General features: G+C 34.5%; 8 protein-coding genes and 2 non-coding genes across 13 annotated transcripts; 6 read left to right on the top strand and 4 right to left on the bottom strand.

Moving 5' to 3' along the window:
- Positions 1–2,342: 2,342 nt before the first annotated feature.
- On the bottom strand, positions 2,343–4,636 carry LOC140035442 (cathecol O-methyltransferase 1-like). Its single transcript, XM_072076488.1, has 4 exons — positions 4,181–4,636; positions 3,389–3,699; positions 2,965–3,029; positions 2,343–2,695 (listed from the first exon to the last, which is right to left on the bottom strand). Exons 1-4 carry the CDS (start codon positions 4,633–4,635, stop codon positions 2,399–2,401), a joined length of 1,128 nt encoding a protein of 375 aa, XP_071932589.1. The 5' UTR covers position 4,636; the 3' UTR covers positions 2,343–2,398.
- Positions 4,637–17,295: 12,659 nt separating this feature from the next.
- LOC113724626 (uncharacterized) lies at positions 17,296–24,119 on the top strand. Its single transcript, XM_072076486.1, has 7 exons — positions 17,296–18,024; positions 18,503–18,557; positions 18,744–18,801; positions 19,077–19,171; positions 19,261–19,364; positions 19,543–19,671; positions 20,368–24,119. The coding sequence occupies exons 1-7, from the start codon at positions 17,894–17,896 to the stop codon at positions 21,629–21,631; spliced, it is 1,836 nt and encodes a 611-aa protein (XP_071932587.1). The 5' UTR covers positions 17,296–17,893; the 3' UTR covers positions 21,632–24,119.
- Positions 24,120–24,662: 543 nt separating this feature from the next.
- LOC113728012 (uncharacterized) lies at positions 24,663–27,058 on the top strand. 2 transcript variants are annotated; one of them, XM_027252467.2, is made up of 4 exons: positions 24,663–25,021; positions 25,563–25,709; positions 25,893–25,957; positions 26,791–27,058. In XM_027252467.2, the coding sequence occupies exons 1-3, from the start codon at positions 24,698–24,700 to the stop codon at positions 25,911–25,913; spliced, it is 492 nt and encodes a 163-aa protein (XP_027108268.1). In that variant the 5' UTR covers positions 24,663–24,697; the 3' UTR covers positions 25,914–25,957; positions 26,791–27,058. The 2 variants fall into 2 exon arrangements, with proteins under 2 accessions (XP_027108268.1, XP_027108267.1); XM_027252466.2 differs by lacking the exon at positions 25,893–25,957 and having other exon boundaries at positions 24,671–25,021.
- A 489-nt stretch (positions 27,059–27,547) lies between these two features.
- On the bottom strand, positions 27,548–31,942 carry LOC113728011 (cell division protein FtsY homolog, chloroplastic). 2 transcript variants are annotated; one of them, XM_027252465.2, is made up of 12 exons: positions 31,567–31,942; positions 31,122–31,226; positions 30,717–30,790; positions 30,552–30,610; positions 30,378–30,415; positions 29,903–30,023; positions 29,712–29,780; positions 29,521–29,603; positions 29,194–29,262; positions 27,970–28,032; positions 27,743–27,868; positions 27,548–27,610 (listed from the first exon to the last, which is right to left on the bottom strand). In XM_027252465.2, the coding sequence occupies exons 1-11, from the start codon at positions 31,876–31,878 to the stop codon at positions 27,755–27,757; spliced, it is 1,107 nt and encodes a 368-aa protein (XP_027108266.1). In that variant the 5' UTR covers positions 31,879–31,942; the 3' UTR covers positions 27,548–27,610; positions 27,743–27,754. The 2 variants fall into 2 exon arrangements, with proteins under 2 accessions (XP_027108266.1, XP_027108265.1); XM_027252464.2 differs by having other exon boundaries at positions 27,548–27,868.
- A 4,812-nt stretch (positions 31,943–36,754) lies between these two features.
- Positions 36,755–37,501, top strand: LOC113723745 (BON1-associated protein 2-like). The gene has a single exon (XM_027246721.2). The coding sequence runs from the start codon at positions 36,818–36,820 to the stop codon at positions 37,361–37,363; it is 546 nt and encodes a 181-aa protein (XP_027102522.1). The 5' UTR covers positions 36,755–36,817; the 3' UTR covers positions 37,364–37,501.
- Positions 37,502–45,626: 8,125 nt separating this feature from the next.
- On the top strand, positions 45,627–46,475 carry LOC113723744 (BON1-associated protein 2-like). The gene has a single exon (XM_027246720.2). The coding sequence runs from the start codon at positions 45,709–45,711 to the stop codon at positions 46,252–46,254; it is 546 nt and encodes a 181-aa protein (XP_027102521.1). The 5' UTR covers positions 45,627–45,708; the 3' UTR covers positions 46,255–46,475.
- A 1,913-nt stretch (positions 46,476–48,388) lies between these two features.
- TRNAG-GCC (transfer RNA glycine (anticodon GCC)) lies at positions 48,389–48,459 on the top strand. Its single transcript has one exon. It is a non-coding gene; the product is annotated as a tRNA-Gly (tRNA).
- Positions 48,460–48,470: 11 nt separating this feature from the next.
- LOC113728323 (small nucleolar RNA snoR114) lies at positions 48,471–48,558 on the top strand. Its single transcript, XR_003458051.1, has one exon. It is a non-coding gene; the product is annotated as a small nucleolar RNA snoR114 (small nucleolar RNA).
- Positions 48,559–49,569: 1,011 nt separating this feature from the next.
- LOC113728010 (E3 ubiquitin-protein ligase At1g63170-like) lies at positions 49,570–53,807 on the bottom strand. Of its 2 annotated transcripts, XM_072076485.1 has the most exons (6): positions 53,017–53,793; positions 51,415–51,534; positions 51,184–51,316; positions 50,417–50,581; positions 49,811–50,024; positions 49,570–49,693 (listed from the first exon to the last, which is right to left on the bottom strand). In XM_072076485.1, the coding sequence occupies exons 1-5, from the start codon at positions 53,604–53,606 to the stop codon at positions 49,848–49,850; spliced, it is 1,185 nt and encodes a 394-aa protein (XP_071932586.1). In that variant the 5' UTR covers positions 53,607–53,793; the 3' UTR covers positions 49,570–49,693; positions 49,811–49,847. The 2 variants fall into 2 exon arrangements, with proteins under 2 accessions (XP_071932586.1, XP_027108263.2); XM_027252462.2 differs by having other exon boundaries at positions 49,570–50,024; positions 53,017–53,807.
- Positions 53,808–58,538: 4,731 nt separating this feature from the next.
- On the bottom strand, positions 58,539–64,235 carry LOC113728009 (shaggy-related protein kinase epsilon-like). Its single transcript, XM_027252461.2, has 13 exons — positions 63,996–64,235; positions 62,668–62,922; positions 62,449–62,541; positions 62,216–62,275; positions 61,816–62,088; positions 61,616–61,690; positions 61,196–61,252; positions 60,748–60,888; positions 60,127–60,177; positions 59,947–60,042; positions 59,675–59,758; positions 59,095–59,197; positions 58,539–59,014 (listed from the first exon to the last, which is right to left on the bottom strand). Exons 1-13 carry the CDS (start codon positions 64,053–64,055, stop codon positions 58,953–58,955), a joined length of 1,410 nt encoding a protein of 469 aa, XP_027108262.1. The 5' UTR covers positions 64,056–64,235; the 3' UTR covers positions 58,539–58,952.
- Between the last annotated feature and the right edge of the window lie 5,445 nt (positions 64,236–69,680).

The following is a 69,680-nucleotide window of genomic DNA, read 5'->3' as shown; positions in this document are numbered from 1 at the left end:
GAAAATACTAAGTAATATTAAATTTACAAGGATTATTATTAACGATGAATAGTTGTTAAAGAGAAGAGTAATTGTACAAAAATAAGAGCAAAAAATTTAGAAACAAATTCTAACTATGCTTTACTTTCCTTTCAAAAAGAATAGAAATTCTTCAACTCTTCTGATGACTGACCTTTTAACTGTCTTTCACATCGGATTGTTAGGATAACAAGAGAATAATTTGAATACTTGCACCCTCAAAGTTATAGAGACTTTCCAAAATCATTTGTAGGACAAACGCACTCCAAGATCAATTCCCTTATTTTATATATGTTGCCATTCATGTATCCACCAAACTTTATTAATCTTTTTAATGTCTCAGCAAAGATTCCATATTCTCGAAATTTTTGCAATTTTGGCTAGTGATATTGCAATTTTTTGCAATTTCGCATTATGTAATATATTTTACTCCAAAAATTTAGAAAACTCATCCATCCTAATAATGACATTCCAATAAACAGTATTCACTACAAGATTTTTTTTAGGTGGATAAGTGATATTATTCTCTCTCACACACGCACACACATAATTAGGGACCAGGGTCAGGAACGGTTTCGTGAAGGTTATGTGCATTTTGCACACGACGTAACTCTTGTTTACACATGGTGTAACTTATTTTTAATAACATGTAATTCTAAAACAAAATTTTGTATATTTCACACATATTATTAAAAATGAGATACAAGATGAGATATGGATCAAACAAATTTTTTTGACCAAATCTTGGCCGTGTGAATTGTCAAGATACAATTTTTTTTTTTACCAAATTTTGGCCGTGAATTGTCAGGAACGGTTCCTGCTCCTCTTCCATAATTAGTCTCCGCTGTCAAGCGATAAGATTTCTGTCTTCTCTATACTTCTTACATTGTAATCATATTGAGCAATAAATTTTCGTTTCTTTGGTCCCACTTGCTTTATTTTGTGGGAGGAATGAATGGAAGTCAGCATCTGTTCTTCAGTTCATCAAAGATGCAAATTGTGATTGAATCCACAAACTGGAGAGATTAATTTAAAATGCACCCTCAAAGTTATAGAGACTTTCTATTTTGACCCTGCTTCTGCTTAAACTCGGATGATGACCACATATTTCATGGCCAGCTGATTTTGCCTATATTATGTTGTTCACTTACTTCAAAAGTTCTTAGGTGCTTGTTCCAGGTAATTAACAGGCTTCCATTGATTCCTAGGTCATGGGAATTGATTATATTGATCTGAGTGTAATTCTTAATTTACTCACTAATCTTTCAAGGTTAAGCATTTCCAACCTGAATTCCCTCACTTTTTTTCTGGATCAATTATCTGCTTGAGTGATCGCTTACAAATTAGCAGATATGCAATATCCAGCACAATGGCAAGTAGCAACAGAAATAGACTAAACTCCCCCATTCTTTTGTCCTTGATTGCACTCGTTCCCACACTCATTTTCTTGCAACGTACGTCTACAAATTCCTTCTATATGATTATCACATTTTTCTGTCCTTCCTATGAAATTTAATGGAAGCTCTAATTTAAATGTGTTAGGTTCATGAGTAAAGGATTATATCCGTCGGAGAGAGATGGAGAAAAAGCAATTAATATGTAAGTAAGAATCCAAGACCTAAAGGTTTAAGTTTTTGGATCAAAATTGGGTTCCTGATTTACATTTTGAACTCTTTGATAAACTCTTTCAAGGTATTTCTCCCTGTCAAAATGACGAAGGACATAAAAAAAAAAGATCGAAGATATCTGCGAGGAAACAATTCGGACCAGCTAAAAGTGCATGGACTAGGATGCTGCCAATCAAGCGACCGTTCAAACTCCATAATTCCTCATACTATCTTGCTGTGTATCGTATATGTCTTCATGCTTTTGTTTTTCTTTCACACTTCAATCATGTAACCTATTGAGCTTTGAAACTGAACATAAAGACTATTGGTATCACAGCAACTCTAACCTCGAGCCAAAATCAATTTCCTTTAATGTGCTCGGGGAGTGAAATGCATACATTAGATGATGTTCACAGCCAAACTCGAGCAACAATCAAGCTGATATAACCATCGTATTCATGAATTTGCATTCTTGTAGAACATTTCAGTTTGCCATGAAGATGCTCCTTTGTTTTGGCACAGTTAAGAGAATTGGTTGGTTCTTGGTTGGTAGATAACCAATGACAATTTGTCTAGTCCAAAACAAGAGAATCCATTTTTTTTTTTTTTGACAAGCCCAATATAATGACTAACATCAATGTTTTTCTTCCGTCCCCCTACTCCCCACCCCCCTCCTCCACCCCCTTCCTCCAAAAGACAACAATTCACCATCTAAAATTAATGAAGATAAAAGGGGCACGTTTTTAGAGTGCAATGCGCCATGAACTAGTCATCTACTTGTAGAACTCCATGACCCACGCGTTACACACAAAAAATTCTACCCTTATACCTCTAAATCCTGCTGCAGTAGCCAAATCAAGAAACTCTGCTTCGGATCTCTCTTTTCCTCCAGGGTTTTGAGCCATCATGATTAGATCAGACTGGCAAATGGCTTTGATGCATGCACTAGTACCAGGAACCACAGGAACAATTGCATCTACAACTATTACCTTTCCATCCTTTGGTAGAGCCTTGAAACAGTTCATTAGCAACTTCAAGCAACGACCATCATCCCAATCATGAAGTATCAACTAGAAAAGTATTCATGTAAAAAGCATCATAAGAAAGAAGAGAACGACAAAGAACGTAACAATTATTCTGTGGTCCATATCTTACAGAGGACACTTCAGAATCTGTTTAAAGTTGTAAAACAAGCAACTCGAACTACAATAATTAGTTTGAGAAGATTGACATAATATATTGTTCAGAGGGACCATTTCTTAAATAAGTATTGTATGCTTAATTGTTGCGACTGGTAACTCATTAGTCCTAATAAGAATTCCTCAAGAGTTCAACTTACCCTCAGAAAAATGGCATCCCCTTGTGGAACACTGTCAAACATGTCTCCTCCAACATGTTCTACCCCTGCAAAATTCACCTTAATAAGAATAGAAGCTAGAAGACCACTATGAAAGAATGTTATACGAGATGAAAGAAATTATGGTTTTTAAACAATTCTGTAGATAGGGACTGCAAATAAGGTAATCAGCTCCATATGACATATGCAAGTTTCTTTACCCAACAAAAGGTTTAAGATAGAGAACTCAGCGATAGTTGTCTCTATTCCACAATACTATGTCTCTAATTCCTAAGTATATTTTGCATCTTAATGAAGTTTATGAAATAAGTATTGGCACCTGCTTCCTTCTTCATTCTTTGCATGCTATCTACTATTTGTCAATCAAACTAAGCATATGATTTCAAGAGAAAGGACAGAATTATACCAGGATATACCGGTGCATGTTGAATAACATGTGGCAAATCAAAATTAATACCCTTGAGACTTGGGTATTTAGCTGTGATCACGCTGAGGGTAACTCCAAGGCCACCACCAACATCTACCAAAGTTTTGAGGTGCTCAAAACCTTTGTAGCGTTCAACCATTCTGTTAATGGCAATAGTTGTGCGGTTGACCATTGCCTTGTTGAAGACCTCATTGAATCTGGGATCTCTAGCAGGGTATTCAAATGCATGCATACCATGTACCCTATCAAACGGAACTCCTCCTTCACGAACTGCATCTTCTAATTGGTACCTAAATTAGGCGGATTTGATGAAGATTTTTCTACAAACCAAACTACCCTTACCTTATAACTGCTATGAATAAAAGCAATTGATACTTAACTATCCATGCAAAAACAGAAATTTGACGGACTACGGGGGTGGGACTTTAGAAACATAATATACAGCCAAATTATGCTCTGACTTGAAGGTGGCATTTGCAAATCCAAGGACTTGTACTTTCCTGTAAAGGTACTTTCCTGTAAAGGGCATGAATAAGTGTTGAATTGGAACGTTTGGTTTCGAAAAGAAAGTTTCTGGAACCATTTTTTGGACACTAATTCTGACCAGGTATTCGGTCTTCCACAAAATAGTGCAATGAATTTTTACGTATTACATAGAAGCGAGCAAAAGTCTTGCCCAGTATTGCCCAACAAGCCGTGAGAGATAAAGTAAAAGCTTACTTGAAAGTAATAGATTTAGAAGCAAATAAAAGTGGAAGTGAAAACACTGACCAACTGTCAATGAAGACCTTATCTTGAACCAAGGCCAGCAGGGGGCCTAGTGAAACTCCTCCTCCTGCTCCATATGTTTTATTCTGCACAAAGTATTTGGCCACCGGTGTCAATCCATACACTCTTCTTTGGCTACTTATACTAGCATCCGCCTCGGCAACAGAGCAGGTGAGCACCGAGAAGCTAGCCAGGAGCCGCAACATCCTATCCAGCATAGCAGCCGCGTCTGGGTTTTTAGGACACACCTGAGCCGCAATGTCCCATGGCGACAATTGTGCACCTGGACCTGCTTCGGCAATGACCTCCAACACATCGAGCCGGATAACAGCCAGCAGCACCATGGGCAAAGATACAGAGGTGACCAGTTGCATCGCGTACGAGAAGTGTTGCTCTTCTTGCTCATCTAGTCCTGCTTCAACAACAACATTGTTGGTTGCTTTTGACAAAGAATCCATAGTCACTACCGCTACTACCAGTAACTCTATAGATGATGATAGATCCCAGCTAGGCTATGTGTATATATATTCAGATTAGAGCTCAAGTGAGTAACAGTGAGGGCCGAGTAGCACTGAAAATAGCTTGTTTCCCATTTCCTGCTAATCTAACGGCGCTATACCATTTGTCCCGCTCCCTGTACCCTTCAATCATTAAATAGGTATTTTTGGGTCTCTAATTAAAAGAAACGTATGCTAATAACTCTTCCGTCAATTTGAATTGTTGCGTTCAACAGAAGAGTAGAGTTGGCTCTTGACATTTTTAGCATGAGACTTATTTGGCAAGTAAGTTTTAGTCAAGTTTATCTTCTGTAAGTTTTTTTAATAATTTTATCTATAAAAATCTTTAAAAATTTTCAAAAATTTTAAATTAAACATTTCAAAATATTTCAAAATTTATACATTTTAAAAATTTTTTTACAACTTTTACAGTAAATTACAATAAAATTTTAGACAAACATTCAAAAAACTCACTTACCAAATGAGGCCATGATTTTTATTACACATAACAAATCAAATTGATGAAAGATTATAAGCATATGCTTTAATTAGTAGGATGGTAAAAACTATCCATTTAATAGATGAAAGGCCAAAGATTAAAATTTATATTAGTTTAACGGCCATTGGTACGTTTTGTCCAGTTACGTAGATTGTATAGGTGCCCCCAAAAAAATTTTTTTTTCAGGTACTCCACATCTCCACCTCTCTACGATGTCTAGTTTCTTCGTGTCTTGTATTTTCTTCTTTTTATAGGTACCAGCTACCGGCCATTGCCGTCAATCAATCTCATTCAGAACGCCCGACAAGGAACCTATCTCTAAATGCGAAAGTCGCGTTTGTAACTAGTGGTTTAGTTTCTACGTAAAGGGCACCTTAAAGGTACTAAGAAGAGGTGTTGCGAGTGGAGTTGTGGCCTATAGAGAATGGAGAGTTGTGGCAAAAGGAGAAGGGGCTGCATCTTTAGTATTGGTTGGTGTGGTGTGTGGTTAAAGTTTTGGCTGTTGGATTCAGGTCAAAATCACGGATTTATTAGGCAATGTTTTATATCTGTTTACTAAAAATGACAAAAATCAAGAAAAATATTTTATTCAAATAGCTTGCCTATATAATCTTAAAATTCTGTAGCTAGATTAGAAAAGTTGATTAGCATTACCATTGTAAGTTTTGACAACTGAATTATTAAGTCACTCAAATAAAAGGGGAGAATTGATTGAGTGATAAGGTGGAAGGGATTGTAAATAAGACATTTTAAATTTAACATCTCCCACTTATAAAAACAAGTCACTCAAACAAAAAAAAAATAATTACTCAACTTATTTGAGTATTGTACCTTCAGATTGAATTCCATATTGTATGGTGAAGTAGATCATTTTGACCCTTAAATTGTAACAATTCATATCAGTAAAAATACGAACCACTATCACCTTTGAACGATAGAAATTGAAGGAATGGTTTCCTAAACAAACCATGGAATTTCCTTGTGACGATCCCATCTTCCCCTAGAGTGTACCTAAGAGTTTGGCGGATACCAGCTCTCATCAGGACTCACTACATTCATTTCAATAAATTCTCAAGATATCCGTTCAAACCTCAAAAATAACATTTAAATTCTACAATTCAATCAAAATTTAAATTTAATTGCAACCCCAAAGTAAAACATAAGATATACAACCAAATACCAATATACAATCTGCCTGTCAAAAAATACATGTGCAAAAGGATCATTACACTCTAGTTCAAACTTATCTATTCCGTATCTCAATTACTGTAAGAAAAACAAACTAATGGGATGAGTTAGAAGTCCAGTAAGATTTCCAAATAAGCATTCAAGTAGCAAATCACGGACATATTACATTTAAAAACAACCATTAAAAGAAAATATTTGGAGCATTCAAGTAATAATAGCACACTCAATAAAAGGATACATGCTTATTTGGAGCCATTCATTCATTCAGTTACTCAGTCTCTGTCCATTTTTTCCTTATACCTCCAACATTTGAAAATATTTAAAAATAAAAACTCCTACAGTAATCATTTCATTCAGTCAGTTATTAAGTCATTCATTTCAATCATTGCATTTCATTCACTGATCAGTATTCCACCTAATTTTGTAGTCATACTCGAGTATACCAAAACAGTGGCTCAAAATCACCAGCCTCCCAACCAAATCCGCTTCTGACTCGAGTTGACTGGCATCAAAGGGTAAGGGCTCAATTCAGCCAATACGATACAATACACATGGCTTACATTCATGCATAAGTAATATTCAATCATTTGATCATTGAAAATTCATATTTATTTAGGTCGAGTGCGATAAAGTACATACTCGCCTATTGAAAACCTATTTAATGATTATTAAAAAAATTTAACATTCAAACAATCATTACTAACATTCAACATAGTCATTTATTGCACAAATATGCAAGGAACACTCACCAATGAATTACAATCATTTCACTTCAAACCCCCTGATTCGTCCTTTTGGATATGCTCAATTTCTGTGATCATATAATATATCAAAAATCTAGCCACTTCATGCCAATATAAGTGCAAAACTATGAGCGTCAAAACTTCATTTAGCAAACAAAGTAATTGTAGGTTTAACCCCCATATAGTTTGTCAAAAGTACAATATTTTTCTTGTTCAAATCTAGAAAAAATCTCATACATGATAGATCAAGATTACAAGTATAATGCAGAGCAAGGACATGTCAAATGTAGCCAAGACTTGTGAACAAAATAGGACAAGACTTTTAAACTATAAAGTTGGAAATGTCCGACTAGAAAACAATTTGGAAAAAACTCATTTCCTTTCATTTAAACCTCTTGATTTAGCTCAAAACCTAATCACTTGTAAAAATCAAAGTCTTGGCAAATAATTTAGACAAAAGTATGCCAAAATCGTGCAAAATGAAAACTCAAGTTCTCTCACTCGATCGTCCAATCAAGTAACATGTTCAATAACTTGTCCTCAAGTTTCTCTAACTAAAGTTCCAACTTATGTGTAAAGCAACTTCAAGCAAAGTAAGTCCAAATCATTCTCAATTATTTTTTAACTTTCACTCTCGCTCACTTAACCAACAAGGAGAAAAATCCAGCAATATATCCTCCAATTCTTCAAGTTAACCATTCAATATTCAACCCTAATTCCATGACAAATTCATAGTCAATCAAGATAAAACGTTATAGGGCTTATGTGGTACATATTTTAGACATCAAAAACTATCAAACTTTTACATTTAAAATGTTTCAAGTAAACTACATCAAAACTGAAATTTTAAACCCCAAAGTTGGAAATTTCAACCAAAACTGGAAAATCACATATCGAATCTAGAAAATTCATATCAAAGCTGGAACTTTTCATATCAAAACTAGAAAACCTCATATCAAAGCTATCAAATTCATCTCAAGGTTAGAAAATGCATATCAAGACTGAAAAATTCAATAAACTTAATAAAATCATGAAATCTTTCATGAAATCCTCCATAATGAAGTCATATGTCGATTAAATTGCAAAATAAAAAGAAAAAAAATTGCTTAATCTTATATCTCAAACCCCTAAGATAAGATGCAAGGCAAGAGCTTTCTTCTTTCAAAAACTTCACCAAGAGCTTCCCTCCAATCTTCACTTAAGATCTATCGGAGTAGTTTAGGATTAATTTTTGAATTTCTCATGAATCAAGTAAGAAATCAAGGCTAGAAAATGGAGTATTTTTCCCTCATTTCCTCCCAAATTTCATCCAACAAGAAACCAAGAAGAAAAAATGGTCATAAAGACTTGGTTTAGGATAAGAATGAAACTTAGTCTTGATCAAGACTTCACGGTTGAGTGACAAGTGTCAAATCAAGATGTAATCCTTATCTGATTGTTTTCCATTCACTAAAATATCTAGTCCACCTCTAATTATCTCTTAACACCTTGTAGTACAATATTCCTTTTGTACAAAACTCTTTCTAATCTTTCAAATTTAGTGTACACATCTCACTAGTCGGTCATACTAGCATAATGTACTATGAAACTTAATATGCACTAAATTATAAAAGATAAAAGATAAAAATCTTTATTCAACAATTACAATCACCACAAAATTAAGACAAGTAAATAAGTAAGCAAAGTAAAATAAAATATAAGAAAATATAAATTAATTTTTTTCAAAAAAAAGTATAAAATAATTTTCGAATCCTCACATTTTTTCCATTTTAAGAAAATTTCGTTCTCAAAATTCTAATCTTCACAGGATTTTGAAAATGGTTGTTAATCGATAGCATATACCCTCTCCGGTACCCTGGGCCAATTTTCTCCTTTTTGGATCCGTTTTGGAGTAGTTCTATCCACTTACTGTACGTTCGACCCTCATTGCTGTTTTTTTTGCCAGTTGTTAATTTGATGGTCAGCACTCTCACAAATTAAGCACTTTTACCCCTTCACCTAGCAATCATTCTCAATATGATTTGTCTTTCCACAATATCCACAAGCCAAGTGAGCAGTCATTATTTAGCCTTCTCGAAGGATTCCTCTTGTTGCCCTTTTTCTACCTGAATTCCTCTTGAAGAAATTCTTTCTAATTGTTTTAGTGTCCATGATGGGTAAGGTGAAAGGTTCACTCTTCTTATTTTGGAAGGTGATACGTTTTCTCTAAATTCCTCAGATTTACTATTAGGCACACTTTTTTTTCGTGTTTGAAAAGTTCGTACCTATGCCTTTGCGTTTTCGATCTTTTGGATTTTCTTAAGAGTTTTCGTAAATGTATTAACTTGAGTCGTTGCTAAAGTTTCTTTCCACATTCAATCCATGTACAAACCGTCTCACTTTCCTCTGCTTCGTAACTATCAATTCAGGAGTAAATTTGGACAATTTAGTGAACTGTATTTCATATTCAGACACATATAGAATTTCCTGATATAGTCTGATAAAATCATCCTTTCTCTTCTCTTGGACCAAATATGGAAGATATTTCTCATTAAATTTCCTTACAAAATTTATCCAAATCTATGTCATCTATTCTCTCTTCCATTTTATCCTGATAATATTCTACCATATTCGATCCAGTCCTTCAAATTGAAAGATGGCAAAAGTCATCAATCTTTCCTTTGTATAATTCAAAACTGCAAAAATATTAACCATCGTCTGTAACTAACTCTCAATTATCTCTGGATCAGACCCTCCAAAGAACTTAGGAGGAGCAAATTTTTGAAAATGCTCTAGGGCCTAATTCTCTTCTATCTTAGGGTTTCTAGACTGATTCACTAGGGTTTGATCTTGTTGCTTTACCAATTGCACTAAGATATTGGTCATTTGTTGTATAGCCATCGCTACTTGGTCCCTTACTCGATCATCGGTGCACGATCTTGCTCGGCCACTGCTTTCATTTCATTCCTTGATTCCTGCGATTGCCTAACCCCACGGCCACGTCCATGACTAGCCCCACGTTCACTACTAATCCCATGTCCACGATTTCATCTTCCTTCCATTTTCTCTCTGTTTTTTTTTTAAAAAAAATAGGCTATATATACATGAGCAAAACTAAATAGGCTATAGCAACAAAATAAAGACATTTTCAAATCATGACATCAAAGACAAGAAAGCACACTTAATATATATATAGCATACCAAATTCATATATCAAATCATAGCAATACTATACATATTACCATATTTATAGTCATGTACAAAAGACAACAAGTACTATATATATCAGTCTTAACACGTCACTAACAAAAATACATGTAGTGGCAAAACAAGAATATGACGTGTCATTCCAACTACTTAAACTTACGTCCTACAACCTCAAATCTCTAACTTAGTTCATTACTAAATCAGCTGATTCTACTTCTCCCTCAGGCGTAGGTTGACCTTCTTTAGGTTCAAAATCAAATCGTTAGAACCTGTATCTCCTTGACCTCCTTCTGCTACGTTTACTTGTACTATCTCATCCACAAGCATCCCACACTCGATTAAAATATTCTTCAATCGATCTCTCACTACCCGAACGAGATGACCATTGACCTCCTGCACTTGCTCTCGTAAAACATTGTTCTGTTCTTATTCCTCGTGAATAGAGGTTTTAAGTTCTTGAATTCTATCACTTTGCATCATTAACATTGCCTTCATGCGCTTTATCTCAGTATAGGCCCTATTATTGGCATTAGTCAACTTTATCTCTCATCGTATATCGCTAGGACCACCCGATCAGGATATGAGTAAATTCGCTAGCAATCACAGTGTCACACCTTACGCTGTAGATCCCAATGACGAATAGGTCCTCCTGCCTGCTCCTGATAATTAAGAATTCGACGAGACCGCTCAAAATTCTCATTTTCACTGCTTTCTTCCATTCCTACATTACAATCAAGTATCAAGACAATAAGAAACTTAAACAAATAAAACAAGATTCACCACCTAACACTTCAAGATTTCACACTTAAATACATGTATTTAAACAATTACAACTACACTCACTCAATCTATCTAAGCCAATTCAAACCTAAACTCTAATACCACTTCTGACAACCCTATCTCCCCCTAGGGCGTACCCAAAGGTTTGACGGACCGCTTGCCTAACTCTCGCCAAAATTCATTATATTCACTCCAATAAATTCTTAAAATATCCATTCAAACCTCCAAAATAATATTTGAATTCTACAATTCAATCAAAATTCAAATTTAATTACAACCTAAAAGTAAAATGTAAGATACACTATCAAATACCAATATATAATCTGTCTGCCAAAAAATACATGTGCAAGAGGATCATTACAAGCTAGTTCAACCTTATCTGCTTCGTATCTCAACTCTTGTAAGGAAAACAAACTAATGGGATAAACTAGAAATCTAGTGAGATTCCCAAACAAGCATTCAAGTAGCAAATCATGGACATATTACATTTAACAACAACAATTCAAGGAAAACATTTAGAGCATTCAAGTAATAATAACACACTTAGTAAAAGGATACGTGTTCACTTGAAACCATCATTCATTCAGTCATTCAATCTATGTCCATTTCTTCCTTATACCTTCGACATTTAAAAATATTTGAAAATAAAAATTCCTACAGTGATCATTTCATTTAGCCAATCATTCAATCATTCGTTTCAATCATTGCATTTCATTCACTGACCAGTACTTCACCCGACTTCGTGGTCATACTTGAGTATACCAAAACAGTGGTTCAGGGTCACCAGCCTCCCGACCGAATCCACTTTTGACTCGAGTCAACTGGCAACAAAGGGCAAGGAACCAATTAGGGATGGCAATGGGGGCGGGTGCCCGCGGGGGGCTCTCGGGGCGGGGGTTGGGGGGGAATTTTTTCCCCCCGTTTAGAAACGGGGCAGGGAGCGGGGGAGTATACCCCCGCCCCATCCCCCGCCCCGCTACCCGCCAAAAAAAAATTATATATATAATTATAGATAATATGTAATTTAATTAGTTATAAACTTATGATAATGATATTATTAGTTAGATGTATCATATAATGTATATTAGTGTAAGTAATATAATTAATATTATCAATTATACGAATAATTAGACATGTCTACTAATAGAATTTATTAATTAGTTATACTAAATTTACTAATACATTTATACTAAATTTCTAATTACACTTAATAGAATAACACTTTTTTCTTAAAAAAAAAAAAACACAAACACAATAATGAATTAGCGATTGTATTTGTACCAAAAGTGAAAACTTAACTATTTTAGTTGTATTTATTTCATCATGTTAGATTGTATTCAAATAACTTTTGTTTGATTGTTTTTATGAGTTTCAATTGTAAAATTAAAATGAATAATAACTTGATGATGTGATTATTTATTAAAATTTAACTATAGTAAAATTTTATTAACCCAACGAGAAAAATTTTATTAACCCCGCAGGTGCCCCCGCGAGGGAAGCGGGGCGGGGCGGGGGGAGTTTGTAGGTAGCGGGGTGGGGGATGAGGGAGAGGTCCCCCGCCCCAACCCCGCCCCGTTACCATCCCTAGAACCAATTCAGTCAATGCGATACAGTACACATGACTTATATTCATGCACAAGTAATATTCAATTATTTGATCATTAAAAATTCATATTCACTTAAGTCGAGTACGATAAAGTACACATTTGCCTATTGAAAATTCATTTAACAATCATTGAAAACCAATTAACATTCAAACAATCATTTACTAACATTCAACACAGTCATTTATTGCACAAACATGCAAGGAACACTCACTAATGAATCACAATCGTTTCACTTCAAACTCCTGATTCATCCTCTTGGATATGCTCAATTCCTGTAATCATATAATATATCAAGAATCTAGTAGTTTCATGCCAATATAAGTGCAAAACTATGAATGTCAAAGTTTCACTTAGCAAACAAAGCAATTGCATGTTTAACCCCCGTAAAACTTGTCAAAAGTGCAGCATTTTTTTTTATTCAAATCTAGGAAAAACCTCATGCATGATAGATCAAGGTTACAAATATAATACGGAGCAAGGACATGTCAAATATAGCCAAAACTTGTGAAGAAAATGGGACAAGGCTTTCAAAGTGCAAAGTTGGAAATGTCAGATTAGAAAACAATTTGGAGAAAACACATTTTCTTTTGCTTAAACCTCTTGGTTTAGCTCAAAACCCATTCACATGTAAAAATCAAAGTCTTGGCAAATAATTTAGACAAAAGTATGCCAAAATCATCATGCAAAATGGAAACTCAAGTTCTCTCACTCGATCGTCCAATCAAGTAATATGTTCTCAAGTTTCTCTAGCTAAACTTCCAACTTATGTGTAAAGCAACTTCAAGAAAGTAAGTCCAAATCATCCTAAATTATATCTTAACTTTCACTCTCACTTACTTAACCAACAAGGAGAAAAATTCAACAATATGTCCTGAAATTCTTCAAGTTAATCATTCAATATTCAACCTTAATTCTATGGCAAATTCATAGTCAATCAAGATAATATGTTATAGGGCCTGTGTAGTACAAATTCTAGGCATAAAAAACTATCAAATTTTGACATATAAAAAGTTCCAAGTAAATTACATCAAAACTGAAATTTTAAACCCTAAAACTGAAAATTTCAACCAAAACTAGAAAATCGTATATCGAAACTAGAAAATTCATATCAAAGCTAGAACTTCTCATATCAAAACTAGAAAACCTCATATCAGAGCTATCAAATTCATCTCAAGATTAGAAAATGCATATCAAGGTTGGAAAATTCAATAAACTTAATAAAACCATGAAATCTTCCATGAAATCCTTCATAATCAAGTCATATGTCGATTAAATTGCAAAAATAAGAAGAAAAAGGAAAGTTGCTTAGTCTTATACCTCAAACCCCTAAAATAAGATGCAAGACAAATTTTGTTCTTTCAAAAACTCCACTAAGAGTTTTCCTCCAAGTTTCACTCAAGATCTATTGCAATAGTTTCGGGTTAATCTTCGAATTTCTCATGGATCAAGCAAGAAATCAAAACTAGAAAATGGAGTATTTTCTCTCCCCTTTCCTCCCAAATTTCGTCCAACAAGAAGCCAAGAAGAAGAAATGGTAATAAAGGCTTGGTTTAGGATAAGAATAAAATTTAGTTTTGGTCAAGACTTCATGGTTGAGTGACAAGTGTCAAATCAAGATGTAATCCTTATCTAATTGTCTTTCATTCATTAAAATATCTAGTCCATCTCTAATTATTTCTTAACACCTTGTACCACAATATTTCTTTTACACAAAGCTTCTTCTAATCTTCTAAATTTAGGGTACATACCTCACTAGTCGGTCACACTAGTATAATGCACTATGAAACTTAATATGTACTAAATTGTAAAAAGGGAAAAGATAAAAATTTTGACTCAACCATTAAAATCACCACGAAATTAAGGCAATTAAAGTAAAATAAAAGAAAATATAAATTAATTTTTTTCAAAAATAAGAGAAAATATAAAATAATTTTTAGGTCCTCACATTCCTAATTTAAGTTCGCCATTTTTTAGCTTAATTAATATAGTTTTGGGGTTTTTTAAAAGAATATTAAGTGTCACACGACAAAATGTCTGCTCAACTTCTAGTTTTCAAATGAATGTCCATTTTGTTCATTTTAAATATTGGTTCCTTCTTCTTCCTACTTCATTTTATTAAGAAAAATTACACAAATAATTACTCACATTTATTGATCTACATATGTTTTTTCAAAACCCTCACATATGAATCAAAGCATTCATGTTTCTCACATTCTAAAAGCATTGTAATTTGAGTAAATCTTATATACAGACAGTCTATACATTTGCACAATTGGATTTATGATACATGTACAAAAGTTGAATGTTAAGTTCAAATTTTATATATTTGTCTTTCATTGTTGTAATTTAGTCTCTAAGTTCATTTTAATCAGTTTTTTCGTTTGAGAAGCGCATGTACCATCATGACTCAGTAATATTAGTGATTTGATTACTCGTCTCTTACTCGATTGAATCATACAAAAGAGGAAATACTAAGTAATTTAAATTTACTAGGATTATTAACAATGAGTAGTTGTTAAACAAAAAAGTAATTGCACAAAAAGATGAGCAAATATTTAGAAGGAAAAAGGAAAAAAAAAAAAAAAAAGAGTCGAAGTTCGCTCTTGCCATATTCAGAAATATATTTCTAACTATGCTTAAACTTTCCTTTCAAGAGGGAAAAGAAAATTTATTCACTTGTTTTGATGACTGACCTTTTAACAACCTTTTACCGCTGATTGGTAGGACAAAATTGGAATACTCGCACCCTGAAGGGTATAGAGACTTTCTATTTCAATGCCGAGCTAGCATGCCCAAATCATTTGTAGGACAAATGTACTCAAGATCTATTCCCTTAATTTATCTTGCCATTATTGCATATATCCACCAAAATTATCTTATGTATCTTTTTAATGTCCCAGCGAAGATTCCATATTCTCGAAATTTTTGCAATTTTGCAATTTTGAATCAAAATAACTTTTTTTTCTATATAGTGTAAGCGAGAGGACTTAAATTCGAAACTTCTCATTTCTTCGACCACCTAACCCATTCCATCCCTCCTCCCTGATAATCAAAATAACCTTCAATATTTTGCTCCAAAAATATAGAAAACTCATTCATACATTCCAATAAAATATATTTACTACAAGACTATTAAGGTATATAAGCTATATTACTCTCTCTCTTACACGTACATACATATAATTAGACATTACCGTCCAGCTAAATATTTTTGTCTTCTCTATACTTCTTGCATGGTAATCTTTTCCTCTGTTTTCTTCGTCCCACTTGCTTTATTTTGTGGGAGGAAATGAGGAATGTATGGAAATTAACATCTGTTTTTCGGTTCGTAAAAAAAAAAAAAGATGCAAATTGTAATTAAATCCAGGAACTTGAGAGGTTAATTTAAAATTGGACCCTCAAAATATACATGATTCTCATTCCCCCCCCCCCCCCCACATTATCTAATTGGATCAACCTACTCCCATAGAGTTTTTTAATATTTATCATTATGACATGATCAACGTGGCAAAATTCAAAATTGAATCCCACTACATCATTTTTGGATGCACAGAGACGCATATATACCCTCATTGAAAGCAATAGTAAGAGATAAACTTGTACAAGAATAAAAAGGCAAATATATTTTAGACCAAAATGAATGAAAATTGCAATTTGTGATTCATGAGTACAAATTTTACTTATATCGATGAATTATTAATTTATTTGAAGGCATATTTGTGTTCTTCTTACTACATCTGCGCCTCAAATAACAACTCAAATTCAAACTAGGATTGCTAAATTGTTTAAGATTGTATTTCATCAAGCAAAGTTGAAAATTTTAGTGCAGATTGGTCCAAAATAGACAAATGGAGGTGGCAAATTGTGAAACATATATTCTTTGAGGAAGTATTTTTGTGATACCCAAATCAAATTTTAAACTTTTGTACGTTAAAACTTCAAATCGTGGGAAATAAAAGAAGAAGACAAAAGGAAAAATTGTTTAAAATATTTTTGACATTTTGCAAAATGAATTTTTTTGTTCTTCACTTTTAAAATAGTAACTTTACGTTCCTTACAAAATTGTATTAGTAAAATTTGCTAAGTGTACGACCACTTTTTAGCTTGTAATCAATATGTGACCCACATGTAGCTATTTTTTATGTAGAAAAAGGTAAAATTCTACTCTTTTAGTGACAAAAATGAATACGAATTGAGTTTGATCTAACTTTGATAGCAAAAATGAACATAGTTTAGATCATATTCTACTTTTTTAGGAGCAAAAATGAATATAATTGAGTCATTTTTTTTCTTAATTACAAATGAGATTTAACCATTATACTACTAAAAAAGTGATCGTGTGTAGGTGACATAATGAATTTACAGTAAAAAGTGTTCGAAACCTATGTTTGAATCAAATTTTACCGATTTGATTTATAAGGGACACAAAATTATTATTTTAAGAGAGAAGGATGAAAAAATTTATTTAACAAAAATGCGACGGATATTTTGAACTATTTTCTTAAGACAAAATTACAAAAACCCAAGCAAATCCACATCATTATAGCCCAATAATAGAACTCCACACTTACTTACCTTTTTCCAGACGTTAACGGTCTATATTCATTTAGTTCTCTGCTTCCCGCGAAATTGTGTCCCCAATCAACCACCGCCTCTTCCCCCAATCTACTAACTTCACAGCTTTCTTGAATTCTTTCAGTACTTAGCTCTAAAACCCAAATCCCCTTTTCCATCTCAAACTCCTTTATACAGCAGTCAAATAAAAGACCCAATACTGAGAAGTACAAAAATTTATTGTCTCCTTTGGGGAAGAAACTCCTTTCTTGTCACCACTTTTTTCTAGCCGTTACAACCTTTCCAAATACATATAAAGGCGCCTAAAACTGCAAAAATACTTAGGCAACGATGCAAATACCCTTTTCACAATTTTAATTTGAGCATCTTGTGCCTGCTTTTTATCGACCATCGGTGAACCTTTTTACGACAGATTTTTTTTTTTTTTTTAAATATTCGGCTGTATTGGCTAAAGGGTTTAGAAACTAGGTTTTAGTCTCCTTCATGTTGTGTTTATAGACTTGTGATCTTTGATTGCTAAAGGCTTCGGTTTTGGTTTTGGCTTCGGCGTCGTTAGATTGTCATGGTTGTGCCATTCTGTATAAGTTCTTTTGCCAATTTTGTGTTTTCATTGTTTAACTGAGGGGAAACACCGAAGTGCTATGGAGAAAGATCAAGGGTCTGAGGCTGAAGGGGCAAATGGGGAGAAAGATAATGTAAGTTCTTCAGATGTTGCCATGGATGGTAATGGAACAGGTGAAAGTAATGATCCGAAACACCATGCTGCTTGTTGGTATTCTCTTTCCTTTATTTTGTTGTAGTATTATTTATCCTTTGCTTTTTTTTTTTTTTCTTTTGAGTGCTATATTTGACGAACATAAATAAAGAAAGAGTTCCAGTGTTTAATCCTGTTTCAAGATTTTTTGTTTTTTACGGGCTTTTGGGTTTCCTTTTTCTACTTCTGGTTTCTACTTTGAAGTGGAATGGGAAAAATATCTTACTTTCAGTAGCATTGTTATCAATTACTTCTCACCTTTTGAGTGTACAATTATCATGCAAAGTTTTTGAATTTAGGTGTTTTTATGGAGGGTAAGACTCGTATTGTTAGACTGATCGGTATGTCAAAGCAACAAAAATATGTTGTGGTTCATGAAAGAGCCTCCGTTTGTTCTTTTTCACGTAACAATGAATAAGAGGCAGGATTGAATGATTTTATTTTGTACTACCTTTCTCAAGACTTTTGTTTAAAACAACTGTTTTCTTGGGAGCAGGAGGGTTAGTGGCCCTGCAAGGAGATCCTGGAGGTTAAGGTGGACAGAGGAAGAGGTATTTATTAAACTTAATGTTTCTGGTTCCCGTGTCTTGGTTTGAACTTAAGACTTGTATCAACTTTCTTATAGTTTGGATTGCTTATTATGCTCTTCATTTAGTTGTAGATGTGTTTTCGTATTGTTTTGGAGTTTGAGTGTATTGCTTGCAAGGGCATTAATTAGCTTTTCTCTCCCTTAACAGGATAAAATTTTACAAGATGCAGTTCAAAGATTTAATGGTAAATGCTGGAAAAAAATAGGTAATGTGCCAATGTGGGATCAATTTGTTCTGTCTTTATGATGTCAATTCACAGAATTTCCATTGTTGGCTTGAAAAATGCCGTACCAACCTCACTAAGCCAAGAGAAAAAGCTTTACCTTTTGTGGTTGGACATATGTTAATTTTGTCCTGGAGGGGTGCCTGCTATGGTCTTGTCTCATACTCTTCTTTTTGCCTGCTTGCACTTCAAACGAGCAAACCAACTACAGAAAAATATGTTTGAGTAGACTAATAGTAGTTATTGATATCTTGCAGCCAAGTGTCTTCCTGATCGAACAGATGTCCAGTGCTTGCATCGCTGGCAGAAAGTTCTCAATCCAGAACTAGTTAAAGGGCCTTGGACTAAGGAGGTTTGATCTGATATCCATTGATCGTGCTCATTAAGAAGGCAGACGATTCATTTATTTATTCTTATGAATTTCTTATCAAAATTATACAGGAAGATGATCTTATTGTTGAGTTGGTAGGCAAACAAGGCAACAAAAAGTGGTCTGAAATAGCTAAACAACTTCCAGGACGTATAGGAAAGCAGTGTCGTGAAAGGTAGATCATATTCATTGTGCTTATGCTAATTCTTTGACTCCACAATATAGATATAATCACTTGGCTCTTTGAACCAGTCACTCACTCTCATTGAAGTATGAAATCTCCAAATTGAATGCAAAGAGGCAGCCTTTCCATTTTAAACATTAGAAATATAAGCTAATTGCTGCTTATACAGGTGGCACAACCATTTGAATCCAGAAATTAACAAAAATGCATGGACCAGGGAGGAGGAATTGATTCTTATTGAAGCTCATTCAGCATATGGGAATAGATGGGCTGAAATTGCAAAATGTCTAAGTGGAAGGTAGTATTAGGAGACTTCTCCTCACAAGTGCAGCTATCGATCAGGCTATTGTTCTTCATTTGTCCTTTCTGGTTGGAGTTGATGGTAGCTAATGCCTTTCTGTCATTTGTGTCGTTATTGGATATACAGTCAAATGTTTGAAAGTAATTTTGTAGGTACTTGTTCAAGGTGGATAGATGGCCCATCCACCCCTTTGATACTCCTTGTGTAACGCATGAGTGATTGCATGTCTTTATTTTAACTTTCTAAGCTGGTTTTGTCAAATCAACATAAGTTACTATGTAGGAAGGAAGATTTGGGGGAGAACTTGTTCAATTCTTTTGGAAAGTGATATCATTTTTGGGGTCCTTTTAGGTGCTTGTTCAAGGTGGATTAGATGGAGCATCCACCCTTTTGATACTCCTCATGTAATGCATGAATGATTGCATGTCTTTATTTTAACTTTCTGAGCTGGTTTTGTTGGATCAACATAAGTTACTATGTAGGAAGGAAGACTAGGGGGAGAACTTGTTCAGTTCTTTTGGAAAGTGATATCATTTTTGGAGTCCTTGCAGAAATGGGGAACTAAAATAGGGAAATCCGTTTATCATTTTTTTTCTTTTTATTTTTCTTTGTAATCTTAAGTTGTAATGTTACTGCTTTGGTACTAGATTGGATGCATTTGTATTCTTATGTTTCTGTCTGGGCACGTTTTAGGTCAGAGAACTCAATAAAGAATCACTGGAACTGTTCGTTGAAGAAGAAACTGGAACAAAATTCATCCTATTCTGTTTTTGATCATCCTGAATTTGCTGATCCCACTCCCTGCAGTTCTAAGACAGAAGTCGGATATGGAGGGGACTTGATGGTAAAACAGAGCTCAGGTGCAGGATTATTGGCGATCCAGAACATGAACAGTGAAGCGATTTCAGATGCTTGTTCTCTGGACTTAAATCTTGGACTTCCTAATGGAAGAGATAGTTATCTTCAAGATTCTAAAAGAGAAAATTGTAGACACCCAAGCAGGCAGGCAAGTAATTCAATTGAACCTTCATCCCCGGCTTGTACAGAGATTATACAGAACCAAGATAAGGGTGGTCATGCTATTTTAGGTGATCATTATCATATTATTCCTCGACTGTCCAAAATTTCGTCTAATGGTTTTGTCACTGAACATGTTAATGCACAATCCACATGCTACAAGGATGGGCATCTCATGAATTGCCCATCCCAGGGTTCTCCCTGTCTACATTTGCACCAGCATTTGAAGCAAGCCTGGGGTGCTGATGGTGATAATAACACTATTGTAATTGGTGGTAACGTTTTTGCTGTAAGTTCTGATATGAAATATGGATGTCCACTTTCTAGGGACTGCAGAGATTTCAGCTATATGGGCCATTCTAAGAGTTCCCATTCAATCGTTCCAAAAGACGTAGTTAGTGAGCATAGTACTATTAGCAGAATGTACAAAAACTTTGTTGGAGGAAGCTACTATGGGTTGTGCTATGAGCCACTCCAGGAGAAGGATCTCAAGGTTTTCCTTTCAACTGGTAGATTTCCTAGTACTGACAGCTATATTAGGCAGCCATCAACTTCTACTACCCTCATGAAACCATATATTCTTGAAAAGAGATCATATGTTGTTAGTAGTACAAAGTCCATATTAAGGAGGGCAGCGATGACTTTTAAAAATACACCATCTATTATAAGAAAACGAAAGTTTCCAAGCTCCTTTCAAGCTAGCAATTCCAAAAACATGGATAAATTTCTCACGACTGTTGAGGGACTTGATTCTTACAATGAGAGGTTGCCAGGATCACATGAGTTTCCACCTGCTGGTGGAGATAACCAACTTCCATTGTTGAGGGAACTGTATGCTTCACAAAGGATGCGGAAGTTAAAAATTTCTTCTGGCATAAGTTCTGTGGGGAAATGCTTGAAAGATGCCTTTGATGATGTATGGGATAAAAGAAAGTCCTAATACGAGCATTTTGGCTGATTTTAATTTCTCTTTGTTAATCATGAATGAGATAGCTTACCTGGCTCCTTATTCTTCTGGAATTGTATACCTGTAGTCAGAAGATTAATCCAAGATTTCTACTCAGTCAGCACAGGACCTTTGCACATTGGACTTTTTGGTCAGTGTTATATTCTTTTCACTGCTATGATGCATATCCATGCTTGTTCACTTGTTAAATTGCTTCCTGAATTATGCTTGCCTTTATTGAAGAACTATATGGGTGATATCAAATAGACATCTAATATGATATGTGTAATAGATAAAAATCTACAAGAGTTTGATAGTACATGTTGCAAAATGCTTATTATGGAAATTAATGTTCATGAATGACAAATATCTAGTTCTAGACTAAATTGGTTTAAAAGTTATATTTAATTCTGTGTTTCCAGTTTAATTATCTACCACAGATTTTAGTCTCGCTGGTGATAGCCAGTAGGCAGATATAGGATAATTCAACTAGTGAATGGAAATAACAACGTGAAATGTGTGAACTACCTTATAAAAGTTGTTCTGTACAGGTCGTTCTCAGGTAGCAGATTGGAAAAATGCATGAATTTGTAGATTTCAATTTGCATGAAGCTCTTTTTATTTTTGTTTTCATTTTACTATTATTGTTATTACTGTTATTAATATATTAACAAAGAGGATCAACAGTGGGACTCCACTTATCCCTTTGTTGACTCAAAAACATAACCTCTAGGTCACACATGAAGCTCTGAAACCAATCAAGCTAACCATCACTGGTATGGGAATTTGTGAGGTACTACTTGTCCTAATATTTTCCAGATGAAAAGGGTAAGGTTAATGTCTGCATTACTTGTGACTGGTGACAGGAAAAGTTTAGGCACTTCCTTCTTTTAGGATCAAGGAAAACAGATGCTCGAGTAGACGTTGGGTTCAGTAGAATGAGGAACCTTTTCAAGGAAATGTAAATCACCAGGCACTCCTCGTTGCTTAGCTCTCACTGAAGCAGCAAAGCTATAGTTGGAGGCTTGGAGCATAAAACTGCGTTTCATAGTTCTAGGAACCCCAGTAGAAAGAGAACAGAGGAAATAGCTATAGCATCAAGTGAATATTCAAACAGTTGCTGGAAATTGATGCATTGCAAAATCTCTCATTACGTTCGGTCTAATCCATCTTCTTATCACAGATGGAGATCCAAGACAAACGTCAACATCATAGAAAGAACAGCATATCTTTGCTTGCTATTGTAACCGTGTCTTATTATATATATCCCCAATCCACATATATGGCTCTTTGATATAGTTTCTGCTCTTCTGAGTGAAGCATCCGCTGGCATATTTTCTGAAATATGCAGTTATACGAGGGCAAAGAATATCTTCTTTCCTTTTCCTTATCACTTGACAGTTTATAGTTGTTACTGACATTATGTTCTCTATCTGACAAATTGTCGCTTAATACTATGAGAGACTTGTAAACTTTTGTGGCTATATATGGGATCTTATACCTGTATTGATTGGTTTTAGTATATGAGATATAATAGAAAAATTGTCTGTGAAGTGGAAAGTCTAAGGTCGTGTGCTTACTCGTCCATTTTAAGAATTTTAGGAATGAGCAAAGTACTCTTGTTGATGGACTTCAGTGAAACTAAAAGTGGCAGGAGAGTAAGAAAGGTGACATAGTATTTTTTTTCCTCTTTTTGTCAGAAGACAAGTGACATAGTAGGCGTTCATTATTATGATCCTTAACATACATTTTACTTCTAGTTACCTGACTTGGCTTTCTCCATTCTTTTCTTATGCAGGGAGCTTAACATAAATTGAGAATAGAAAACAGCAGGCTATATACAACATACTCTGTGTGATTCAGGGATATAAGCAGCACAGCTTTCTTTGCATGAGTTGGAGAATGCAAGAGGAGTAAAATTACAAAAGAAAATTTGCTGATTGAGAGCTAATACAAAAATCTTTTAGCTTTTGATCTTCCTGACCGAGATACTCGTCTTCCTCATTTAGACACACAGGATGGATACTCCTCTTCTTTTTTTCTTTTTTTTTTTTAAAACAAAAAAAAACCATTTTCTGTTAAAGTGTGAGCCAGGTATTACTGCATAACTGATGAAGGCAACTGAAAGAGGGGGTGAACTTATGAATGATTCAGGTTTTCTCATTCATCTTTTGAACAGTTTATCACCTATGCCTGATCCCGAGTGCTATCCAGTTTTCAGCAGATTTGAGTGGGACAGGCAAGCTTAAAACACAAATTGATACATTTCCCTCTGAAAATATTACATATGTTTACTTGAAAGTCTTCAAGGCACTCGGTGGCATTTTGCGAAGGATAGTCATCAATTTGTCCTTTTAAATCAACACTTGATTTATGCTTTTGTTTAGGACAGAAAGTGATAAGACTTGGAAGAGTTAGAACTGAGGACAAAAGTGCATGTTACAATGAAAGTTTATGTCAGAAAAGAAGAACTTCCATGGTTCCGAAATGCTGTAGTTTGTTTTGTACAGGACTTTATAGTGTTGTGACAAATGCTACCCTATTTCGTAAACCATTTTGCCTTTCTCTTTTCATTGTCTTTATACCTGATTAATGAAATGCCGAAGCTAAATATGGATATCTAGAAACAGGTTCACTTTGGATGGATGGATGACTCAATGAGGAAGTCTATCTATGATCGTCCCTTTTTTATGTAAATTGGAAATGAGAATAATTGAAATTCCTGAGTGTATAAATATATGCACATAAAAGTGCTAATATTAGGGTAATTCATAATTTTGTCCACAAAATCAAATTTTTTACCATTCCTGAACATTAAACCATACCCCATTTACAAATCTCGAATACTATTACACCTTATTTATGAATTTTAATTCTTCCTAATTCCCTTTTTTTCCCCAAATTTTCCCAAACAAGGGAAAAAATAACATGCTAATATGTGTATGAAATTACCAAATTTTCCCAACTTTAATAGTATAACGTTAAAAAGAAAAAGTTTACCCAAATTTTTATTAGGCAAGGGTTACAAAAAAAAAAAAAACACACTGAAGAGCATCATGTATGAGCTGCCACTATTCCAATAATATTAACAGCAGTGTTAAGCGAATCTTCCCTACTGTCTGGGCGACGGAGGTGCACGGAATGGACAAAAACAGACAACAGCCCGGCTCCGCTTCCGCCTCCAGCGTCGCAGATGACCATCCATCAGACATCAATGCAGAAGCTCTTGCAATGATTGACGAGTTCTTCAAATTCTCTACCCCCATCCCACCTAATCTTAGCCATCCTGATGCTTATTCTGACCTCTTCCGCAGCTGCCTCAAGGTCCAATCCATTGAACGGGGCAAAATCTCCTGCCTTCTCACTGTCAAACTCCCAATTTTGGTAATACAGAGAAGGATTACTATTACTAGCTAAAACCCGTTTGAACCTTTTGATTGTTCTCTCTATTTTCTTCGCAAAATTTCAGTATATTTGATTTTTGAAAGCTGTAGTATTGTTTAATTGCTGTCAAAATGCAACAAGTTTAACTGGAAAATCTTAGTTGACTTGGGCCGATCAGTTCTTGGCTGCGAAAACTGTTTGATGATTATGTTAAATTTGTGATCTTGGTGGCTTTCAAAAGTCAAGAATATAAATGGATGGATGATGGAATTGAAAATTTACCCAAAAGCTCCAAACTTTTTGGATTTTTATTGTTTTTGGCACATTTCTTCGCTTTATTCAGAGGAAAGAAAAAGGAGGCCTAGAATAGTTGCCTTTGCGATGCGAGTGACCTGACTGTATGGGACTTTACGGATGATTGTCGATAATTGATGTTTCTGGATGATAAAAATTTCCTAGACCATTGATGTTTCTAGATAAATGTAATTTTCCACGACCAACATTACAGATTACAGATTGCTTCGGTTTACTCCATTTGTAGAATATTTATGGTGGAATGCACGGCGGAGCAGTTGCATCTGTGGCAGAATTGGTGTCGCATGCTTGTGCTAGAACTGTAGTAGGAAAGGATAAGGAGATCTTTCTTGGAGAATTGAGCACATCTTATCTCTCCGCTGCTCCTAATAAGGTGAATTTTCTGCTTTAAACTTCTTTACAGTCTTAAATAGGTTCTGAGTTAGCAGGGATGATGATGTCCTTGTTTCTTTTTATTCTTTGAAGTATCATCTACATATCTAGATTAAGATATTGGTGTTTCTGTTACATGCTTGTTCTATATTCGAATTTGAAGTATCTGAAAACTTATTTCTAGGTGCATAGGTATGATTATTAGCACCCAGCACTTCCCGGATTCTGTAGCAATTGGAACCTTATCCAGTGGGTTTGCCTTCACATTCTCAATGTGACTGATTTTTACATTAGACTCTGCATAAACTATCTACCTTATCTTCAGATCCTTAAAGCATCTAAATGAGAGACCATTTAGGATACTTCAAGAATCATTTGCATCCTGTTTAGATGTTGTTTTTGATTAATTTGATGATTGCTGATATACGTAGAGAATTGCATGATTTGCAAAGGCTACAAGACTCAGTGACAGGCTGCTTTTCTTTAGATGTAAATGTGACCATCATTAAGGGAATATTATCCTTTGTAGTTCAGATTGATAACGCAACTCTTTTTATAGAGATGTAGTACATTATAAGCACTCGCAAAATTTGATTGCATCATAAACATTTCTCTTTTCTTTTTCCTTTCACTGAGAGGGGACTGATTTTTTTTCTTTTGTTTTTCATGCTTGTGTGCTTGGGCAGTTTGGGGGGACAATTGCTGACATTTTCCTTTTGCTGTTTTGAAAAGATGTACCTCTCTATTCAACAATCAAACCCATTTTTGTGAACACATTAGCAAGATCTAAAAGTTTTTTAAAGCATGTCCGCTTCATTCATTGGGTAATTGCCCAAGAAATTTAGGTAGAGAAGAATTGTCAGATCATATAAATCACCTAAACTAGCTGATGATGCCTCATCTTTGTTGGTAGTCTGTTCAAGCTTTGAAATGTGATACATATGCAAGCATGATCAAGGGTTTGCCATCTTTGATATGGTTGTTGGCTAATGATGTCACTCATGCATTACTCTTCTTGGATTAGGTTTTTCTTCATAAAATTTGTATCCACGTAAAAGTTGAAGTGTTTTCTTTCTCTACAGGCTAATGTGATTGTTGATGGATCAGTGGTAAGGAGCGGAAGAAACCTGACAGTGGTTGCAGTTGAGTTCAAAACTGAGGAGTCAGGCAAATTGGTTTACACTTCTCGTGCAACCATATACCACCTGCCTACTGCAAGATTGTGAATCATATTTGTTCAGCAAATTACAAATAAGCATCTTACATGAATTTTTCTTGTAGTTGTTGCCTGGCATACTGTTCAAAATTCTACCATCCGTAACTATTGAAGATAGATTTAATTTGTTGGAAGCATGTGGATAAAAAGCAAGTCTTTGTATTCTAGCTTTTATCTTGCTCTTTTGACTTTTAGAACACTGCAGAAACTTATACTTGCAATTGTATAATGGGATTCTCCTGTTTATGTGCAAGACTAAAAGATTTTCTCATCAGACTATGCTATCAGAAATGACTGAGGAAGAAGGTTTCAGAACTTGTTAAGCTCAAAACCCAAATTTCTTTATCTTTAAATAAATACTTGAACCAAGTTCAGACTATGCTATTAACAAGTTCAGACTATGCTATAAGAGATGGAGTACACTTGCATGGATATGCAAGTGTACATGCAATATATTGGTGTTGTTAGAAGAAAGGCAAAAGCTGTTCTTTGAAAGAGAGAAGGAAATCTTACAAGATGCGTGAATATGCTAGAGCTTGCATTTCCTAACATTTGGATGCAGAGAAAGCGACTTTGGAGAAGAGCAGAATTAACTAAGCCGGTAGACAATCAGTACAAGACTATTCGGCTAAATATCTGATCTCCATGTACGATAATTCAGATGAAAGATTTGGATCATCAGCATCCTAACAATTTTTCAGACTCGAATAAATTAACAAGATATCAGAAGTAAAGACTCGAATGTATCTGTGTGAGAAAGAGCATCTGATCCTTGAAGACCAAAAAGCAGTTACACATATTTAATATCAAGTCCTTACCCTACAAGGCTCTCAAGGAAATATTGCATTGACAAATGCCTCAGCATCAAAAGGTTGGAGGTCTTCAACCGTTTCACCAACACCAACAAATTTCACAGGAATTCCAAGTTCATCAACTACACTCACCTTCAGCAAGGATGTAACATCATTAGTCCACCGCATATAGAGGAGAGCTGTGATAGAGATAACTGAATTGGGAAAAATTCAGCTAATGAAAGTAAGTGTACCACACAGCCACCTCTGGCAGAACCATCAAGCTTTGTTAATATTAAACCAGTTACTCCAACAACCTGGTACCAAAATTTAGTCCAATTGCAAAAGTAAGATTCAGTGAACAGACAGGATGTATAGACACGCAAGAGAAAAATAAACTGTACTCTCTAATCCCCCTTAAGAATGCTTGGACTCAGTTTGATTAGAGAATCAAAGATTCAGCTTTTAAGAGCAACCCTTCTCACCCATCCCTTATCTATAAAAAAAGAGAAAAGAAAACTGCAAAGGTTGAGAGGAAAGCGTTTAAGAGAAGCTGTATAACCCAAGCCTGCATATATAGTCTCATTTTAAACCCAGCAACATCATTCTGCTTGAACAAATGTCTAAAACAAGTTGACTAACCCATCTTCATGATTGAATTATTCTTCAAAACCGCAGTTTTTCAGTCCCTTTACAAAATATTGTATTCTAGAAACGATTCCAAAGTAATCGCATCAGTCCAATCAGTGTAACCAGGTCAACTGTTATTAGTTGTACTGCATATCGAATAACATAGGCTTGGCCTATCTAGAAAATCCATGTCCAATCACTTTAAAGCCTCATAACCTGAAATCTACACCCAGGAAATTGAGGTCAAAATAAATGGTCATCTCACTCAAGAAGTCATGCTGGTGAGGGGCTAACCTCCTTCTGGCTCAACATATAAAAAAAAAAAAAAAAAAAAAAGAACTAATTTAAGATCATCGAAATCTGAGATGATATAATTCATTCAGGGAACTTGGACAATTATGATATTGCAGTACTCAAAAATTACCATAGAATTATCATGACTAAATTTCTATGCTGAGGAACAAAACATGCTCCTTGGACTAGGATTTGCAACAAATTAATGATGCAATAGGTGCTTTAATCCTATTGGTAGTAGGAAACCAGATGGAACGCATGAAGTTTTCATTTGTATGCATTCCCTCCACGTTGTCATACTTACTGGAATATCTTGAAAAATCTTTCAGGCTACCACTACAACCTGAAAGCAGCTGATAAAATGAGCAAATATCGCAACCCTAAGTCGAACACATGATTATACAAAAGGAAGAATTCTACCAAGCAAGCATACTTTTGCAAATGCTGCAAAACAGGCAGTCCGAGGTCAACAAGAGTTTATCACATTCCATTAAAATAATCTGGGGTATGTGCACATGAGGTTCCATGGTGTGAAAGATGAAGGACAAATTTACCTCATTAAATTCTCTTGCTTGTTGAAGCATATTTAGACCAGTTGTCCCATCCAGTACAAGAAGGATTTCCTTCAAATTTATGAAGTAATTATAAATCAAGTTAAGAGTCTGGAAATTGCTAAACAACAGAGAAAATAATTCAAATTTGTTCGTATCAAAAGGGCAAAAAAGGTTATAATTCACTACGAAACCAATATATGATCCCAAAGGAAAAAAAAACAATCTTAAAGATTCTCACAGAGAGAGAGAGAGAGAGAGAAACATTCATCACAATGCAGAACATTTCATCCTAAGATTGATCTTTAAAAACAGAACAGGGAATCTTACATTGGGTGCACCAGGTATTATTTTGCTTAAAGCTTTCTTGCAAGCCACTAATTCTTCCATCAAGCTATAATTTGTATGCAGCCCTGGAAAGAACAAAAACAAGATTGAATGATAAGTCTACTTTATCTTGCATTTTCTGACAATTAACTGAATGATTTTTGAAAGATGAATGATCAATTTTATGTACTTACGCCCAGATGTGTCACACAAAACAACATCATAACCCTGTTCCTTCCCTCTTTTCACAGCCTGTGAAAGAACTACTCAGGAAATACTTCAAAATCAGGAGTTAGGGTTAATCAAAAGATAAGTTCTGCATGATATCGGACAGGGCATAAATGACAAAGTATATCTGTTACACTAGGTAATGTATACTGTTTACCTGTAGCTGCCTTGGCATGCTCTTTTTCAGCAACAACTATCTCACAACCTGTCCTTTCAGCCCAAATCTCCAGTTGATCACTTGCAGCTGCTCTAAATGTGTCACCTGCTGCCATTAATATCTGACAGAGATTTAAAGCAGAGAAAACAACATAAGAACCTTTGCTAAAAAAGCCTATTCTTTACGGTTCAGAATATTCTGCTTGAATATGTGGACCCAAGTCTTTTAACTCCAATAAACTAAAAGATGGATAATTGGAAAACAACAAATATTCCCATCAAAAACCATTTGTTCGGTGTAAAATCTTCCAGAAAACAAAATGGAATGTTGGAAACCAAAATAGAACTTAGAAGAGTAAGGGTAGGTCAGAGAAAGAAAAAGTTATAACAAATATATGCACATCAGTACACTTTTGTTCAGTTACAACGACAAAGCAGGAAGCTAAAATGAGAGAGAGGGAAAGCAGAGAACTCACCTTGGTACCTTCTTTCTTCAATCTATTTGCGAGCTTTCCTGCATTCAAATTTCATGATAATCAATGCACCAGCAAAGATAGCTCTTATATTGTTAATTACCTCTTTCAACCTAGTGATCAATTATACATCCCTCATTACTCACTTTTGCTCATACTGCCTTAAGTCTGTCTTACCAAGAGATGTTGTCTTCCCACCCCCATTGACGCCAACTATCATTATCACAGCTGGTTTCCTAAGAATTGAAGCCACGAACAAATATCAACTGAAACTGAAGTTACATTTGAACAAAAAGATAAAAGAAAAATAGCTCAAAGAACCAAATGCAAACAATATCAAACCTATATCCAAGTTGAAGCTCGGTTTTGGGTGCTTTACTAGTTAAGAAATTCAAGATGCTCCTCTTCAAAGCATCCTACAACAAACAGCATTCCACCATGACAAAGCTTAAAGTACTTAATGTTGTACTTTATCTTAGACAGAACTCCATTAGTAAGAATTCATGCTCAATCCCATCTCTCAGTCTCCCAATTATTGAAGACAACATGAAACCAAATTGAATTGCTGACATCTCCAAACCCTTTTTGGAATACAAAAGTCGAAATGATAATATACCCTCCATTTGCAATTCGGTTCTCCGACATTGGCAAGTGAACAAGGTATATGAGTTGAGATACCATTAATCTTTTAAACGGTGCAATATAAAGCAAAGCATTCTACAACCAGAACATTAGCAGCAAAATTACTTTTATGTCGCTTCCTGATTTGAGCTTCCCTCCGTATATATCATCTCGCAGACTTTCCACGATCTTTATAGTAATCCTTGGCCCAAAATCGGACACCAACAATGCCTAATGAAACACAGAAGCCAATCCATTCAATACACAATGAGTCAAAACCAAACAACTTAAACTTCAGGTTTCAAAGTTCTCAGGATAACAACTCAATAATATGACTTTAGACAAACTCAATCCTAAAAACAGCCTCTTTTTTTTTGAGCCAAACCATAGGCTAGGCTAATTATTATCCAATCTTGTTGAATTTTCTTCAACAATTGTTCCCAGTAAATATATCATTAACTGGGAAGCTATCCAGAATGCATAATAAAGCCCATTTCATCAAGAATACCAGAAGCAAAAGATCACATTTTTAATATCTTCAAGAAATATCAAAATAACGAGTATTTAAGACCTCTTCAAGCTCATCAAGAACCCGGTCAGTATCAGAGAGGTTCCAATAGAGTAAAAGCTCATCAATTACAGCCAAATTGTCTCGGGTTTTCGAGAATCCAGAGAAGATTTTCTCCACATCACTCTTAGCTTTTTCTTTAAGTAAACGACCTAGTTTGGTGAAGAATCCTGTTTGACCAGCTGAGCATTTGAACCGGGATTCTTTGGTTCTAGATAAAGGGTACCGGGAGGAGGGATGGAGGCCGAAAGATGGTTGTGAAAGCAGAGGTTTAGAGGTCTGTAATGGACAGAGCTGAGGAAGCGAAGCAGCCATTTTTTTTTCCCCTCCGCGCTATCAGCAGAACAGTACTGCTACGGATAAAATCACATAATGTTCCGGAACGACGTCGTGCTTTCTCACCTTCTATTCATTTTTCTGCTTCTTTTTGTTTTTTCCCCTTCCTTTTTCTTGCTTACTCTTGTTCGGACAGGAGTTCATTTGCATAATTTATTAGAATTTTTTAATGTGATGTATGTAAAATAAAAAGATGATAAAAATTTGTGAGGTAAATTATTTTACGTCAAAATTTCTTTTGTTTTCGTCTCATGTATTAGTATTTTGTATGGATAGAGAACCAATCATTTTATTACCTTTATGCTAACGAAAAGGAAATTAAAAGAGGAAAATGAAGAACAATTTTTTTTTAATCTCCACTTGATAGAGCATTTAACTTGTATTTCTGTAATCAAAATCCTATCGAGAAAACAAATATTTTTTTAGTTTCAACATATAAATGAATCAGCTTGTCTAGTCTGTAGGACAAAAGTTATTAATTAAAAAATAAATCCAATTCTTTTTTTTTTTTTTGTCTAATGGTAATAATTTATATTACTCCTATCCCATGGAGGGAGAGATGGAGGAGACCAAAACTTTCAAATAATTTGTAAATTTATTTAAAAAATTCAAACGTTCAAAAGAAATTTGAGAATATGGCCTTTTAGTTTAAACTTACAATGAATTCAAAGTGTCCAAAATATTTCTCTAATTCAAGTAGAGTAAAGTGAACGTTTCACTCAAGTAGATAGAACATTCTAAAGTGAGCAAGTCATCGATATGTCTCAAGAACAAATCCTATGATTATTCTGCTTTGATCAATTTAATCTTGGGCATCGTTCTACTCCTCGTTAGAGCTTCAATTTGTCTGAGCTTTCTCTGACATTTAGGTCCCTTTATATGTTTGGTTGAGATCAGCATTTAAGAGGGTCTTTGCAAAACATCTCCTTGCATAAAAATAGAGCAGAATTATGAAACTTTTGCAATTGCTTGATTAATTCTCCCTCCTTTTTTTATAACTGACGTTTAAAGTTCTGCACACCAATTAAGAAAAGTTTTTCATTGCTTAAATCTGTACACCACTTTCCTTTTGTACCCTCATTAATTGTCCAATTACTAGGGTTGTTACAAAGAGAGAAGCAATAATTACTAGGAGTAGTAATTAAGAACCATGTATTGGAAAAGAGAGATAAAAGGGTAAAATTGTGAAAAAATAATTAATACTATATGGGAATAATAAAATGACAGATAAAAATACACTAGAGCAAATTTCTTAAACGTTGGTTATAAAAAAAGGGAGGGAGTATAAGGTTAGGGATTGTTGCAATGTTGATATGACTTTTCTTGACGCATCTAAACCTCACAATTAATTTCCCTCTCATAAGCAAGACTGAAAACTGGAAATATGAACGAAAGACACAAAAATGAAACATCTTTGTTTGGATTGCATTTTTTGAATTTTTTGTAAAAAAATTACTTTAACAATTTGATATATATGACATAAAAAGTTATTGAAAAAAATTGCAATCCAAACGCACCGGTCCAAAACACTAGTGATGGAATTGTGACATTATCCCAAAACGTTTAAAGCTAAGGGCTGAGTTGAGAAATGAGAAGTTGAAAACACTAGTGATGGAATTGTGACATTTCCAAAAGCACAACACAGCGGACTGGACTGACTACCCTGACTAATGATGTTATGATGATGAGAAAACACAAAGTATATACAAAAAGTGGGGGAAATTACAGGGTATGACTAAAGGGCGGCTACTTTTTGCTGGTACATTTGCAGTGTCTTTGTGGAAGCTTACTCTAATTTTAGATAGAAATTTATCCCTTCTCTATCACTTGGATAACAACGACGATGATTTAGTAATAAAAATGCTAGGAGCTTTTTACAATTGACCTTTCGCTCAAAACTCATGACATATAAATAAATATATATATATATATATATATATATATATATGAATTAATCTTCTATACACTTACAGTGTATGTATATTTATCACTGGATGTATGACATATAATTTGAATTTGAATTTAAAATTTAAATTTTACATACGTATCATGTATTCAATTGTGATAATATATACACTTTTTCAGTGTATATAAGATTTATTATATATATATAGTATAATAAGAAATTCCTCAACAACCTGTGGAAAACATTGAAGTCAGTCAATCGGATACCGTACATTAAAAGCTTTGGCTTAATTACAAATTGCCCTCCCGCAAATCATGAATTAGTAGCGAATTGCCTCTTGTATTTACAAAACTTACAAATTACGTCCCAATGACTAAAGGTCAAATTTACAGGGTCAAAAAGACAATAACACCCTCGATGTGGGAAAATTGAATCGTAACACTTTTTTTTTTTCATTTTATCTTTCTTTTTTTCCTCCTTTTCTTTATTATGTTTAGTTTATTTTTCTTCCCCTCTATTCCTATTATTGCATAAAAATTTCAATGATAATATGTTAAAGAATTTCCTTTTATAGTACTAAAACAATTTAATCGTCATGAGTTATAATAAGAAATTAAAATGCACTAAAAAAGAAATTAAAAAGCGTGTATTTATATAAGAAATTTAAGTATTTCACATTTCTATTAACAATTTCTTATGAAGTATTAATGTCATGATGCATTACTTTTCAAAAATGCAAAAATTACACAGTGGATTTTTATGAAATATATACTTTTTAATTTTATAGTAATTTATGATAATTAAACTTTTTACATAACAAAAATGTTTAGTTAAGCCTAAAATGAAATTACTACCAACCTCTTTTTTTAAAAAAAAATTAGTACGCAACTAATAAAACAACTACATAGTAAGAAATTATTAGTATAAATTTGACATATTTAAAATTTTAAAATAAAGTGGATGCTTTTTAATTTCTCATTTGACAATTAAATATTTTGAGCTACAAAATACAGATATGTAAACAACCTTGAAAGAAATTTCCTTAGCACATTAATGCCAAAATTTGTATTTTGCAATAGGAGTAAAGGAGAAGGAAAAAAATCTAAACATAATAAAGAAAAGGAAGAGAAGAAGAAAGAGAAAATGAAAAAGACAATTTTCCTGCAGTGAGGGCATTATTATTTCTTTCTACTCCATAAATTTGATTTTTAATCATAAGGAGATAATTTTTAGGTTCTATAAATACAGAAGTTGTGGAAAACAACTTCTACTATAGTTTGTAAAAACTTTATCCTCTATTGTCAACTCTAATCAGTCAAATCAGATATACATGGATATTTCTTTTATGGTACTTTTTTTTTTTGGTAAAAAATTGGACTATATATTGAACAAACTTAAGTTATAGGTACAAAACGAGGGAAGCAAATTCCCTTAAGATCTGCATCTACTAAACTTCTCAAAGCATGAGGGCTATTGTCATAGCATACAAAATTCATATCTTGTTGAACATCCAGTTTCGCCAATCTGCCAGCACACTGGTTTGCTTCTCGGTAAGCATGCCTAAGTGTGACTTTGGACAGAGCAGAGATCAAGAACCTGCAATCAAAGATAATTGAAGCATACTCATGAGTTGAGGTATTTACAGATTTAAGCAAGTCTAGAGCAGTTTTAGCATCAACTTCTTATTCAACATTTTGCAAGTTAAGAGAGGAAGCTAAGGATAGTCCATCCCTTATCCCTCACAACTCAGCAAGTATATTGGTAGCGTGTCCTAGTTTTCTGCTAAACCCAGCTACCCAGTGTCCTAGGTGATTTCTGATCAAGCCACCTGATCTAGCTAGACCCAAATTCCCTATGGAAGGCCCATCAATATTGATTTTGAAACAGGAAGGTTCAGGGGAATCCGGTTAATGAGTACTTCTATTCTAGGATGTACTATGTTCTGAATAGGTCTTAAAAAGGAGTATACAGCCACCACTGCTAGAGTGTTGTGTAGAATGGAGAAGAGGTTAGATGGTTCAAAAACAGCCTTGTTTCTGGCAATCCAAAGATTCCAGCAGGCAAAAGAGATAACAGCACCCCAGGGGATTCCATAAAATGGAGAAATATGCTTGGACAGACAGCCAGTTTTAAGCCAAACTGTAAAATCCAGATCAAAGGAGGTGGGAATGTTGAGGCTTTGCCAAAAGGAGGAAGCATGGGGGCAATATCTAAGAACATGAGCTGAGTCTTCACAGGAATGGTTGCAGCGAGGGCAAGAAGTGGCAAAGATGATATTTCTCTCAAGAAGAAAGTGCCTTAGAAGGCAGTCTGTTTTGACAAGCTTTCATGGGACTTTGATAACAGTTGAAATGATATAAAGTTTCCCAGGTTTCCAACTGGCTTTATCTTTAAATCCAAAATTTTGTTAGATCCCATTTTCAAAAATGCAATCGCCCAAATTGTGTCACACTATTTAATGAGATGGTGTGATACAATTTGAAAAATTGGATCTTTTGAAAACATGATCTAGCCAAGCATAAACAAATCTTTAATTGGTAGACCGATAAATGTATAGCATTATTGTATGACATACATCAAGTTTGGGACAAAATGGGATAAGCTGCTTTTCTCAATCTAAAAAATAATGAAACTTCCAAACACATATTGATTTTGTCTCCGCTGCTGGCGGCCCACTTCACTATTCGAATGCACTTGGACCTTTCCAAATCGTATAGCACTATATCGGTCAGTCCAACTCATGACTTTTTCAACGTACAACAACATCTGCGTATAGTACACCATCTTATAGCATCCTGATACCCCCTTATTTCCTCATACTTTCCACGAAACCCATACCCCTTGTCTACAGAAACAACCTCCTCCTTTCTCTCTCTTTTCTTCCAATCTTCCTCTACCCCTCCTATATATATCCCACTATATTTCTCCTCTCAAACTTCCATCCAAACCTTCCCTTGATCTCTTGACAAAAGAATCCACAGGGGAGGGGGAAAAAAAAAGAAGTTAACAATCATGGGGAGTTCGAATGATTTGCAGGTTTTCGAGATTACGGTGATTTCTGGAGAGGATCTACGTATAAATCGAAAACAACCCGTCAAGAAAAACGCCTTCGTGACCATCAAAACCGACTCGTTTAAGGAGCAAACGACAAAGATGGATAAAGATGGAGGCGGCTATCCTGCATGGGATGAGAAGTTCGTGATGGACATGCCCATGCATGCACGTTATTTCACGGCGGAAGTTCGATGCAAGACCGCTGCCGGAAGCAGAATTGTTGGGACGGCAGTGATTCCGGCTTCTGATTTCTTGGGAGACTATGTTCCCGAGAATTATCTGCACTTTTTGAGTTACAGGTTGTGGGATTCTCACGGTGAAAGGAATGGGATTCTTAATCTTTCCGTTAGGGTTAAGAGTTCGTCGAGTGTCAAGAATGCGTATGGCGGCGGTTGCAGCAGCCACTCCGCTGGTTGCTCGCGTCCGTGGTCTGGGATTGCCGTGGGTGGTCAGCAGGTTTCCAACGGCGAAGGAGTCGTAACTGGTATTCCAGTTTGGTCATAGAGTCAAATAGTGGTGATTTTCCTTTCTTTTCCAATTTTTCCCACCTGGCAAGGGTTGGACTGACAAATTGTACATAATTGGTTAAGTATGACTTAACATTTTAATCTCTTCCAGAGTTTGATACTGCTCTTTTGAAAATTCAAAATAGCTACCTGCAATGTTTGTGGGGTGGAGTTTGCCACTTCCAGAATGAATACAAGATTTCAATGGTGCTCAGTCCATCCAAATTGAGTATGTTTTGTTAGGTTTGAGCATGAGTTGGGAGATTAACTATGAATACATATTCAATTAATAATAAAGCGATAAAGATGTGTTTTTTTCATCCCAAATTTCTACTTGGTTGTGCCTTCAGATCACTTCTTCATTTGCGGGGTCTTTTTGGCTGAAGCTTAAATGCATAGGTATGTTAGTGGGATAGTGCTAGTTACCTGGCTTTATGCGGATAGCCATCGTATCATATTAAACGGAAGCTGGTTTATATGGATATAACTATAGTAATTGACGGTTGAGGGTTTGACCTATTCAAATCCCTACAGATTCTCAAAAGTTGAGGATTTGCTCATTTTAAATTTTAGATTGCTTTTATAGAATACATGATCAAGGGAGGATTTCAAGCGAATAAATCAGTCATAGTTTTAGAGGCAGTGAATTAAAGTTTGAAACATTTAATTTGGGATTGGTGGATTATGTGTTAATCTAATCCTTATTTTGAATAGAAAAAATAATTAACTTTGCAACTATTATGCATGAAAAAAATTCTAAAATTTGAGCGAGAACAATGACTTGTCTTCTTGTTTATATACAAAATAAGAACTACATATAACATGATCTCTAGATTTATATATATATATATATAAGTTATAAACTGATGAAATTTTAATAATTTAACAGCTCATACAAAAGAATAGAAGTTAAAATTGGTATAAAAAAATTCTACATAATATGCATGATACATATAATATATTGCATTATGCCAATCCCATATTTTACAAGGGATAATTTGAGAAACCTCCCTTGAAGTTTCTGACTATTTCCTTGGCCTCCGTCCAAGTTTCAAAAATTACATGAACCTCTCTTGAGGTTAATTATCTTGTAACATTTAGACCCAATTGATAATCAAAAATTAATATTAGGAGTGAAAAGATAATATAATTCCATTATTATCCGTCATCTACTATATTATTTAATTTATTTAATACCAACCCACACATTAAAGAAAAACACTAAAATTTGTTGTTTATTATTAGGGATCAAATCACATATAGTATCAAAAAATAGTGTATCATGTTATATTTTTCACTTAATACAAGATCCAAGTTATTATTTTCATTTAAATACCTATGGTCAAACATTATCAATAACAAATAATCAAAAAATTTGCAACCAAAATATTATAGAAAACAAACTTTAACATCATGAATATTTTTATGAATATATTAAGGTTAGTTGTTGAGAATTTTATGGTATTAAAATTCACTCTTTGTAATAATTTCATTATTTTGGTTACAAATTTTTTGATTATTTGTTGTTGATCATGTTTGACGATAAGTTTATAACGAAAAAAAGCAATTTAGATCTTATATTAAATAAAATTATAGATGTACTATTTTTGGTGCCATATGTGATTTAATCTCTTGATGATAAACAACAAATTCTAGTATTTTCTTTAATATTTTGGGTGGGTATTAGATTAATTAAATAATTTAGTAGATGAAAGGCAATGGTGGAAATCATATTATTTTCCCTTTTCTAATATCACTTTTTAATTGTTGGTTGGACTTAAATGTGACAAAATAATAAAAATCAAGGGAGGTTAGTATAATTTTTAAAATCTAAAGGGAGACCAGTGAAATAGTCAGAAATCTTGTGAGAGATTTATGAAATTATCCCATTTTACTAACTATGCTATTATGTGAGGTTGGTAAGATCAGATAGTTTGAAGGTTGCAAATGAATCTTCCACTCATGGGCCTCAAACACAACGAAAAGTGCATTCTCAAATTGGATCGTAACATTTTTTTTTCATTTTATCTTTCTTCTTTTCCTCCTTTTCTTTATTATGTTTAGATATATTTTTCTCCCCCTCTATTCCTATTATTGCATACAAATTTCAATAATAATATGCTAAAGAATTTCCTTTTATAGTACTAAAACAATTTAATCAGCATGAGTTATAATAAGAAATTAAAATGCACTAAAAAAGAAATTAAAAAGCATGTTTTTTATATAAGAAGTTTAGGTATCTCACATTTCTATTAACAATTTCTTCTGAAGTATTCATTGTTAGCTAAATGTCATGATTCATTATTTTTCAAAAGTGTAAAAATTACACAAATGGATTTTTATGAAATATATACTTTTAATTTTTACAGTAATTTATGATAATTAAATTTTTTACATAACAAAATTGTTTAGCTAAGCCTAAAATGAAATTGCTACCAACCTCATGTTTTTAAAAATTAGTATGCCGCTAATAAAACAACTACGTAGTAAGAAATTATTAGTATAAATTTGACATATTTAAATTTTTAAATAAAGTGGATGCTTTTAATTTCTTATACGGTGATTAAATATTTCGAGCTACAATATACCGATATGTATTCAAGCTTGAAGGAAATTTACTTAGCACATTAACGCCAAAATTTGTATTTTGCAATAGGAGTAGAGGAAGAGGAAAAAAATCTAAACATAATATAGAAGAGAAGAAGAAAGACAAAATGAAAAAGGACAATTTTCATACAGTTAGGGCATTATTATTTTTTTCTACTCCATAAATTTGATTTTTAATCATGAGGAGATAATTTTTAGGTTTTATAAATACAGAAGTTGTGGAAAACAACTTCTATTGTAGTTTGTAAAAACTTTATGACACAGTTGAAATGATGTAAAGTTTCCAGGGTTTGGCTCTGTTTGGATCCACTAATTTTTCAAAAACTAGTTTTTCAAATACTAAAATTTTTTAAAAAATACTCTAAAAAGTAGTCTAAATTTTTTTTAATATTCAAAAAATATCTCAAAAAATATTTTAAAAACTCTAATACTCTTAAATATTCCAAAATATTTTCTAAAAATATCCCAAAATATACTCTAAAAACTCTGCTACAGTAAAATTTTTCAAAAATACCCTCAAAAACAGCTAATCCAAAATTTGGGTAAATCTGGTTTTTCAAATATTCAATATCCCAAAAATTATGTCACACTATTTAGTGAGATGGTGTGGTATAATTTGAAAAATTGGATATTTGAAAACTGATCTACCCAAGCATAAACGATTCTTTAATTGGTAGACCGATAAATGTATAGCATTATTGTATGACATCCATCAAGTTTGGGACAAAATGGGATAAGCTGCTTTTCTCAATCTAAAAAATAGGTCTTTACCAGATGATAAAAACTTTAGAACTTTTTAGTTTTCTGAAGAGACAAACAAAAAATGAGTTGTTAAACTAAAACTTTGTGTTGTACCTTCTGATGTATGGATATTATAAGGTTGTTGACTTGTAGGAATGATGGTTTGATCATATGACTCCATGACAAAGTCTTGTATTGCAACTTTCTTTGACCTTGAATAACAAGTGTTCATCCAAATTGGAGCAAAGAGTTGCTGTCGTTAGCCACTATAATATCCATGATGTGACGAGAAGACCCAACAAATACAGTGTGGGAATTCAGCTGGTGGTAAAGTCATTATTATGTCCACACAGCCGAGCATATGATGAACAAAGGTGTGCTTTGGATGCCTATTATTTATATTAAAGATTTTGTTTTATTTATATCATAAACATATTTCAATCATTTTTTTAATTTTCTTAATCATCTTTTCATCTCACAAAAAAAAAAACTACAATATTTTTTTGAATAATTATTCCAAGTAATTGTCTATCCAGACACATCCAGAGTTTGTTAATTGTCCTAGTTATACAAGAAATTTGAGGAAAGCAGGCGAAAATGTTATAATTGCAATCTTTTTTTTGGCTAACAAAAGTTAAAAATATTTTTGTTGTTCAGCAAAATCACGGATTGACCAAAACTGCTGCAAATCACGTTGTTGGTTGTTGCTGCATGAGTTTGAAAAAAGTGACTGGATTGGTTCGCCTTTGTATAAGCAGTATTTAGCTATGTTTTCAGAACCGGACCGGATAGTGATTCGGCCGAGGTCAGGGGTCAGGGGTCAATGGGTTTGATCGGAGGTCGATAGGGGGTCGAACCGGATGACGTCATAAATAAAAATTATTTAAAAATTAAAATATTATATATATAATATCTAATAATATATTGATATTAATAAAGGTATATTCATATATATTTGATGTTTCAAATATATTTAACAAGAAAATACAAAGAAATTAGAACAATCAAGTAGCAATTTATATTATTTAATAAATATTAACAAGTTTAGAATTAAAATTATGAATTTAATTGAAAAATAACATCAAATTTTAGGACAATATTTATAAAGTATCAAATATTTGAGGTATATCAATAAGTTTTAACAATTTATTGGGGTCAAAACATAATATTAAAAAGTTTGAATTTTTTTTAAAAAAAATTACTGTTGAACCGGAAAAACCGATTTTTTTCCGGTCAAACCCGGCTTTGACCGGGTTTTAAATTTTCGATTTTTTAATATGACTCGGACCGGCTACCTGGCCGGTTCTCGATTCGACCGGCCGGTCCGATCCGAGTTTTAAAACAGAGGTATTTAGCACATCGACCGGCCGGTCCGGTCCGAGTTTTAAAACAGAGGTATTTAGCACTATATATTGTAGTCAGTGCCCCCAAAACTATGTGGCTCTACAAATATGGGACAACGGTTTAGGAAGCAATTGATTTAGCCCAAAATAAATATAAGACTCAAATCACATGATGTATATCATTTTGTAAGATTTATAAATATTTGTCTTATGTTTACATTACATAATATTTAATTTAAGATTTTTACATTATCTAAATGTATAAAATTATTGTTTTGAAACGGTTGAACTGGCAATCATCCCTGCTCCGTATGTATTCGTGACTTTACACCATGCGATGCACGATTTTTTTTTTACACCATGCGATGCACGATTTTTTTTTTACACCATGCGATGCACGATTGCCCGGTGGCTTTTGAAAAACCCATGTGAAAAAAATGCTAGCCACACCTTAGAAGAAGGAAAAAGATGCCACAGGCAAGAAAGCAACAATTAATGCATGTCCAGCATAGCAGCAACTGCTACAAATCAAAACGCTAGCTCAAAGGTCGAATTACGACGTTATTGCATGTCCAGCATAGCAGCAACTGCTACAGTCGTGGAAAATCAGTCCGCTGACTCCCAGATTAATAAAGAGTCAAACATATACTACATTATATACACGGTTCAGAAATCAAACCATTGGAAATCCCACCGTAGGAAAGTAAGCAGCTACCGCTGATGTCTAATATGGCTACTGTTCTATGATACAAGCCATATTGAATAGTAATACCGTCGAGCTTCCTCCTTTTCCACCAAAACGCCAGTAGTAAAAGTACTTGTCCTTCAAGGACAAAAGATTTATACCCTCATCACATTGCACAAGAAGTTACGTCAGAGGTTTGTTTAAATTTCTAGCCTTGGAACCGTTGAAGTTTTGTACTGAAGAAATTTCTAAGTATAATTAGTTAAAGAGTTAGCTAACCAGACGAATAAGTTGAATATTATTACTCATGCAGTAGAATATGCATAAAAGAAGAAGAGCGTAAAGTTTCTGGAGTTTACTTTTAAATGCGCTGTGCCTTGTTGAAATATATAAAAGTGTCATGATATATATTTCTTTCCAGAGTATGCAAAGTTTCCATACATAACACACCTTGGGGCAGAAAGGATAGCAGCCGTCTGAGATTCTATATAAGACTAAAGTTGTAAAGCTGCCATGATGACAGATTTTCTTAAACATGTCTTTTTAACCAAAATTATTATTCCAGGGACAAGTTCATCATATCCAGGGACAGGTTCATTCTAAGGCTAATGGTCGAAATCATTTCTAATAACATGACGAGGAAACTTAATGGACAGGGCCAATGAATTACAGGGACAAGTTCATCATCATCATATCATATCCAGAAGAGTCAAGACAGAGGAAATATGTTTGAAAATTAGTGGTCCTAGTCATGGAAATCCGAGGAAGGTGGATGCTGGATAGGAAGAAAGAATGCTAGATGTTTCATTTCATTTAATTAATTGAAGAATCAGACCCTGCAAATCACGGCGTCCTCGCGGCTGAATAAGTTAAGAAGAAAAATCTGACTGATGATTATTAGTCTCGCGCTTGCATGCATATTGCATAAGCGTGCTTGCGCCAGCCCCTGTGACGTTTTTAGATGACATAAACTGCTTCGTCTGCTTTGCTAGCTGTATATATAATGGAATTGGAGCAATCTACTCGAAATTGTACGACATGGAGAAGACAGTTTCTTGGCAGTTGCTTCTTAATTCTTCATTGGTTTAGGTAATTAAAGCAGTTATGTTTAAGCATCGATCACAAACTTCCTTCATTGGGTTTTTCTCTCTCTCTTTTCTTGTTTCTACGTTTGGTAAGAGACATAAAATCCTGCAACAGCGGAACACGAAAAAAAAAAATTAGTTCTTCCATCAAATTTAGTAATTAGATCATAATTGGAACATTTATTTACTTGATAAAACAAAAAAAGCTTAAACAATAACTTTCTCGAATTTGAAGGGGTCAATTGACCTCCCTCGACTCGATACTGCATGTGGCAGTGGCACCACCCTGGTCGGTGCCTGCGAACTCCGTCCATCACCCACAAAATCTCTCCGTTCGATCTGTGCTGGGTTAAAACGTGATGTTCAACGGTGGTCCACGGCGGAATTATTACTCAAAATAGTTTCTAAAGAAGAAGAAAAAAACAAAGCAGGTGGAAAATATGCGAGTAGTACTATTAAGAGAACTATTGAAGAAAAGCATTTCACGATGCACGGGGACTTGTGGCGCACACGCTTGGAAATTTTACCAACGCGAAGGAAGTTGAAAAGGACAAAAAAGGTTGCCATTCAGAAGTTTGACCTTGACCCACAACAGAGAAAGAAAAGAAGAAAGAGATTATGAAATGTTAATTCCACTTTATCCCCCCAAACTTTGGACGATTACCCACTTCAATCACTAAACTTCAAAATGGGACACTTAAGTCTCTAAACTTATAACACTTCCCACTTAAGGAAAATTGTTAACAAATCCTGAATGTCGTTGGTGGTCGAAGTGTCTCATTTTATAAGGGTTTAGGGATTTAAGTGTCCCATTTTATAAGTTTAGGAACTTAAGTGGGAGGTATTTATAAGTTTAGGAACTTAAGTGTTCCATTTTGAAATTTAGGGATTGAAGTGGATAATCGTCCAAAGTTTGGAGAGATAAAATGGAATTAACCCAATGTTTTATTGGAACTCTTTCTTGACTCCAAAAAGACAAAAAAAAAAAAAAAAGGAATGAAAGAGATCATGGAGGCAGCCAACCACAATACTCCCTCTCTCTCTCTCTCTCTCTTTCTTTTTTTTTCCCCCCTTTTCTGTGTATTAATAGAAAGGCATTAGAAGATCAATGGTGATTGGATCCAGCGTGACGAATAGAGTTTGAAGGTGATTAGAGACATCATTTTGATTTTACCAAAAAAAAAAAAAGGGTATTTGAAGGACTTTAAAACATCAAAACTTTATTAGCTTATTGTTGGCACGTAGTTTGCCAATTCTTTTTACTTCATCTCTGTAGATAATGGAGGAAAAATCAGAGGAAGAAAAAGGTTAATTAGTTGGATAATAAAACGTGCGTGGGGCTCCGGGGACTACGACGAGAGCAATACACTATCGTGTGGTGACAATATACTTGCAAAGAGAAGCCTATGCAATTTCGAGTTACGACAAATTGATTGAATTTATCCGGTAAAATAAAAGAAGAACCACAGCCAAATTTGAATGTTTGGGTCACGTGACAATGAAACTTCCAAACACATTTGATTTTGTCTCCGCTGCTGCCGGCCCACTTCACTATTGGAATGTATTTGGACCTTTCCAAATCGGATTGTGCTGCATCGGTCAGTCCAACTCATGACTTTTTCAACATACAACAATATCTGCGTATAGTACACCATCTTATAGCATCCTGATACCCACTTATTTCCTCACACTTTCCACGAAACCCATACTTCTTATCTACAGAAACAGCCTCCTCCTTTCTCTCTCTTTTCTTCCGATCTTCCTCTACCCCTCCTATATATATCGCACTACATTTATTCTCTCAAGCTTCCATCCAAACCTTCCCTTGATCTCTTGATAAAAGAATCCACAGGGGAGGGGGGAAAAAAATAAGTTAACAATCATGGGGAGTTCGAATGATTTGCGGGTTTTGGAGATTACGGTGATTTCTGGAGAGGATCTACGTATAAATCGAAAGCAACCCGTCAAGAAAAACGCCTTCGTGACCATCAAAACCGACTCGTTTAAGGAGCAAACGACAAAGATGGATAAAGATGGAGGCGGCTATCCTGCATGGGATGAGAAGTTCGTGATGGACATGCCCATGCATGCACGTTATTTCACGGCGGAAGTTCGATGCAAGACTGCTGCCGGAAGCAGAATTGTTGGGACGGCAGTGATCCCGGCTTCTGATTTCTTGGGAGACTATGTTCCCGAGAATTATCTGCACTTTTTGAGTTACAGGTTGTGGGATTGTCACGGTGAAAGGAATGGGATTCTTAATCTTTCCGTTAGGGTTAAGAGTTCGTCGAGTGTCAGGAATGCGTATGGCGGCGGTTGCAGCAGCCACTCCGCTGGTTGCTCGCGTCCGTGGTCTGGGATTGCCGTGGGAGGTCAGCAGGTTTCCAACGGCGAAGGAGTCGTAACTGGTATTCCAGTTTGGTCATAGAGTCAAATAGTGGTGATTTTCCTTTCTTTTCCAATTTTTCCCACCTGGCAAGGGTTGGACTGACAAATTGTACATAATTGGTTAAGTATGACTTAACATTTTAATCTCTTCCAGAGTTTGATACTGCTCTTTTGAAAATTCAAAATAGTTATCTGCAATGGTTGTGGAGTGGAGTTTGCCACTTCCAGAATGAATACAAGATTTCAATGATGCTCAGTCCATCCAAATTGAGTATGTTTTGTTAGGTTTGAGCATGAGTTGGGAGATTAACTATGAATATACTCAATTAATAATAAAGCGATAAAGATGTGTTTTTTTCATCCCAAATTTCTACTTGGTTGTGCCTTCAGATCACTACTTCATTTGCGGGGTCTTTTTGGCTGAAGCTTAAATGCATAGGTATGTTAGTGGGATAGTGCTAGTTACCTGGCTTTATGCGGATAGCCATCGTATCATATCATATTAAATGGAAGCTGGTTTATATGGATGGCTATTGTAATTGACAGTGAGGGTTTGACCTATTCAAATCCCTAGTGATTCTCAAAAGTTGAGGATTTGCTTATTTTAAATTTTAGATTGCTTTTATAGATTACATGATCAAGGAAGGATTAAGGGAGGATTTCAAGCGAATAAATCAGTCATAGTTTTAGAGGCAGTGAATTAAAGTTTGAAACATTAATTTGGGATAGGTGGATTATGTGTTAATCTAATCCTTATTTTGAATAGAAAAAATAATTAACTTTGCAACTATTATGCATGAAAAAAATTCTAAAATTTGAGTGAGAACAATGACTTGTCTTCTTGTTTATATACAAAATAAGAACTACATATAACATGATCTCTAGATTTATATATATATATATATATATATATATATATATATATATATATATAAGTTATAAACTGATGAAATTTTAATAAATTTAACAGCTCATACAAAAGAATAGAAGTTAAAATTGGTATAAAAAAATTCTACATAATATGCATGATACATATAATATATTGTATTATGCCAATCCCATATTTTACTAGGGATAATTTGAGAAACCTCCCCTAAAGTTTCTGACTATTTCCTTGGCCTCCCTCCAATTTTCAAAAATTACACTAACCTGTCCTGAGATTAATTATCTTGTAACATTTAGGCCCAATCGATAATTAAAAATTAATATTATGAGAGAAAAGATAATATGATTCCATTATTATCCGTCATCTACTACATTATTTAATTTATTTAATACCAACCCAGACATTAAAGAAAAACACTAGAATTTGTTGTTTATCATTACGGATCAAATCACATATAGTATATCAAAAAATAGTGTATCATGTTATATTTTTCACTTAATACAAGATCCAAATTATTATTTTCATTTACATACCTATGGTCAAACATTATCAACAATAAATAATCAAAACATTTGCAACCAAAATATTACAGAAAACAAGCTTTAACATCATAAATATTCTTATGAACATATTAAGGTTAGTTGTTAAGAATTTTATGGTACTAAAATTCGCTCTTTGTAATAGTCCATTATTTTGGTTACAAATTTTTTGATTTTTTGTTGTTTATCATGTTTGACGATAAGTTCATAACTGAAAAGAACAATTTAGATCTTATATTAAATAAAATTATAGATGTAGTATTTTTTATGCCATATGTGATTTAATCTCTTGATGATAAACAACAAATTCTAGTATTTTCTTTAATATTTTGGGTGGGTATTAGATTAATTAAATAATTTAGTAGATGAAAGGCAATGGTGGAAATCATATTATTTTCCCTTTTCTAATGTCACTTTTTAATTGTTGGTTGGACTTAAATGTTACAAAATAATAAAAACCAAGGGAGGTTAGTATAATTTTTAAAATCTGAAATAGTCAGAAATCTTGTGAGAGATTTCTGAAATTATCCAATTTTTCTAACTATGCTATTATGTGACGCTAAGATCAGATAGTTTGAAGGTTGCAAATGCATCCTCCACTCATGGGCCTCAAAACACTACGAAAAGTGCATACTCAAAATTTATCAAGGTCCAGACCACGGAATGGGAAAAAACAGAGAAGGTTGTCGCTCTTCTGCTCCCAATGTCTGGTCGTAAGAAAAGGGAAAGGAAGGACCGCCTCCTCAAAAGCACCAGTGGTCTAGTGGTAGAATAGTACCCTGCCACGGTACAGACCCGGGTTCGATTCCCGGCTGGTGCATAGGAGGTTGGTAGCCGTGATGAATGCTGCGCCCAATGCGACAGTAGGGTCTGTCGCTTCTTCCGATATTTCGGATGAAAAGGCGGCGCTGCTGAGCTTTCCAATCCCCCCTTCATTTTTTGGTGTGTGCGTGTTTTTTTTTTTTTGGTTAATTTTGTCCTTTGTTTATTGGAAAATTCAATTTTCCCTTTTAGATCCTATGGACGGCCACATGGCCCTACTAGCTACTAATACTAAGATACAAAAGAGCCCGGGAAGCTGCAGCAACCCCACTATGAGCTATGACTACGAGAGAGATGATGTGGAAGAGAAGGCAGTAGAAACACTTGCTTCCATGTTCGATACCACTAGAAAGGCTTTCCTTGGCAAAGCCAGTCTGCGCAGACATTCCCTTCACGCCAGAGTCTGAATGATCTTTGCACTTTGCACTTCCAATCAATTAATTCCATTCGTCACTCTTCGCACCCTACTGATCTAATTGCTGAATGATCAGGGTTTGTTGATGTACCTCTCTTCCCCGAGGAAATACAAGTTCAGGAATCTAATTCAAGGACTTCCTGGTTCCCGCATCCCAAGCACTTCAAAGTTCAGACCCTTGGGTAACTTAATACTACTCATAGCTACGGCCATCAGCCAACCAGATACCACCAATTCTCATCCCTCAGAAGCCCGAAAATTCTCCTTAGACGATGGAACGAAAAATGCACTTTGAAAGGCATTAATGTTTTCCTTCCCTTTTAACTGGCCTAGTCTAGTCTCCCTCCTTTTTCGTAACGGAGAAATGGGAGTTTACAAGTTATCCTGCTAAATTCCAAGAGAGATAGAAGACCAATGGTTTTTATTTATTGTCTTTTGGGATGTTAAAAAATCAAATAAATCACTTTGCATTCTATAGTTAGTAAATCAGCAAACCTAACCACCTCTCCCGTCAAGTATAGAAGATAACTATTTTACCACCTATCCCACAACTCAAAGCCCATTGCAGTCGGCTCAATATCTGTCTCGCTGTTTGCACTATTGGCGCTCACACATCAAGCTGGTGCAAGGTTTTAGTCACAATAATAAAAAGAGAAAAAAAGGAATATTCCATAAAGAAGTTAAAAAGGCAGCTAGACAATTAGGAATTTTGCCATTAACAAGGGGGAAGAGGACGATGAAGAGAAAAGAACATAGGATAGCGCTCTCATCTCTGCACCAGCACTACAACCGAGTTCGTCCACAAGTAATGGATCCCCTATACATTAAGCACAACAAAATAAGCATACATACCAAAACAAGCACAAGTACAACATGCAGTTACAATGCAATACATAAGAAGCATTAGCTCCAAAAGATGTCAGCACTCATTTACACGTGCAAAATGAGAAGCAACCGCTGATGTATCTAGATCATGCTTCTTCACCACCGCTCAGGTTGCCATTCTTCAGAATATTGAGCTTGCATAGAGGACAGGTGGCGTTGATGTACAACCATTTCTCTATGCAGGCACTGTGGAAATGATGACGGCAAGGAAGTTCACGCAGTTCAGTTCCATCATCGTATGTACAAAGGCAAATGCAACATTCCTGCAATTTACCACAGCATTAGCTGAGAAAAGAAAATTTGCTTGTAATATGGAAAAACACTTAAACCCATTTCAAATTGCTCAGCACATGAATCACTTTCAAGAGACGGACCCAGCTAAAGCCTACAGCTAAATTAATAAACAATCTCATAGTCAAAATGAAATCCAATTCCATCTCTTCCTCCCCAACGAAACCATTCACCCACCCAATCCCAGCCAGCTTCAAACTGCAAAAGAATATACTGTCTCTCTGTTGTGTAATCCCAGATAAACTAAACTCCAACTCTCCTCTGTTTTACATGCAACTAATGGGAGCAGCAATATGATACAGTTCCAAGTCATCAAAATTTTCATCTTAAATAGAAAAATAGGACAAAGAACAGAACAACATACAGCATCTTCCAGCGGAAGAACATGCTCAACTGGTGTAGAAGTATCACATTCAGTCATTATTCCTCCAAATGATTCTTGAATCTCGCCATTTTGTTTCTCAGAATCACCAAATCTCCGGAATTTGTATTTTGGGAGTTGTTCAATGTCTTCTTTGGTTGCTCCTTCCTGCATTATGCACACTCAACTGCTGAATTATGGAAGATACATATACATATACATACATATATATATATATATATATATATATATATATATAACTTCGTTGCAGAAAGAGGACTAACTTATGAACACAATAAGTCAATCTATTTGAAACCTAGTCAGAAAGCCATTTTGATAACCACACAGAGTACTAAGCTTGAAGTGCAAATGAAGTCATTAAAAGGTATTCACTTTTGAATACACAGCCAAAATTCTCAAGTAACAAACTGTTTGATCCTGTTATATCACATGCAAAGGTTCACCCATACTCGTATATAAGAGAGGTAGGAAGAAGTTCAGTCCTCCATCCGAAAGGAGAACACTGTGGCAGAGAGGGATGCAGATCTTATCTGCTTAAACAAAAAGAAGAACAAAAATTTTGTAACTTGAAACTTTAGCTATCACATTGAACTTATTTAAGGTTCTTTACCATCAACTCTAGGTTTGATCTATGGATCAGATTGAAAGAATATGCTGTTGGAAAATAAAGGGAAAAAATATAAAGAAATCCTCCATGTCATCCTCAACAAGTAATCAGACTAGCATAAACATTCTGAAACATGAACTACCTGATCTGCCACAGCATACAAGATTGCAATAATACAGGGCAGACAGCAACAAACTGCAATTCCAATGACACATGCCACAGCAACGCAGATAACAACAAAGAATACATCGAATGCCAAAAAGGTAATGCAAAGCCTGTGGAGAAAAAGAAAAAAAATTGATCGATGATACATTAGGAAAGACTATATTAAATTAGTAATGGCTGCATCAGAAGAGCATGTGCTTGGCCAGACCAGTAAAGTTGAGGTGCATCATGAGTCAAATTAGGGCCACCAGCAGATACCCAGTAGAATCCTATGATCCACCAAATAAATGAGAACATTGTATTTGCAGACTCCAAATGCTTAGCAACACTGCAACAAATAAAAATCACAGATTGTTATGCTAAAAGGTAGAAATAAGTGGCTTCCCTCTTTAAGTCTTAAGTTTTAAGCATACTAGTGTTATTTAAAAAAAAAACATTGCTCATTGTATTGGAGGTGTGAAATGTTTTTTCCTATGTGTGACCAGCTCATTCAGGGATCTTTTTTTTTTTTTTTTTTGGTAGACACAGGGGTATCCTGAAATCACCCAAACTAATCCCCTGCGGCTGAGCAGAGCCCCGCCCCTTAGGATGCCCAGCGCATTAATTCGGGGAGATTCGAACCGTGGTCGATGCTGTAAAGACAGACGACACAACCAGGTGAGCTGCACCCCAAGGGGCTCATTCAGGGATCTGATGGATTAGAAAATCACAGAAATGCATCTCTTCATGAAAAATGATATATAGCAATTGAAGATGAAAACAACTTTCAAAGGTTAAATATTAGCTGCAAGAAACATCATTACAACAAATTTCCATACTTCTTCATTCTCAAGGTAACCTTGAATGACAAGAGTGTTGAACCTTTATGCTTTTGTCTCTCAATCTGTCGTCAATCCCTAAATATGTGAGCCACCAAATGCCAAATGAACTAGTCTCCCTTTCATCCCTATGTGTTGATTATGTTGCAATATTCGCTTAAAAACTGAGCTTGAAAATAAAAATTGACTCTAAAAGGTTCAAATATATAAAAATTTCAATTTTAATCATTGCAAAAATCTTCTGATTTTAGTTCCTAGATTAAGAACATGCCCTAATACAAGAATCACTTGGACAAGATCATTCAGGTTCATATACAACATCCTTCAATGAAACTTTTCACACAGACAAAAATTGTAGAGCATCATTAAACAGTGAACCTAGATTACACTAATTTTCTCTATGCACACTTAGCTTCTGATGCCCAGGCAAATGGTAAAATTGAACTCTAATGAAAATATTGAGCATCAATATGATACTTAAAAGCATTTCTTAAGGATTACCAGTTGAATCTAATATCTGGCAACTACAAAGGCCATCAATTCCACATTTTCTTAATTAACTTTCCTTTAGTAACCAATCGTCTTTGTTCACAGAAGTTGAAAAAAATGTTCAAAAACTTGACCTTTCAACTTGATGGACACTCTCCTACATACTCCTCCACAAAGACATACACTCGAAGCTGAAATTTCAGCACAAGTTACTAGGTTTTAGCATTTTAATACCAATACGATACACTATCCTCTCCAAAACTCCTAGTTCAACACCCAAGATTAGTAAAGCTGACATTATCACACATCCTACCACATTTCCGGAAGTGCATCCCTTCCTCTGTCAACACATCTAACAAAAGTTCTCAAATTTCACATATTTTTGAAACTGAAAAACGTCATGAAGATCCACGAAATGGGGGAAACCCTACTTAATTCCAAAATCTACTGTGCATTCTGTTAACGGGGGGATTTTTTTTTTTTTCCCTTAATTGAAACCTTACCTGGTTTCCTCATCGCTATGCCTCCTATCAGAACTATAATCCCCATCATCACTCCCGGAACTCGAATTCCCGCTATTCCACATTCCATCACCACGATTACTACTCCCACCGCTTCTCCAGCTCGGCTCACCCATAAAATACCGCTGCTGACTCCGCTTCTTATACTCGACGCACACACAAACCATATGAAGCAAACACTGCAAAGCATATCCCACCACCCAGAGCCTCAACGGCATCGACGGCTTCTCATAGCGGCTGAGAATCAGCACCGAAATCGACACAATCACGAAGGCGACGTTCCATACCAAGTCCAGAATCACTATCGGCTTGGAGTAGGCCCAATCGCTCTGCCTCTCCTCAATTTGCTCCGCCGCAGCTTCACGAACCCTCATGGACGGCTCCCGCAGCATCCGCCGGCTGCTCGCCCGACGCAAGAAGCGAGCTGCCCCTCGCAGACTGGGCGGCCTCCGAAGGAACGGGCGGCTACGGAAGATCTGGTCGCGCAGCAACGGCGTCGTATCCACTCCGCCTCCGCTCTCATTTGAATTATTATTATTATTATTTTCGCCGGCGGCTCTGGCCGTTGACATCCTCTCTCTGGCGTTTTCCGATCACTGAGCGTAGGTTTGAGAAATGAAAATGAAATTAGAAAGCCCTAGAATAGAAGAGAAGAGAAAGAGGGGGTTGATCGGACGGTGATGATGATTTGAGAATTGAAGTTAGGTGTGCTCAACTTAGAAGGAAGGATAGTGAAATGTGAATCAGGCAATCAGCTGATTTTCCTGTCCGGACCAAACAGCAGAATGTAAATAATGGCATTTTTAAGCACAATTTCCCCATTTCCATCTTTTGACTGTTTGACTGACCATTCACATAAATACAAGTAAAGTACCTTCCCATTACGACTTTCTATTTTTATTTAGGGATAATTGCAGAAACCTCCCCTGAGATTTCTGACATTTGCACTGACCTCCCCTCTAGGTTTAGAAATTGCATTCACCTCCCCTGAACAGTAACAATTTGTTGCAGAAACCTCCTAACAGCTTTTGTAGAAGTGAGATCAGAAATTTCTTCCAATTTTGACCTCTTCTTGCTTGACAATTATTATTTGCTTGACAATTGCTTAACTAATTATCTAATTAGTTAATAGTTAAACTAATTAACTATTAACTAATTATTTGATTAATTATCTAATTATCTAATTAATTAATTAACTAATTAACTAATTAACTAATTTCTATTTATCTAATTAACTAATTAACTAAAGCTATTGTCTGTCCGAAACTAACAAACTATTTGCATGTTAAACTAATTAACTAATTAACTGCTTAACTAATTAACTAATTAATTAACTAACTAATTAACAAACTATTTGCATGTTAAACTATATGCAGTACGCATTACTTATTTAAAGTATCGGCTCTTTATGGGTATTTTACTTTTAAACATTTAATTTATGATAAAAATATCAATGTTTGCAAGTAAAATTCAAAAAGTGTTACAGTAATATTCTTACAAAAAGGGAGGGGCATAGGGCCATAAATTAAATGTTTGAAAGTAAGAATATTGATATTTTTTGTAACACTTTTTGAATTTTACTTACAAACATTGATATTTTTATCATAAATTAAATGTTTAAAAGTAAAATACCTATAAAGAGCCGATACTTTAAATAGGTAATGCGTACTGCATATAGTTTAACATGCAAATAGTTTGTTAATTAGTTAGTTAATTAATTAGTTAATTAGTTTAACATGCAAATAGTTTGTTAGTTTCGGACAGACAATAGCTTTAGTTAATTAGTTAATTAGATAAATAGAAATTAGTTAATTAGTTAATTAATTAATTAGATAATTAGTTAGTTAATTAGTTAAGCAGTTAATTAGTTTAACATGGAAATAATTTGTTAGTTTCGGATAGACAACAGCTTTAGTTAATTAGTTAATTAGATAAACAGAAATTAGTTAATTAATTAATTAATTAATTAGTTAATTAGTTTAACATGCAAATAGTTTGTTAGTTTCGGACAGACAACAGCTTTAGTTAATTAGTTAAGCAGTTAATTAGTTAATTAGTTTAAGATGCAAATAGTTTGTTAGTTTCGGATAGACAACAACTTTAGTTAATTAGTTAATTAGATAAACAAAAGTTAGTTAATTAATTAATTGGATAATTAGTTAGTTAATTACTTAAGCAGTTAATTAGTTAATTAGTTTAACATGCAAATAGTTTGTTAGTTTAGGATAGACAACAGCTTTAGTTAATTAGTTTAACATGCAAATAGTTTGTTAGTTTCAGATAGACAACAACTTTAGTTAATTAGATAATTAGTTAATTAGTTAATTAGATAAACAAAAATTAGTTAATTAGTTAATTAATTAATTAGATAATTAGGTAGTTAATTAGTTAAGCAGCTAATTAGTTAATTAGTTTAACATACAAATAGTTTATTAGTTTCAGACAGACAACAGCTTTAGTTAATTAGTTAATTAGATAAATAGAGATTAGTTAATTAGATAAACAGAAATTAGTTAATTAGTTAATTAATTAATTAGATAATTAGTTAATTAGTTAATAGTTAATTAGATAATTAGTTAATAGTTAATTAGTTTAATTATGCAGAAATAGTTTGATTAGTTAATAACTATTAACAATTAGATAATTAGTTAATTAGTTAATAGTTAATAGTTAATTAGATAATTAGTTATTAATTAATTAGATTATTAGTTATTTAGTTAATTAGTTAAACTATCCATAAATAGTTAATTTAGTGTAATTTTTATTAACAAATGTTTTGTTGGGTTTGATGAAAGTACTCGTCACATTCATTTGGTAAAATTAAATCATGTTAGGGGTACTTTAGTAAATTGACCCACTTTTGCCTATTAAATTGTCTCCAACTTTTGATAGGGGAGGTCAGTGCTATTTCAAAATTGATAGGGGAGGTCAATGCTATTACTATAAAAGTCAGGGGAGGTTTCTGCAATTATCCCTTTTATTTATGAGCGGGAGAAAGTTTGGATCCGGAAACTCCCCATCTTTATAAATTCTTCCATTATATCACCTAATCCAATCCCCTTTCAAATACGTTACTACAAACCATATGGAGTACTCTATGAGAAAATAGAAAATTTAACGCATTTGTAATTTTGAAAATTACACAATTATCATTACTATTAATTTTCTTAAATTTATCATTATTTTATCTCTCAATTTCTAAATTTTAGGAATTTTCGCACCTACGTACGTAGGATCTTGCCCCCTTGATTGAAGACACGTTGCACTAACCGAATCAATCGTTAACTTCTACACGAATTTTTCAAATCTCACTCGATCAAATTGTGGACAGAAAAACTTTTTATATTTATAAGTGATATTGTCTATGATATAACTTAAGTCCCGTTTGAGTTGTGGTGCGTTTACAAAAAAAAAAAAAAAAGAATTTAAGCATTAAAAGTATTTGTAAAGTGTTTGATAATTAATTTCCTGTAATTTAAGTAGGCTAACTTCGGTAATTTGAAAGCACTTTTATTAAATTTACTTGTATCAGAAATATTTTTTTATAAGTCACCGCAACTCTAAACGAGGTCTTAAAATACTAGTCAATCTAGTCTAAAAGATAATGCTTAGAACACCAACCTATATAAGATACCTAATCAGCCAAATACAATTGAACAATATCATGTTAAAGCATGATTTCATTTTACTTTTTCCTTAGCATGTTGAATAATACAAGAGTCTCGTTTTGTTATTGAAAGATGATTGATGTGACAATCAACCATCCTATGATTTATATCTACTTCTGTCACGACTACTATACTTTACTCTATGAAGTCAGACTATACCAATAGATCTTATCGTTTCATCCCCAGTTTCACTAGTATAAATACTTTTGTCAACCTATGAGGTATGCAATCTTGCATTCCCGACCTCACTTTAATCAAAATAGTAGTGTTTTAGGCATTGGAGTGACCTGAAGGGACAAAGTCCCTTCTCTTTTTTTTTTCTTTTTCAACAGAGGAGGAGTGGGATTTAATTGTTAAGTTTACGAAATTAACAAACTCTAGTTGACAAAAATAATGTTGAACTAGCTATAACCAAGTTAAACTTGACACGGAGTATTGAATTACTCAGTTCATATTTAATCACCATACGGAAACCTGCTTCGTTATACCATCCAAAAAAGAATCAGTAGTCATAGGCGGCCGTGGCCTCTTACTTGAGCATATCAGATTATCTTTCACATTCTCGATGAACTTGTATCAGATTGATGCTAGTCCAAAAATCTTGCTGGTTTTCTCTCGGATAGGACCAAGAAGACTAGAACACTCAATTTCTTGATGTGTTCATGACGGAGGTGGGAAATGTTTTGATACTTTTCTTCATGGGTAAAATAGTTGATTTAACACCTCAAATTGAGGGAAAGGTTACTTACAAGTATACTTTTTAACAATTTAAGGGTTAAAAAGATACTACTAATAGTTATAGAGTTAACAGTATGAAATCATTAAAGTTTAAGGACCAAATGGAAATTTTGCCCTATAACATATTGAGTCATCAGCTATCTTGTATTTGGAGCGGCTAACCACCGGCATTAAGATAGTTTACCCTATGTATTTATTTAAGGGTTGATGTTTCATTACGTGTTGAGAATGAAAAGCATCATTAGTGTAGGGTTTAATTAAGGAAACAGTATAGGCTAATTTATCAGATTCTATAGACAATTAATGTTTCAAAAAATATGTGAAGTATTGTCTTGAAAAAGTTGTAGACTAAAAAGATGTAGGGTTTGACTAAAGAGCTCCCAGAGAACAATAGTTAAAAGTTTTTTTTTTTTTTTTGTGGGGAAGAATTTAGTTAATTTGGAAAAGCATCTTGAAGCATCAAATGGTGGTCTAGAGATTGCAAATTTGCAATCCTGCAATCACCAACTGCCACTTTTGCAAAACACTTGTGCCAAAGAGTCGAATAGTTACAAAAGAATCTCATCAAGTCGAATACCTTAATTTTCAACGTTGTTTGATTATTTTAATGAATTTGAAATTTTGTTCAAATTTGACTTGTTTATTTATCGAACCAAATTGAACGAATTTTTTTTATTGAATTTGAATGTTATCGAACATTTGATTTAAATAATTAGTAAATCAAGTTTGAATAAGCTCTTAACAAGCCAAAGCCAAAGCCAAACTCAATTTGAGAATCAAATAGGTTTAGGGTTCATTTTTCAGCCCCGAGTCAACATCTACTTCCTCGAATGAGCAAACTCATCATCTCCTTTGCAATCATATACTTTGGTAGTACAATCCTCATTTCAAAGTTGATTACCTCTTCCCTTCACGTCTTTGTTTTTTTTATTTGGGTCATGTTTTATCCTTCACAGCTCTGAATATATCAGTTTCACAGGTTCTCTCACGAAGTGATTATGATACTTTCTCCAAATCTTTCCCTTCTAATTCTTTCCACTCCACCAAAACCAAAAAGCCCAAAACCAAAAAGGTAACAAAGAAAAAGAGACTGATAGGTAGACGAAGCAAATTACATTCAGCATATATCCTACATTAACAAGGTAATTCCAGTTCGTGTGCAACCACTCTTACCCATGAACGCAGACGAACTAGACATTGCTACAACATGATAACAAACAGGGAAAACTCTCCTCATCTAATCACAGCTGAGGCATCAAACCATATGTGCTGTTTAAACTATATATGCTCTAGTAATTCCCATAGCCGAGTCCATGAAGAACTTGGTCAGCACCTCCGTCGAAAACCAAACATATGGTCAATTAGACTTTAATACACTCCTTCCACATAAATACTCCACAAGCCGCCGAAGTTGGGACAGTTTTACTAAGCCGGGGACTAACCCCTGCATGAGCAAGTAAGCATCCAAAAACCCATTTACAAAGCCTACGGACAGCCGCAGTCCAAAAACACTCATTGCCTAGCATGTGACGGAATAAGACGATCTCGTAATTCAGTAGATGCACCAGAGAGCTCTGCAAAGAGTACCAGCATAATCCTATTACAGCACTGAGCTAATAAAGAGCTAGAAAACCAAACCAAGAACTGTACTCACCTTGAGGTGTGAAGTCAAACAATGGAGGTAGGGCTCTCCCATTTGGTAAGCAGGCATTTGGGTCTCTCAAACTATCAAAGAAAGGGTGTGCACACGCCTCCAACTGAACACAACAAAAATAATCAAAACTAGATAAATATCTCAGAAAACTCTATGTATTTCATGGTGCACTGTTCTCCAAACAGCACTACGCAAATCAAGAGCTAATATTACGAGCTTGAGACATCTAAAAATTGGTAGCAGTTCCAGGGATTCATCAAAAGCAGGGATATCTTTGATGGGACCAAGAATGACACAATTTAGCGTACTCATAAAACTTCTAAAGGAAGCCAGAGCATCACTGCACTAAGTACTTCCTAAGTAAAGGAAAGGGTAGATAGGTGAATATACATAGTTGAAGCTTAAGCAACCATTGATCCCATGACATAAACATACTTGGCCTCAGTATCATATAATAGCATGAAGCCCAATCAAGATGAGTAAATGTCAAGACTTCAAACACATCCCAATCAACATCGTACATGCCCAAAATAAAAAAGACTGAAAAAGTGTTGCCATGACATGGTACTCAAGTACTTACAGCAGTGCAGCGAAGAGACGGTGAATACTGAAGCAGCCTTGAAACTAAATCCACTGCTTCTGCAGGCATTCTTTTGTGAAACACCTAGAGAACAGAACTAAATTTCAGATTTTCCTTTCCGTTTGTCTCTAGAGAGCTGGATGGCTTTCAAATGTACCACAAATAATTCACATTGCATAGATCTAAGATAAGCCCAACTGAAGCAATTGGGAATTGAAGAAATAAAAATATGGACAGTGAGGAGTCATCATCCATATAGATCTCAAACCAACCTTGTACCACGGGTGGGCTTTGATCTGAGGAAACTTAAATTCACTATAGTTTGGATTCATGCACTTAATTTCCTCCCTTGTTGGGGTTCCCAGTATCTGAAATCACAGAATGAAAGCAATTACAACACAAGAAAGAGTGATTCTATTCAAAACAATAAGACCGAAAATAGTCTTATGTACCTTTATGATTTCCACAAGCTGATCAACACCACTTTCTCCAGGAAAGAGAGGCTGCACATAAGCAGTTCTGGTACATCAGGCTTAACTTTCCTAAATTGTCCACTTGAAAAAATGATAGCATAATACATTGAATTTGACAAAAAAAATATCTGAAAAAACCCCAAAACAGGTTCTCCAAAAATTCTAAGCCAAGTCATATACAATTCAAGCATAGGAGGCACGCATTTAAAGGTAGGGAACAACAAAAGGAGAAAAGATAGTTACATACCAATAGTAGACATTTCATAAATCCATATGCCTTCGATACCTACTTCTATAATTTTAATAATGTATGGCATGCTATAAAAAGCAATCACATGTAATTAAAAGCACGTGTTTATAATGAAGCATGTATCTTGAACGCATAAAGCCTAGTAATGAAAGTAGTAACTTAGACATACGAAGTTACTTAGCTACATATCCAGTATCATGGAAGCAGAAAATACACACTCAATTCAACATCGAAGGGACACCATGAAAAAGCTGCTACATGTTGGCGTTAAAAAAAAAAATCACGACAAGATAAATTAAAGACTAGGTTCACAAAAAAGTTTTAGGAAAAATATCAATATATTCACAAACCTGTCCTAGAAGCAGTTCAGCCATTACACAACCAACAGACCACATGTCAATTGCAGTAGTATACTCAGTCGCCCCAAATATCAACTCTGGAGCTCTATAGTAACGAGAGCATATATAAGATATATTTGGTTCACCAGGCACCTGCAAAATGAAATGCAGTCTTAGCGAACAGTGTATGATCAAGGGCCAAAACATCAACTAATTCCAGCTAATTGTAAACTTAAACGATGCTTTGAGATGTTCTTTTAGTTTTTGGTTCCCAATAGTTTCTTTTATGCTGGAAGAGGTCAATTCTGAGAAACAGAATCGAGGTACCTCTGGAAAACAGCTTTTGATTTCAAGACAAACTACCTCTTCAAAAATTTAAACTGCATCTTTTGAACAGCTTAAAAGAGGCTAAATGAGAACAAGAAATAGGTGCCAAAATATCAGGAGAAGCACAACATACCAACATTTTTGCACTTCCAAAATCACATATCTTCAGCTGATGAGTATGGGGATTGACCTGCAGTATGGTTTTCATTGTCAAACTTCAAAGTTCAGAGTTTAAAATTGCAATATGAAAGAAACAAATTAGAGAGTTTAAACCCCCGTCTATCACCTAGGCCGTGCAAAGATATAAACTCCTGAATACATGAGGTACTAAATCCTCAAAACTGCTAATCATGTTCTATACTTGGTTGGGTAAGAATTTAGAACACAACCAGTCAGAGTAATCTGCACAAAACATGAGGGGAAAACAAGTGCTATTGCACAGTTCTAAGCAAGATGTTACTACAATTTCACCAACAAATGAAGACTATTGAATTAAATGACCCCCATCTAGATTAATACTAGCTTTAAAGAGGAGATAAAAATAAAAGCTCACCAATAGATTTTGAGGTTTAATATCCCGGTGGCATACACCAATTACACTGTGTAAGTAATTGAGCGCACGACAAATCTGAAAAAAGCAAGAAATTGTCACCAAATGTGTCTTCAGAAGGGAATAACTAGCCAACATCCCTTCTCACTACACCACCAAGACTTCCATCCAACAAGAAAAGAACCTAGAGCAGTCAAACTGACCTGGTATGTATACAGCTGAACATATATAGTCGGCATGTGATGATTCATTCTGCTATAGTGTCTTGAAACTCGGTAGACGGTCTCAGAAACATACTCCAGCACAAGGTTAAGGTACACTTCATTCTTTTCAGTTGTAGAGTAGAAGCAGTGCTTCATTTGCACTACATTTGGATTGTCAAGCAAGCGCATTATTTGCAGTTCTCTATTCTTATATCTCCTATCTTGGAGCACTTTCTTTATGGCAACAGAATGACCTGTTTCCAGGCACTTGGCCTAGATCGCAAAACAATAAAGGGGCCAAGAAAAGAAAGCCAACTGATAAGGACAATGCGACAGACGATTTATCAAAGCAGAAACCAAACATCAGTATACATTCTACATCAACAATTCATTCTAGTACCTGGAAGACAACTCCAAATGAACCAGTGCCAACGACCCTCTCAGCCATGTATGACAATGTCTGGTACAAAAAACAAAAATATTTCTTGATATGTAAACATGGCCAAAACTAGAAATAAAAGCACTTATGCGTGCTGCTCCATGCCAATCAGTCCTTGGCATTGAAAAGTAAAGGTAAAATCAAAAGTGCAAAGCACATGATTGGGTAATTTTCAACCAGGAAAATAAATTCACCTGTTTTTCTTCTCCATTTCGACCACCTGCTGTAGTCACAATTATTTGGCCTGTTTCTGTTCCGTTGCCACTAACAATAGCAGGCTCCAAATCCTGCATGGATGCAAATCAGTAGTTAGAGACCCTAAAAATGCATTTTGAATTATTCAGAAACTGCAATGTGCTGAACATAATTCCTTTGAACCATTAAAAAGACAAAGACGAAAACTTAGTATTAACCTTCATAGTGTCCTCATGGGTATCAGATTTATCATCTCTAATTTTCATGTCATGCATTTCTCTTGGAAGTTCATCATAGCCCGATTTTACAGGCCTGGCCACAACTTTAGATGTGCTAGCAGCAGGTTCTGCAGATGTTGATGCCATATTTTGTTCTGAAGCAGTTGTACATTTCTCAACTGACTCTGATTCAAGACCAACCCTCCAATCTGCCTCTTGTTCAATTTTTACTCTCTTTATTCCAGAATCTCCAGACTTCAAAAAACAAATGCAACTTTGTCTCAGAAACACAGGGAAGATAGAAGAAGAAAATGTACCACATCCATACCCAATAATGGGCGAAGATATAGTTGTTGCTTGTCATGTTTAAACACTAAAAGCAATGGTTTAACCCCCGAACGTGACCACCACTTCGGCAATCACAACCAGTTATTGATTGCAAATCTAAGACAACAATTTCACCACTTTCTGTACGAACATGAAACCAGAAATCTAAGAGACAACGATTAAACAGGACATCATTGGGGAGGATAAAAAGATTAAATTCTAGCCATTACCATATTCCAGATCAAAAGTTACATAACCCAAGAAAAAAAGACCAAAAAGAAAATGTCAACCAGCACCAACACCAACATATCCAAAAAAATTTCTTTTTGTTTAAAAAACTTCTTACAAGCATAAACGGGACTACCTCCTCCGTATCACAGAAGTTATTTGATGCTATATATCACAACCCAAGTATATTGTATACAAGCGCCAGAAACAAGAACAGTATATTGATACTCCTATCCAGACAACTGCTAAACCCAATGTCACACAACAACTTAAAAATCTCTCCTCCCCCCATCCCCTTTTCCTCTCTCTCTCTGCTCATGACAGAACAATGTTTGCAAGAACACATGCCAAAAGGAAAAAAGAGAGTATCTTTAGCTATAAAGAATTAACATAAACCAACAAAGAACCTGAAAGACTGCGTATTTTCAAAACATCCATAACAAAAACCTCTAAAAGACATAGTAAAACACTCCTAAAATATTTTGTCTTAAAACACACACACACACACACACGCAAAATGGAACAAAAAAAGGAAATGCATAAACGACGGCAAAGCTCCAGAATTGCATAGCTCAGAAGAATTCTTCCTATGATCAAAATCCCAGCAAAATCCCAATGAAATTAACAAAAACAATCCAAACTTTCATATTTTAGCACAGCCAAGAAAACCCACATCAGAAGTAAGGAAAAAGAAAAAAACTATGACAACTTCCTCAAAACTTTCCCAAACCAACAAGCAAATAAAGAAGAGAGAAAAAAAATGAGAAAATTACAGGATCTGAAACAGAGGAGCGGCCAGAAGCAATGCTCTTAAGCCGACGCATCACATTCATTTCCGATTTCTTATTCTTCCTCTTCTCCGGCTCAGAATCAATTGAACCCCAAAATCCAAAGAGCGGAAAGGTTAGCCTTCTGTTTCCTCTTTCCCTCTCAATTAGCCTTGTATTTTCTCTCTTTCTCCACCTCTCCAATGCAAATGAAAGTCTTTCTTCAACAAACAATATGATGAAAAGTTAAAAAGGAGGGAGAGAGAGAGAGAGAGAGAAACCGAAGAAAATGAGAAAAGGAAAGAGAAAGGGAAAGGAAAGGAAAAGGTTTCCTGCCTCCCTCTCTCTCTCTCTCTTTCCTGCTTTCAGTTGAATTCAACGGAGAAACAGAACGAGAGAGAAAGAGAGAGACAATTTTAAAGAAAAAAAAAACAATAATAGTAGTAGTAGAATTGTATTAACAGATATTTTAGTATTCTTTTAATTATAACAAATTTCCTAAAATATGTTTGGTTCATTATTGTTAGGATTGTTTGACTCGATGTACCAGACCGTTGAATTCAATCATATACTTTGTTTGAAATAAAACTCTGTTGCTGTTAAAAAAATAATCATTTAATTTTTATTAAAATTCAATTCTAATAAAATATTTATTAGTGAAACTTATGGTGTGCAAGAATTTAAAATTAATAATTTATGCAACTGTACTAACATGCTTAAATCAACGTCACACTTGCAAATAAAAAAAAGGTAAATTTTGAATTTAAATAGAGATTGTATAACATGTATCTAATCTCGTCAATGTAACAAATTAAATTAAATTAATTTTCCAATTTATTAAAAATATTGCATCCATGTTTTTGTTTTTAAGAGTTTAATTTTCAACAAATGTTCTCAACTGCTGGAAAATAAAATAGGGTAAATACTCGTCATACTTAGGATAGGTTCGATAAAATTAAAATTTGAAATTGAAATCTCAGTCCGTAAAATTATTGAATTATTAAGTACTAAATATGATGCATTTTAATGTATATCACATTAAATGACAAGTAAATAATTATTTTTTTTAAACATGTTTTATTTAAAGAATTCAATACTAATTAATTAATTCATATGTTATATTTTTTATTATCAAACATATCTGAACATGTTAAAATTTAAATTCATTCAAACTAAATATTGAATTCAATTATTATATATATAAATATATTTATGATGCAAGTAAAATAAAATATTTTTAAAGTAAATTTTATATCCAAACACAACTTCATGAAAAGTGAAATGGGCATTCATTTAAATTATTCATTAATGTGTACCCAAAATTGAAATAGACAAAGCTATATTCAAATCAAGATCAGGATGGGGCGCTGCCTTTTCCAATGGTCAAAGTCATAGAACAGAGGCCAATCATTCCAACCATCCCTCGTTTTCGTACTTGCAGTCAAACTTGGACCTTTGAACCGTCCATCAAAGATCGGGGAGGAATCCAAGGGCGAGGCGGTTAGTTATTGGGATGAAATGACAGAAATGGGTATGGCGCGTGAAGGGAATTACGAGAAAGTGGGGATTTCAGACGATTATTTATGCCAGCGGAATATTCGGGGGCGTTTGTCTACCATTTTGACTGGACTGACTCGCGGTTAGTTTAAGACTTTGAATCAATCTTTCCTTGATGTCGTCTGTGCGACTTTTTTGGCATGGGAAAAAGAAAGAACATGGAAAATTAATTAATAAGAGGGTATTTAGATCTGGGGAGTTTATCCAGAGGTGAGTGATATTTGAACCACAATTGCAGAAATTAGGAACAAAGAATGCTTAGGTTGTGTTTGGATTGCATTTTTCGTCATTTTTTATGGAAAAATTACTGTTGCGATTTGATATATGTAAGGAAAAAATGTGATAGGGAAATGTGATCACGAAAAACGATAATATTTTCTGACAGAAACAAGCAATTCAAATTTTTTGAATCAAGGGGCTTAAAAGATCATGGTCACGCGACTTATGTTCCCTGAGTAGAATCTTGGAAACATGTCAAGTACACTTTTATACAGATAAATGTTATTAGTAATATGTGTTAAACTATTTATAGGCACTAATTATTAAGGCACCTAATGTGATTAAATTGAAGTGAGTTAAACGGTGTGATAAATTCGCTCTAGTGGGATTAGTTTCTTGTACTCGTTTGGATCGTTATTTTTAGGAGTTTTTGTAAAAAAAAAATTACTATATTAATTTAATATATGTGAGATAAAAAGTTAATTAAGAAATATATTCATGAAATACGTGAAAATTTTTTTGCAAAAAATCACAAGTCAAATGAGAATGATGTGATTGATTGTTCTCGCATTAAGTTGCAAGAGCTCTTGCCTTACGAAATATTTTTGCCATGATAAAATATTGTTTCTTGGATAAGAGTTTATTTGGATGATTTATTTGAGATAATTACTGTAACACTTTTTGTGATTTGATGTATGTGAGATAAAAAGATGATTAAAATTTGTGAAACAAATTATTTTATCTCAAATGATCTCTTCCCGCTGTTAATCGAGCCAAGTATTTGGCTGCCGAACTCGACTCGAGCTCGTTAGGAAAACAAGTTTTAAAATGTGTTCGAATTCGGCTCGTTAAATATACATGTGGCTCGAGCTCGAGCTAGACTCGTTTATCACAAACGATTCGAGCTTTACAAGCTCGAGTTCGAACTCGTGCAAATTAACCTTAATAAAAATCTATAATTTTTAATTTTTATAATTTTGATTTTTAAAATGACAAATATGCCATTCATTAACGAGTTCTAACGAACTACTCGAGTATCAAACGAGCCGAGTAAGCTTGGCTCATTAACTAAACGAGCATGTTTCGAGCTCGAACTCGACTCGTTAACCAAAATTAACGAGTCGAGCTCGAGCCTTAACGAGTCGAGCTCTAACGAACTTTCGAGCTACTCGATTGACTTAACAGTTCTACACACAATGGAGAAAAACAATTTGGTAGAAATACAAATACACAAAAATAATGCACGAGGGGTGAAATTCAGCTGTTATCTGAACTTTTTCAGAATTCTTGTTATTGTCTTGTAAATCATGTTTGCCCCACTAGTATCTAATATTATATGAACCTTAGAATTCTTTTCCCCCGTTTTGAGCTTATTCTTGTTAGTCTCATAAATGTTTTGGTCGATGATTATCCACTAATAATAATAGGTTCGTGGAAATGCTGCAAATTAGACCATGTATGACAGTATGAGCATTCACAATTTCGATATGGTTTTTGCACAAAAGCTAACCCAGAGCTAGTCTGACCCGCGATACGCAGTTAATCATAGACCATAATCTATATGCTACAATGAAAATACATTTAAAAAAGAGAAAATTGTTTAAAACATTCACCACATTTCATCAAATCAATTTTTTACATCATTCACTTTTAAAATTTTAACTTTGCATCCCCTGCAAATTCAAGAGAGCAAATTTTGGTTCCAGTTTAAGTTTTTAACCAATTCTAGCCTGAAATTACCATGTGACCCGCATGTAGTCATTTTTTATGTGCAAAAAGTTAAAATCTCACTTTTTCAGTGACAAAAATGAATATAGATTGGGGTAAAGGGTGGTATAAATAGACATTAATTTTTTTACTCTTAAAAAAATGACCATATATGAGTTATGTGATAGACTTAGAGTAAAGGGTGGTAAAAAAATTTAAATTGTCATCAAATTTTATCAACTTGACGTGTAATGGACGTAAAGTTACCATTTTAAAAGTACGAGACAAAAAATTTATTTGACGAGATATGAGAAATTTTTAATTAACTTTCCCTTAAAAGGCAAATTGGGGTTCAGATTCTCTACAATTACATCGTCAATGATGACAGATAGATGATGTCGTTTACAATTAGACCAAGGAGGTTAAATATAGATTTTATTGTGTTTTTGTACACTGTTGAACCTAATACCAATGCTATTGACCAGCAAAGGATGTCATAAATCTAGAAAAAATTTTGGATTAATCAAAACATACCTATATGTAAAGCGTGACAGGTATCTAATGCAAACACTACTATTTTCACGTCATTTTCTTCATTCTCATTGTTACTCATATTAATGTCAAATCTACAGGTGAATTTTTCGTTAACCCATCATTTATAGCCATCATGAAACTTCCACCCCCTTTTTCTAGCTGGTCAAATGTTCGAAGTTGCAAGTACAGAGCGTATATCTTTCCCACTAGGTTATATGTTTAGATAAAGGACCAAAATCGATGATCATTTCCCATATGTTTAGATATTTGTAACGTGCAATTGCTCCACTTTGGAGAGTGGAGATTATTGTGGTAACCTCACTATGTTGAGTTTAAGCATTTGGAACCATTATTAATTCAAATTATTTTTTTATACACTATCATTGTATAATTTTCTTTACATTCACAGTAACAGGTTTAGATCATACTATATAATATGAACTTAAATTTGAAATTTAAATCATGCATCTGTTTCGTACATTCATAGCTACTAGTGTAAAAAAAAAAAAAAAATCACTATACTGACAGTATATAAAATGTTAATCCTATTAATTTATACATAAATAACTAATTGTACAGTTGGGATCGGGAATTGGGCTAGCAATATAATATTTTTAAATTTTTTATTTATTAGTATGAAATGTCTATTTTATTCACTGTCTAAAATTATAGAGGAGTAAAATATAAAAGATTAATCTTTCCTACACTGACAGTGTATACACTATCAGCGTTGGATGAATGATAACTGTGTAAAATTTGAATTTGAAATTCAACATTTACACACACGTCATGAATCAAACAGTGATAATATGTATATACACTGTAAGTGTATATAAGATTTACTCAAATATAAATTAATATATTTTAAATTTGATTTTTTTTTTTTGACACAGGGATGTCCCGGGTCAATCCTTACAGGGTCCGACTAATTCCCTGCAGCCCAGGCCCGGCGTCCCAACCCAACCCGAACACGTTAAGTGTGCGGAGAAATTCAGCGGAGCGGAGACTCGAACTTATGACCTCAAGGTTCACTGGTGTGAGGCGCCGCCGCTGGACCATTCACGCGGGGACTTTAAATTTGATTAGACTCGATTGAACTCGAACTCAATTGAGTTTGATGAGTTGAGTTCGATGAGCATGAGTCCAAATTCGAACTCGAGTACTACAAAACAGAATCAAGTTTGAGTTAATGCAAAACAAAAACGAACTCAAAATCGGGTTCAACTTTCAAGACTTTGAATCCAAGTATTTTAATTTGACTCGATTGTACTCTCATTACTATAACCATTGCTACATTATCGGCGTTTCTGTAATCACACGCAACCCTTTTTTTTTTTTGCTAGACACATAGTCGTCGATCATTCAAACACGAACAAGTTATTGGACAAGGATTGGCCGTGCGCTCTTGGCCTTTGTACTGCCAGGTGAATAGTGCGAGATTCTATTCACCGCTGCTCCACTGTGCCATTCGAACAGGGGATTTAACTTTAGACCCAACTGGATAACACTAACCTTTCTTGAGCAATGATGCCGCTAACACCTGGCCAGGAAATAAAAAGGTGCTCCTCGTATACGTAAAACAATCGAAAGTTTACCCGAAAAGAGAAGAGAAAAAGAATCAAGCGTGTATATAAGAAGAGAAAAAGAGTACTTAACGAAATTCTTTTGATTGGA

This window comes from Coffea arabica, chromosome 2c (assembly GCF_036785885.1).
Source record: "Coffea arabica cultivar ET-39 chromosome 2c, Coffea Arabica ET-39 HiFi, whole genome shotgun sequence".
Lineage (NCBI taxonomy): Eukaryota > Viridiplantae > Streptophyta > Magnoliopsida > Gentianales > Rubiaceae > Coffea > Coffea arabica.
Note: the sequence above shows the minus strand (reverse complement) of the source record. Positions and strands in the feature narration are given on the sequence as shown.

What these genes read in the sequence shown, in the direction of transcription:
- LOC113728012 (XM_027252466.2), top strand. Translation starts at nt 24,698, where the DNA reads ATGAGCTGCCACTATTCCAATAATATTAACAGCAGTGTTAAGCGAATC. An exon ending in CTGTCAAACTCCCAATTTTG is followed by an intron (nt 25,022 to 25,562) that starts GTAATACAGAGA and finishes CTCCATTTGTAG; the next exon opens with AATATTTATGGTGGAATGCA. An exon ending in TCTCCGCTGCTCCTAATAAG is followed by an intron (nt 25,710 to 26,790) that starts GTGAATTTTCTG and finishes CTTTCTCTACAG; the next exon opens with GCTAATGTGATTGTTGATGG.
- LOC113728010 (XM_027252462.2), bottom strand. Translation starts at nt 53,606, where the DNA reads ATGTCAACGGCCAGAGCCGCCGGCGAAAATAATAATAATAATAATTCA. An exon ending in CATAGCGATGAGGAAACCAG is followed by an intron (nt 51,535 to 53,016) that starts GTAAGGTTTCAA and finishes TATTTGTTGCAG; the next exon opens with TGTTGCTAAGCATTTGGAGT. An exon ending in GATGCACCTCAACTTTACTG is followed by an intron (nt 51,317 to 51,414) that starts GTCTGGCCAAGC and finishes TTTTCTCCACAG; the next exon opens with GCTTTGCATTACCTTTTTGG.
- LOC140035442 (XM_072076488.1), bottom strand. Translation starts at nt 4,635, where the DNA reads ATGGATTCTTTGTCAAAAGCAACCAACAATGTTGTTGTTGAAGCAGGA. An exon ending in ACATGCACCGGTATATCCTG is followed by an intron (nt 3,030 to 3,388) that starts GTATAATTCTGT and finishes TGAATTTTGCAG; the next exon opens with GGGTAGAACATGTTGGAGGA. An exon ending in GGGATGCCATTTTTCTGAGG is followed by an intron (nt 2,696 to 2,964) that starts GTAAGTTGAACT and finishes ATACTTTTCTAG; the next exon opens with TTGATACTTCATGATTGGGA.
- LOC113723744 (XM_027246720.2), top strand. Translation starts at nt 45,709, where the DNA reads ATGGGGAGTTCGAATGATTTGCGGGTTTTGGAGATTACGGTGATTTCT.
- LOC113724626 (XM_072076486.1), top strand. Translation starts at nt 17,894, where the DNA reads ATGGAGAAAGATCAAGGGTCTGAGGCTGAAGGGGCAAATGGGGAGAAA. An exon ending in AAACACCATGCTGCTTGTTG is followed by an intron (nt 18,025 to 18,502) that starts GTATTCTCTTTC and finishes TCTTGGGAGCAG; the next exon opens with GAGGGTTAGTGGCCCTGCAA. An exon ending in TAAGGTGGACAGAGGAAGAG is followed by an intron (nt 18,558 to 18,743) that starts GTATTTATTAAA and finishes CTCCCTTAACAG; the next exon opens with GATAAAATTTTACAAGATGC.
- LOC113728009 (XM_027252461.2), bottom strand. Translation starts at nt 64,055, where the DNA reads ATGAATGTGATGCGTCGGCTTAAGAGCATTGCTTCTGGCCGCTCCTCT. An exon ending in GCTCCTCTGTTTCAGATCCT is followed by an intron (nt 62,923 to 63,995) that starts GTAATTTTCTCA and finishes TGTTTTTTGAAG; the next exon opens with TCTGGAGATTCTGGAATAAA. An exon ending in GTTTGACTTCACACCTCAAG is followed by an intron (nt 59,015 to 59,094) that starts GTGAGTACAGTT and finishes TACTCTTTGCAG; the next exon opens with AGCTCTCTGGTGCATCTACT.
- LOC113728011 (XM_027252464.2), bottom strand. Translation starts at nt 31,878, where the DNA reads ATGGCTGCTTCGCTTCCTCAGCTCTGTCCATTACAGACCTCTAAACCT. An exon ending in TTTGTGTGACACATCTGGGC is followed by an intron (nt 29,604 to 29,711) that starts GTAAGTACATAA and finishes TGTTCTTTCCAG; the next exon opens with GGCTGCATACAAATTATAGC. An exon ending in CTGCCAGAGGTGGCTGTGTG is followed by an intron (nt 27,869 to 27,969) that starts GTACACTTACTT and finishes TCCTTGCTGAAG; the next exon opens with GTGAGTGTAGTTGATGAACT.
- LOC113723745 (XM_027246721.2), top strand. Translation starts at nt 36,818, where the DNA reads ATGGGGAGTTCGAATGATTTGCAGGTTTTCGAGATTACGGTGATTTCT.